Here is a 72,089-nt window from a genome sequence, read left to right on the forward strand (position 1 = left end):
ATGTGTCATTCATCGGTTTAACCGTTATTAGGTTTGTAATAATTTCCATGGCTCTTTCTGCTTCTAAGTCTAGAATGTCTCACACGATCACCAGCGAGTATGCAAAACAGGGATGGATCTCTTCACTGGCGTCCCATACCTGACGGATCTATTTTTCATGCCCATAAATCACCATGATGTCGCGATGGGCTGCGGCAGAGCAAAGTTTGATGGTTGTGACTGAGACGCCTAAGGTATGGATGTTGTTGTGGATGCTATCACAGGCCATCGCGCCCCATAGCTAGAACTAAGATAGAATTTCAGAAGGATGGTATTGAGGGGATGCCAACGATAATCGAGAGAATTAGAAGGGGCGGGAGGAAACTAACTACTTGCTTTAATTGCGATGCGTCCACTCCAATCTTCAGGCTGACTCTGGATAAGACGCTTTGATGCCTTTTTAACATCCCTTTGAAGTTTTTTCAAGGAATGCCTTCGATAGTTGAATCAATGTGATATGTTGATGGTTTACTATGAAAAATGGCGCATAGAAACCCAATTCATGAATGAGCCAAATAAATTACCAGAATAGTATGTAACGACTTCATCAATCTCAAGATGATGTGCATGCTTAGTATCTTGGAGGTGCTCATAAAGATAGCGTATGCGTATGTATTGTGTTTAAAAATGCAAATAGAAATTTGAAAGTGTATGTGAGCAGGTCTTCCTTTGGTCAGGATCGGACAAGACGACGGGTGCCATGTGCAAAGTAAACTGGGATGTTGTCTGCTGTCCACTGGAATATGGAGGCCTTGGAGTGCTAAACACTGTTAAATTCACTAGGGCCGTGCGCTTGAGATGGCCTAGGTTTGAATGGACCGCCCCACACAAGTAGTGGGTTGGCTCGAGAAACCCGTGTGATGAGGAGGACCTGGACTTCTTCTATGAGTCAACGACAATCACTGTTGGAAATGGCACCAAGGCGCCATTTTGGGACTTGTCCTGACTCCATGGGTGTAACCCTAGAGATGCTGCCCTGCTCGTCTACAAGGCCTCCTCCAGGAAGAACTCGAAGGTTTCTGTCTTTTTCCAACATGATCAAACAACCATCACCAAAACTAGTCATAAAGGTTTTACTTGGCTCAAACACAAAAAAGAAACACAAAAAACACAATCATAACAGAATTATGATGGTGTGGACGCAACAAAACAGAAAGCAAAAAAGCAAAGATAAATTCATTGGGTTGCCTCCCAACAAGCGCTGTTGTTTAACGCCCTTAGCTAGGCATTGATAATTCAATGATGCTCACATAAAAGACAAGAATTGAAGCACGACGAGAGCATCATAAAGCATGTGAAAAACACATCTAAGTCTAACATACTTCCTATGCATAGGCATTTTATAGGAAAACAAATTATCAAGACAAGCAATAACGACCATATGCAAGGAAGAAGAAAGAGACAATAGCAATCTCAACATAACGAGAGGTGATTTAGTGATATGAAAGTTTCTACCACAATATTTTCCTCTCTCATAACAATTACATGTGGGATCATATTCAAATTCAACAATATAGCTATCACACAGGATATTCTTTTCATGATCCACATGCATGCAAAGTTGACGCTCTTCAAGAATAGTGGGATTATCATCAACTAAAGTCATGACTTCTCCAAACCCACTTTCAATATTATTGCAAATATCATATTCATCATGAGGCTTAAACAAATTTTCAAGATCATAAGAAAAATCATTACCCCAATCATGATCATTGCAACAAGTAGTGGACATAGCAAAACTAGCATCCCCAAGCTTAGGGTTTTGCATATTTTTAGCATGATTGTCATTAATAGAATTTATAATGAAACCATTGCAATCATGCTTTTCATTCAAGGAGCCCTCGTGAATCACTTCATAAATTTCTTCATCACGATTTTCAGATTCACGCATCTCAAGCAAAACTCCATAGAGAAAGTCAAGTGCACTCAACTCACTAGCAATTGGTTCAACATAATTGGATCTCTTAAAGAGATTAGCAAGTGGATGAGGATCCATATCAATAGATTTTCAGCAAGCGAAGATGCAAGCATATTGAAGGCACATAGCCCACAAGCAAAGGAAAGGCAAACGAAAAAGGCAAATATTTTTGTAATTTTTGTTTTTCAGAAGTGGGGGAGAGGAAAACGAGAGGCAAAAGGCAAAAAAAAGTAAATGCAAGAGATGAGTTTGTGATGGTTACTTGGATAAGCTTCACTTAGAATAATCCCTGGTGCCAAAGATTGACACGTTGGAGGAAGACTATTCTTGACTGGATGCTCCCCGGCAACGGCGCCAGAAATTCTTCTTGCTACCTCTTGAGCTTGCGTTGGTTTTTTCCCTTGAAGAGGAAAGGGTGATGCAGCACAGTAGCAGTAAGTATTTCCCTCGGTTTGAGAACCAAGGTATCAATCCAGTAGGAGTATCAAGCCAAGTCTCCAAAGTACCTGCGCAAAAACAACAAACTTGCACCCAACGCTATAAAGGGGTTGTCAATCCCTTCACGATTGATTGCAAGGTGAGATCTGAAGGCGGAAAGTGCAACAAAGTAAAAGTGTAGGGCTGAAAATATGATGTGAAGTAGACCCGGGGGCCATAGTGTTCACTAGAGGCTTCTCTCACGATAGCAAATATTACGGTGGGTGAACGAATTACTGTCGAGCAATTGATAGAATCGCGCAAAGTCATGACGATATCTAAGGCAATGATCATACATATAGCCATCACGTCTGAGACAAGTAGACCGATACTTTCTGCATCTACTACTATTACTCCACACATCAACCGCTATCCAGCATGCATCTAGTGTATTGAGTTCATGACAAACAGAGTAACGCCTTAAGCAAGATGACATGATGTAGAGGGATAAATTCATGCAATGGATATAAACCCCATCTTTTTACCCTTGATGGCAACAACACGATGCGGGCCTCGCTACCCCTTCTGTCACTGGGTGAGGTCACCGCACGGTATGAACCCAAAACCAAGCACTTCTCCCATTGCAAGAATCATAGATCAAGTTGGCCAAACAAAACCCACAACTCGAAGAGAATTACAAGGATTTGAAATCATGAATATAAGAGATCAGAAGAAACTCAAATAAGATTCATAGATAATCTGATCATAAATCCACAATTCATCGGATCTCGACAAACACACCGCAAAAGAAGATTACATCGGATAGATCTCCATGAAGATCGTGGAGAACTTTGTATTGAAGATCCAAGAGAGAGAGAAGAAGCCATCTAGCTACTAGCTATGGACCCGAAGGTCTATGGTGAACTACTCACGCATCATCGGAGAGGCAATGGTGTTGATGAAGAAGCCTTCCGTGTCCGAATCCCCACTCCGGCAGGGCACCAGAACGTGCCCCAGATGGGATCTTGCGGAGACAGAAGCTTGCGGCGGCGGAAAAGTATTTTCGTGGCTCTCTCCCGTGGTTTTGTATTTTTCGGGGATTTATAGGCGGAAGAAGTAGGGCAGAGGAGCCACAGGGGGCCCACAAGCCTGCTAGGCGCGCCCCCCAGGCCGCGGCTAGGGGGCTTGTGGCCTCCCCTGGTGCCCTTTGCCTTGGTTTTCAAGCTTCCTACATATCTTCTGTTCTAAAAAAATCTTTTCGGAGGTTTTATTCCGTTTGGACTCTGTTTGATATTCTCCTCTGAAAAAGGTCAAAAACACGAAAAAAAAACAGGAACAGGCACTTGGCACTAAGTTAATAAGTTAGTCCCAAAAAAGATATAAAAGGCATACAAAACATCCAAAGTTTGACAAGATAATAGCATGGAACCATCAAAAATTATAGATACGTTGGAGACGTATCAAGCATCCCCAAGCTTAACTCCTGCTCGTCCTCGAGTAGGGAAGTGATAAAGACTGAATTTTTGATGTGGAATGCTACCTAGCATATTTGTCCTTTGTAACTTCTTTCATGTGACATGAATGTTCAGATCCGTAAGATTCAAAACAATAGTTTGCTATTGACATGAAAACAATAATACTTCAAGCAAACTAGCAAGGTAATCATGAACTTTCGAAATAATAAGGCCAAAGAAAGTTATCCCTACAAAATCATATAGTCTCGCTATGCTCCATCATCCCCACACAACGAATTCAAATCATGCACAACCCCGGTATTGGCCAAGTAACTATTTTTGCACTCTTACTTTCTCAAACCTTTTTCAACTCTCACGCAATACATGAGCGTGAGCCATGGATATAGAATTATAGGTGGGATAGAGTGTGGTGGGGGTTGTGAGGCAAAAAGGAGGAGATGGTCACATCGACTCGGCGTATCAAAGGGCTATGGAGATGCCCATCAATAGATATCAATGTGAAAGAGTAGAGATTACCATGCAATGGATGCACTTAGAGCTATAAGTATGTGAAAGCTCAAAAGGAGGACTAGTGGGTGTGCATCCAACTTGCTTGCTCACGAAGACCTAGGGCAATTTTGAGAAGCCCATCATTGGAATATACAAGCCAAGTTACATAATGAAGATTCCCACTAGTATATGGTGGTTGAAAAGGACGTGGATGTCGCCTAGAGGGGGGTGAATAGGCGCTTTAAAATAGTTAAGGTTTAGGCTTGAACAAATGCGGAATAAAACTGACGTTTAATATGTCAAGCACAAAACCTACAAACAACTAGGCTCACCTATGTGCACCAATAACTTATGCTAAGCAAGATAAAAAACTAAGTGATAGCAAGATATATTACAATAAAAAATATGTATATCACAAAGTAAAGTGCATAAGTAAAGGGTTCGGGTAAGTGATAACCGAGGCACGGGGAGACGATGATGTATCCCGAAGTTCACACCCTTGCGGATGCTAATCTCCGTTAGAGCGGTGTGGAGGCACAATGCTCCCCAAGATGCCACTAAGGCCACCGTAATCTCCTCACGCCCTCGCACAATGCAAGATGTCGTGATTCCACTAAGGGACCCTTGAGGGCGGTCACCGAACCCGTACAAATGGCAACCCTTGGGGGCGGTCACCGAACCCGTACAAATGGCAACCCTTGGGGGCGATCACCGAACCCGTACAAATGGCAACCCTTGGGGGCGGTCACCGAACCCGTACACGTGGCAACACTTGGGGGCGGTTACCGGTACCCGTACAAATTGCTCGGGGCAATCTCCACAACCTAATTGGAGACCCCGACGCTTCCCGGAGCTTCACACCACAATGATTGAGCTCCGAGACACCACCAAGCTTCTAGGACGCCAAAGCATCCACGAAGAACAATATCAAGGGTACTAAGTACCAAAGGTAGTAAGCTTCTCAACTTCTCACTTCCACGTATCACCGTGGAGAACTCAAACCGATGCAACTAATGCAATGGCAAGAACACACGAAGTGGTCAACTCCCTAACACTCAAATCCCTCCACAACAACAAAAGCTATGGAGAAATATGAGAGGAAGAACAAGGAGCTCACAAAGAACTCCAAGATCAAGATCCAAGGGGTTCCCCTCACATAGAGGAGAAAGTGATTGGTGGAGATGTGGATCTAGATCTCCTCTCTCTTTTCCCTCAAGAACAAGCAAGAATCATTGGAGGGATAGAGAGTAATCAAGCTCTAAGAATGTCAACAATGGAGGTAGAACAAGAGCTCAACAGATGGATAAGACCAAGGGGGAAGAAGACCCCCTTTATATAGTGGGGGAAGGAATCAGACCGTTACCCCCACTTTCTGCCCGAGCTCCAGCGGTACTACCGCTGGCACTCCAGCGGTACTACCGCTGGCACTCCAGCGGTACTACCGCTGGCACTCTAGCGGTACTACCGCCAGCTAGCGGTACTACCGCTGGGCCCCTGGTAGTGCAACGACACTACCACCACCAAGAAAGTCTTCGCAAAAAGGTCCGTCCACGAACAACCTCTAGGCAGGCGGTACTAAGCTCCTGGAGCGGTACTACCGCCAGCCAGCGGTACTACCGCTAGGGCCAGCGGTACTACCGCCAACTCCAGCGGTACTACCGCTAGGTCCAGCGGTACTACCGCTCGCCACTGAAACAGCCATAACTTTCGCATACGAGCTCCGAATCGAGCAAACCCAAGCTTGTTGGATTCAGGACGACAAGGGCTATCCAAACAGTGACCATCTTAAGACCATGCGGTTATGAATATGCCAATGATATAAAGATGTGAGTCCTCTAAGAATGAAGAACCGGCAAAAACTCCAACATCGAAAACATCATAGTAGTTGCATATGGACTCCGTTTTCGATGAACTCGAGCTTGTCATGAAGATGACCATAAGCTCTAAAAATCACAAAGAGAAACAGCAAATAAGAACCAAGAAGTATGATGCAAGGATGCAAATGGTTTGAGCTCTCAATGAACGATACGATCAAGCTACTCACTTGAGAGCCCCCCTTGATAGTACATCAATCTATCCTAAACAGAAAACCTATCAAGGGCAAACCTATACCTTGCACCTCGTCCTCTTGAGCTAGATGATGATGATCTTGGCTTCCTCAAGATGGACCACCTTTCTTGATTGTGTTGGCTTGACGAAGACTAGTTGATTGCTCCCCCATACTCACTATGGGTGAGCCACTCTTCAGCATATCTTCACAAGTCCATTGCCACCACAATGAACAGCAAGCTTCAAGCAAGATATCTTCGTGTTGATCCACTTGAACTTGCACACCGCCATCTTGATGACGATCACCACTTGACGTCATCCTTCATGGGTTGTATGAGATCTTCCTCTAGACGCAAGCCCATGGAAACACTTCTAACCCCCACATAGAACTCTCACAAAGACCATGGGTTAGTACACAAACACGTAATGGACAATGCTTACCATACCATGGGATCACTTGATCCCTCTCGGTACATCTTGTATGCTTTGTGTGTTGATCATCTTGATTTACTCTTTGTCTAAGATCTTGATCAACCATGTGTCTCTATGACCATTCTTTGGATAATACCTTGAATACCATCTTGGTCATCATATAAACTCCTTGAACCCAACAGATGGACTTCAAGAAGTGCCTATGGACAAATCCGATAAATATAACTTAAGGCAACCAATAGTCCATAGGAATTGTCATCAATTACCAAAACCACATATGGAGATATATGCTCTAACAGTGGTGAAAAAACAAGAGACTCTCAATCATGAAGAACATGGTGCTATTATGAAGCAGAAGTGTGGAAAAAGATAGTAGCATTGTCCCTTCTCTCTTTTTCTCTCTTTTTTGGGCTCTTTGGCCTCTTTCCATATCTCTCTTCTTCTTTTTTTGTGTGGGTAACTTTGGCCTCTTTTTTTTATTTCCTCACATAGGACAATGCTCTAACAATGATGATCATCACACTTTCATTTACTCACAGCTCAATGCTTAGAACGATGATGACTCTATAGGAAATGCCTCCGGCAGTGTACCGGGATGTGCAACGATCTAGCTTGGTGTATGACGTTGAAACATCTTGCTAGCTATCTTACGATCATGCGATGGCAATATGTAAGTGACGGCACAAGTCATGAGACGGAACGGTGGGAGTTGCATGGCAATATATCTCGGAATGGCTATGAAAAGGCCATGATAGGTAGGTATGGTGGTTGTTTTGAGGAAGGTCTATGGTGGTTTTGTGTACCGGCGAAATTTGCGCGGCACTAGAGAGGCTAGCAATGGTGGAAGGTGAAAGTGCATCTATACCATGGACTCACATTAGTCATGAAGAACTCACATACTTATTGTGAACGTTTTTATTAGTAATCAAAACAAAGTTCTAAACGCATACTCCTAGGGGAAGGGTTGGTAGGTGTTAACCATCACGCGATCCCGACCGCAACACAAAGGATGACAATCAATAAATTAATTGTGCTCCGACTTACTAACATAGCGGTTCACCATACGTGCATGTTACGGGAATCACTAACTTCAACACAAGTAATCAACGTCCGGATGGCGGTGCGCCTCGACCGGCAGGCGGTCCGACGATCTCCGGTGGCTTGTCCGCGGTTGAGCTGCTCCTTGGCGGAGTGGTAGTGGCCGCTGGTGTGCTGGTCCGGTGCGTCGCCTCCGGCCCAGATCTGGGCCCTTTGGCCCCATATGGGTTTTAGGTGGGCCGGCCCAGTCCTCTGGCGGTGCTACTTTCGGTCGGATGAAGATGTGCACCTGCTCGGACATGGATCGACGGAGCCTTGACGCGCCTGCTGCATCGCGTCAGCAGTGGCTTCACGGGCGGGGCCTGGCCGGTCCCATGGGCCCATGGGACTGGTATGACTCTGCTGCTGCGTCCGGCCGGCTACTACCTCGGTGGTGGAGGTCGGTCCCTCCCGCGTGTCTACGGTACTGCTGCTCCTTCTTTCCGGCATGTGTACGTCTCCTTTCTTCAGGCCTCACGTATTTGCTTCGGGAAGACGGCGTGGGAAGCTTCTAGATCGTGTTGACGCGGGATGGTGGCGGGCTCCGGCGTGCCCGAGGTGAAGGTTGGGATCGGGAGAAATCCGTGTCGGCCCGGCCGACACCGACGCGGTGGCGCCTGAGGGTGCCGCCAGACCTTCCCGGAGGGCGTCGTGGCTACCCTTTCCTTCTCCTCGCGAGTATCGGGGGAAACCCTTGACAACAACGTCGTCATCGCGTGTCCCTTCTTAGAGGTGTTGATTGGTACCGGCGATTCAGAGCCTAGGAGCTTGGTGGAAGATCTTTAGTGGGCGCAACGGTCGCGAGGCTTCTCCGCTTTTTTTTTGACCCGCCGATGTCGGCATTTCTTCCTTTTGTATTTTCTTTTTAGTTTCTTTTGGACGTGATTGTGCTATTTCTGCCCCAGCACCTATCGTCGGTTGTATCAGTGTCGGTTCCTTTGGAATAAAAAGCGGGGGGGAAACCCTTTTTCGCCTATATATGAGGAAAATATGTTATCTCCATTTCAAAAAATATATAAAAATAATAGAATGGATCCTAGGAGGGTAACGATGCACTTCGTTACTGCCTTCGAGTTCAAAAGGATAGACATGTGTTTTTACCTAGAGCCCACGCATGCGAAAGAGAACCTCACAACATCCTAAGAGCATCTCTAGTGGATGGTGTAAATTTGGACGTGTATATCTCCATATACACGTCTATATACACCTTGCTAAATTATACACCTTCCAGTTTTTTAGTGGAACGTGTAAATTAGGACGTGTATATTCCAACGACTATATTTTCAAACGGCTATATTTCCAACGACTATATTTTCAAACGGCCGAGCGCGAGGAGGAAGAGAGGAAGAACGCTCGACGCCATGGTGGTTCCAAGCATGGACGTCAGTCAATCGATCGAGGAAGAGATGCCGAATTTCTTCTTCTGTGGAAACGAGTGATGTCCTAGTTGCAAGTTTGTAATCCATGTCCTTGTAATGCATGTATCAATAAAAATATTTATGCAATGAGTGATGTAACTCCGCCTATGTTGTCTTAGCATAGCCGGTCCCAAGCCCGGGTAAAGGAGGAGGGCTGTGATAGGCGTGGCGAGCCAACGTGAAAACCCCAGCCACTCTTATGGATATGAAACCCAAAGGAAACTCGTTGGGGCATAACCCTCTTGGCAACGCGCCACATCGGAACCCGGGTGTGGTGTAAAATGGGCAAGGGCCGAGCCGTCACCCCCTTGGTGGCGCGCCGTATCTTGATCTGGATATGGTGATAAGTGAGCAAGGGTCGGGTCGCCGCATCCTTAGTGGCGCGCTGCACCGACGCCCCGGTGTAGTGAAAAATGAGCAAGGGTCTTCGCATTTGACTCGACGAGTGCGGAGGGTAAGGAAGTTAGCCGAGCCTAGGAGGATACGCTTAGGTAGCTGGAACGTAGGGTCCCTGACGGGTAAGTTACGGCGGTGAGGAGGCGTGTTGATGTCCTATGTGTCCAAGAGACCAAATGGAAGGGACAAAAGGCGAAGGAGGTGGAGGATACCAGCTTCAAGTTGTGGTACACGGGGACAACTTCAAACAAGAATGGAGTAGGCATCTTGGTCAACAAGAGCCTTAGGGATGGAGTTGTGGACGTTAAGAGGCAAGGGGACCGGATGATCCTTGTCAAGCTGGTAGTTGGGGACTTAGTCCTCAATGTTATCAGTGCGTATGCCCCGCAAGTAGGCCACAATGAGAGCACCAAGAAGGAGTTCTGGGAAGGCCTGGAGGACTTGGTTAGGAGGGTACCTATTGGTGAGAAGCTCTTCATAGGAGGAGACCTCAATGGCCATGTGGGTACATCTAACACAGGCTTTGAAAGGGTGCATGGGGGCTTTGGCTATGGCATCAGGAACCAAGAAGGAGAAGATGTCCTGAGCTTCGCTCTAGCCTATGACATGGTTGTAGCTAACACCCTCTTTAGGAAGAGAGAATCCCATCTAGTGACGTTCAGTAGTGGTCTACACTCTAGCCAGATTGATTTTGTCCTCTCTAGAAGAGAAGACAGACGCGCTTGCATTGATTGTAAAGCAATACCTGGAGAGAGTGTTGTCCCTCAACATAAGCTTGTGGTTGCTGACTTCCGCTTTAGGATTTGTGTCCAACGGGATAAGCGCGCCAAAGTCGCTAGAGCGAAGTGGTGGAAGCTCAAGGGGGAGGCATCCCAGGCTTTCAGGGAGAGGGTCATTAAGGAGGGCCCTTGGGAGGAAGGAGGCGATGCAAACTTGATGTGGACGAGTATGGCGACCTTCTTGCGGAAGGTCGCTGTAGAGGAGTTTGGGGTGACCAAGGGAAGTAGAAGGGAAGCTAAGGACACCTGGTGGTGGAACGATGAGGTCCAGAAGGTTATTAGGGAGAAGGACTGTTTCAGATGCCTATATCTGGACAGGAGTGCAGCTAACATGGAGAAGTATAAGGTGGCGAAGAAGGCTGCAAAGCGGGCGGTGAGTGAAGCGAGAGGTCGGGCGTATGAGGACCTCTACCAACGTTTAAACACTAAGGAAGGCGAAAGGGACATCTATAAGATGGCCAAGATTAGGGATAGGAAGACGAGGGATGTCGGCGAAGTCAAATGCATTAAGGACGGAGATGGTCAGCTTCTTGTGAAGGATGAGGCGATCAAGCGTAGATGGCGTGAGTACTTTGACAACCTTTACAATGGAGAGGTTGACAGCTCTACCATTGAGCTAGACGACTCCTTTGATGATACCAGCATGTGCTTTGTGCGACGTATCCAGGAGTGTGAGGTTAAGGAGGCGTTAAAAAGGATGAAAGTAGGCAAGGCGATGGATCCTGATGGTATCCCCATCGAGGTGTGGAGAGGCCTTGGAGACATAGCGATAGTATGGCTAACTAAGCTTTTCAACCTCATTTTTCGGTCAAACAAGATGCCCGAAGAATGGAGGCGGAGTATTTTAGTACCAATCTTTAAGAACAAGGGGGATGTTCAAAGTTGTACTAATTACTGCGGAATCAAGCTAATGAGCCATACTATGAAGCTATGGGAGAGAGTCATTGAACACCGCTTAAGAAGGTTGACAAGCGTGACCAAAAACCAATTTGGTTTCATGCCTGGGAGGTCTACCATGGAAGCCATCTTCTTGGTGCGACAGCTGATGGAGAGATACAGGGAGCAAAAGAAGGACCTTCATATGGTGTTCATTGATTTGGAGAAGGCCTATGATAAGATACCTCGGAATGTCATGTGGTGGGCCTTGGAGAAACACAAAGTCCCAATAAAGTACATTACCCTCATCAAGGATATGTATGATAATGTTGTGACAAGTGTTCGAACAAGTGATGGCGACACCGATGACTTTCCGATTAGAATAGGGCTACACCAAGGGTCAGCTTTGAGCCCTTATATTTTTGATTTGGTGATGGATGAGGTCACAAGGGATATACAAGGAGATATCCCATGGTGTATGCTCTTTGCGGATGATGTGGTGCTAGTCGATGATAGCCGAACGGGGGTTAATAGGAAGTTAGAGTTATGGAGGCGGACTCTAGAATCAAAAGGTTTTAGGCTTAGTAGAACTAAAACTAAATACATGAGGTGCAGTTTTAGTGCTACTAAGCAAGAGGATGGAGAGGTTAGCCTTGGTGGGCAGGTGGTACCGGAGAGAGACACGTTTCGATATTTGGGGTCCATGTTGCAGAAGGATGGCGATATCGATGAAGACGTGGGCCACCGAATCAAGGCTGGGTGGATGAAGTGGTGCCAAGCTTCTGGCGTACTCTATGACAAGAGAGTGCCACAAAAGCTAAAAGGCAGGTTTTATAGGACAGCTATCCGACATGCGATGTTGTATGGCGCGGAGTGTTGGCCAACCAAGAGACGACATATCCAACAGTTAGGTGTAGCAGAGATGCGCATGTTGAGATGGATATGTGGTCACACAAGGAAGGATCGGGTACGAAATAACGATATACGAGAGAGACTTGGGGTAGCACCGATTGAAGAGAAGTTGGTCCAGCATCGTCTCAGATGGTTTGGACATATTCAACGGAGGCCACCGAAAGCGCCGGTGCATAGCAGACGGATAAAGCGTGCTAAGAATGTTAAGAGGGGTCGTGGTAGACCAAACTTGACATGGGAGGAGTCCGTTAAGAGAGACTTGAAGGTTTGGAATATCGACAAAGACTTAGCCATGGACAGGGGTGCGTGGAAGTTAGCTATCCACGTTCCAGAGCCATGACTTGGCTTCGAGATCTTATGGGTTTCAACTCTAGCCTACCCCAACTTGTTTGGGACTGAAAGGCTTGGTTGTTGTTGTTGTTGTTGTATGCAATGAGTGATGTAATCCATGTCCTCAACTAGCAGAAAGCATCAAATTGCTCTTACAACAACTAGCAGAAAGCAGTAAATAGTTCTTACAACAACTAGCAGAAAGCAGTAAATAGTTCTTACAACTACAACATATAGCTCACATTACTCTAGGCCGCGAGCAAGGATCTCCTTCTGCTTAACTTGGTAGAACTGTTTTTGCACATCAGTCATACCACTAGTGCCGATGAGCATGACCCTCTCATCTAATTCAAACTGTCTCCGTGCATCCTCCCTCTCGTTTCGTGCATCCTCCTTCTTTTTGAGTGCAATCTCCTCTTTTCGCAATTCAAGTTGTTGCGTGTAGCGAGCATTTCTTGCCGCCTCTTCGATCTCATCCTTCTCTTGCTTTGCTGCCCACACAGTTTCTAATGACACCTTGCAAGCACTGTCATCAGCTTTACCTCTCTTGTCCTTCTTCACACCATCAGGTCTTTTCTCATGTTTAAGAGCATCAGTGCCTATCGAGGTAGCATCAGTACGTACCGAGGGTGCATCAGCCGGATCATTGGTGGCTGTGCCCGGACTTGCATCAATGGTCTTCTTTTGTTTCTTAAGAGAAGTTTCAAGTTCTCTTGTCTGTCACTTTGGATGCTTCGAAAACTCTGTATAGCAATGCATCAATGTGAAAGGCTTCTTTTTTTTAAGATCCATTTCCTTGAACAAAATGTGTGCATCGTTTGTCTGCACATATAAATATATTGTTAAAATATGCACAACACATATTGAATATTGCACATCACATACAGAAGTACAAGAAAGGCGCATACCTTTTCTTCTATAGGCCTTCCACTTTCGTGCCTATTTAAAATCTGCTGAAGGCAACCACAAAATTTAGAGGTCTCTTTGTTAATTAATGTGTAACGGCAATTGATTGCATTATCATTTCGCTCCGGCCATGATGATTCCTTGTGTCTGTTGTGGTACTCTGAAATTCTAGCCCAATAAACATCTCGATTTTGATCTGTTCCAACAATATCCAAACTTGTATTTGCCCATGCTGCTATGAGAACCTTGTCCTCATCACTAGACCAATTTTTCCCTTTGTTGGATTTTCCTTTCTGTGTTATTGCAGAACGATGCTGAGTCGATGGAGTTGCCTGCTCTCCAATTGGACTATCTGGTTGTGTTTGTGTGTAACCAAAATCAATGGTTTCCAAGAAGGTTTGGTCATCATCCATCTACAAGCAACCAATCCACAGCTATTTTAGACATTAAATTGACAGCAATATACAACAATATACCAAATTGACAGCAATATACAACCAACCCCCGTCGCTGCCTCTCCCCAGCCCATCGCTGCCTCTCCCCCGCTCGTCGCTCCCTTTCCTCCAGCCGCCCCCCGCATCCCGCACCTCCAGCCGTCGCCCGCATCCCGCACCTCCAGCCGCCAGATCTAGCGGCGTGCGGCCCCCCGTCCCCGCCCTCCCGCTCTTGAGCTCGGCCGGAGAGGAATTACCTTGGATGGCGGCCGGAGCAGAAACGCGACGGCGACCTCGGGGCGAGCTCTTCGGATCCTTCCTCCGGGCGGGCGCGGGACGACGCGAGCTCACGAGCGTGGCATGCTCGTGTTTAGTTTCACGCCTCCTACCGTCGTGGCTGGGCGTGGATGTTTTACACGCCTTTTACACGAGTCGCTGGGAGGTAAAAAACTACGAACATGGTATATATTTGGCATACACGTCCATATAGAGGATCCACCAGAGATGCTCTAAGAGGATCACGAGATCTATGGCCCTTGTTGCCGTCAGCAGCCAATGTGTAAAGCTTTTGTTCGGTAATTCGCAAGTGACACGGCGAGGCATCAAGACCATCAAGCCCACCCCAAGAGTAGGCCATCCGCGAGCACGACAATGCCTCCACACAATGACAAATTTAGAAATAAAATGGAGGGTGGCTTAAAGTTAACATAAGAAAAAATAAACGCTCTTAGCCTGTACTCATAATTGTATAGTCCAAATAACTTCAAAATTTTCGAGATTGCAAGGCAAGAAGACCCGCTGTTTTGATTTTTAAGCCTAAAATAAATATTCTACTATGTACTAATGTAGTACTTTCTGTGTCCCAAAAATTTTGTCTTAGATTTATTTAAAAATAAATGTATCAAAATATTAAAACGTGACTAGATACATTCATATCTAAACAAATCTAAGACAAAAAATTTGGGACAAAGGAAGTATATTTTTGGAGGGTAGGATTCAGCCTCTTGAAGCCACTGCCTCCACATCCATGGTTTGAATGGATGGTGCCGGAAAGACCTTGGGTGGGCACCGGAAACCCTTGCGACAAGGAGGACATGAACTTTTTTCACGCCCTCACGAAGGTCACGATCGAAGATGGGCACAAGGGGAGTTCCTGGGAGTCGGCCTGGCTTGATGGGCTGAGACCTAAGCTCATTGCACCACTAATTTTTGACATTTTCAGAAGCAAAAGGTGGAGTGTAAGGAAGGCAATTCAGAATGGTGCATGGGTGAAAAAAATCAATTCTCAAATGGTCTAAGAGTGGCACACATCCAGGAATTCATCTCGCTTTAGACTTTGATGTCCCAGGTGCAACTGCAAGACAACCATCCTGACACCATCACTTGGAAACTCACCACCTCGGGGCATTACTTGGCGGCCATTGCATACAAAGCGCAGCTCTGCGGCATCTTAGCTTCTAGCTTCAAGAGCACGATTTGGAAGTACTGGACACCACCAAAATGCAAGTTCTTTGTCTGGTTGATTTCTCATAATCGTGTTTGGATGGTCGACCGCCTTGCCAAGCATGGTTGGTCAAATTGTGGTAGCTTCCCACTGTGCAACCAAGTTCCGAAGTCGGCGGCACACCTACTTTTTCAATGTAGATTCTCTATAAGGGTGTGGATCATGGTGCGCGATTGGTTTCAGCTAGAAGGGTTCCACCCAAATACTTGGCATCGGTTCGAAGATGTCCAATCTTGGTGGTACGCAACCATGATGGCTTTGGACATCGTAAGGCTATGGCTTCTATTACAATGCTTGTGTCTTGGGAGATATAAAACAAGCGCAATGCAAGGATCTTCAATAACAAGTTCGCCATATCAACAATAATCATGGTCAATATCCGATGCTAGGCGAAGAATTTGGGGTTGGCAGTCGCAATCCATTTGTGTAATCTTATTCCGGGAGAGTAGGTTTTTGTTTTACCAGCTTGCCTTAGGGCAGCTAAATCTGTTCTAAACTCTCTTAATTAATGAACGCGGCAAATCATTTGCCCTTCTAAAACACACACACACACACACGTTCCATTCGAAGGTTAAGATGCCGAGCATGAGTTAGGAAGAGAACGTCTCCGCATCAATCAGCAGTGCTATCAATAACATCCCCGAGACATGTGACCAAAAGAGCTCAGCCTCTCACCATGCACTCATAGTGAATCCAGACATTCAAATGAGTGCTAGTATACAACAAACGGACACACCGCGGAAATATCACCAGTACTTCAGGCCATTGCAATATCACAGACCGTCCTAGCTATCTGTAACTGTAACGGTGGACATTTGATCATTCTCCCGAAAAGAATTCATAGGCCTCCTCGTATTTCTCTAGCACAACATTGTAGAGCGGATGAATTGGCTCTAGCAAGTTCGAATATGGGCCAAGCATGTGCTGCGGCAAGGGGCATGAATCGGAACCGGTCATTGCGCTGTACTGGCTAACTGAGAGGCCGCTCAGGCAGTAACACGAGTGGTAGTGATCTCTGTTCTTTCCAGGTTTATCCCTCAATCCTCCCTCTAGCACCTGCGTGTTTCAGCATATGTAGTTTCAATTACGATCTAGGAATTTCACATCTAAAGGATTATATCTCATCATGAAATGAATGTACGAAAATTTGAAGTTCTGAAAATAGAAACCCTAGATATCCATCTATGCAAGAAATAAGATGTTTTTGTTTTCACCTGTGCGCAAAGCAGGATGTATTGTTGCAGAGCAATGTTGTGGAACAGCGGGCCTATTTGGTTGCTCTGCTTCATGAAATCAAATCCAAACTTCACATAATCCACTGTCACAAAACACAAATACACAAAATGGTGAAACAAATCAAGATCAGATCCAACACCTTATAAATCAAAGCACTACCCACTAGTATGTAACACAGGTTATGAATCACTATAAATTTGTAGTATTAAGTTAGAGGGTGCTTGGATCCAAGGGACTAAAACTAGTCTGACTAAAACTAGTCTCTTTAAGAGGCTAAAGTTCCAAGCACCCCTGACTAAAGAGAGGCTAAAACTAGTCTTGAGGCTAAAATCTTTTAGTCAGGGTACCCCTACTAAAATGTGCATTAGTCCTCTCCCTCCTCATTTAACTCCTCGGGCAAGTTTTGGATTGGAGGGTTTGGAGGATAATAAATGCTCATTAACTTGATTTTAGTCTGTTTAGTATTTGGATCCAAGCATGGGTGAGGCTAGCAAGTTTTAGTCTCATTACTTTTAGTCATGGGACTAAAATGTATCCAAGCACCCTCTTAGCAAATATCTGCCAAAGGTACCACCTGTTAGGAAGTATTAGTATTAGTCTAGGAGTCCTTATTAGTCTATTAGTATTAGTCTAGGAGTCCTTATTAATCTATGTTTACTTTCCTTGCACCTCAAGTCATGTGTAATATATATATGCCCTTTGGGCCTTCAATAAACATAAGTTGCATATTCCTAACATGGTATTAGAGCCTTTGATCAATTTTTCGCACGCGCAACTCGTGCTCCGATCCTCCTCCACGCAGCTCTTGTTCTCATCCTGCTGCTGCTCATCCGCCGATCCCTCCTGCCGGCGTTTCCCCCTTCTCCCCTGGCGCCAGGTCCCAGGATTTCTCCCGCCGGCGCTCCTCCAAGAACGCGCCTCCTCCTCGGGCGCCAGGATTTCTCCCGCCGGTGCTCCTCCAGGAACATGCCTCCTCCTTGTCTGCTCCCGCAGGCTCCACTCGCAGCCTCCAGCGAACGCCAGATCTCACCGGATCGGATCGGCTGCGTGAGCTCGGCCCTGCCCAGCGCGTCCTCCACCATCCAGTCTTGCGTCGCCGGATCCGCCCGCACCATCCATTCTTGCGTCGCCGGATCCGCCAGAAGTGGCTCTGCTCCCAGACTTGCCCGCGGCTCTGCTCCCAGACGCGGCTCTCTGCAGGCCGCCCTCCAGCTCCCGATCTGATCCCCTCCAGCTCTCTGCAGGCCGCCCTCCAAGCCCGATCTGATTCCCTCCAGCCGCCCCCAGGGTCCCGATCCAACTACTGGTTACCCCAATCTCGCCGGATCCTGCTGGCTCTCTGATCTCTGATTCCTAAAAAAAATGTCTGCTGTATTCGGCTACGTTGTTGTTCCTCGTTGTCCGGTGATCTTTGATGGCACTAACTACACCGAGTTCATTGGCTTCATGCGCATTCGCATGCGTGGCATCCGTCTATGGGGTTTTCTTTCTGGCGAGGTCTGTTGTCCGCCATGTCCGGTTCCTCCCATGGCTCCTACTCCGCCGACCCCACCGGCTCTTCATGCGGCTGCTACTCAGGCCGCAAAGGATGCGACTAAGCTTGCTGATGAGGCCATTGTAAGTGCTTATGATGAGAAGGTCTTGGCTTATAAGGAGGCTCTTCAGGTGTATCACGGTGATCTGTCCGCTTACACCCAGTGGCTTGATGATGATGCTCGTGTTGCAGCTGTTCTCACTGCTAGTGTTCTGCCTCAGTTTGGCTCCGAGTTTTTGGGCCTTCCTACTGCCTTTGAGATGTGGACTCGCCTTCGTCAGCGCTATGCGCCCTCTGGTGATGCCTTATACCTCTCCGTGGTTCGTCAGGAGCATGCTCTTCAGCAGGGTGACTCTACTGTTGATGACTTCTATGCACAGAGTTCTGCTATCTGGCGCCAGCTCGATTCTCTTCGCACTGCTGGTTGTCGTACTTGCCCCTGTTGCCAGGCTGTCCAGACCAACTTGGAGTTTCATCGCGTCTACGAGTTCCTGTCTCGGCTCCTTAAGGAGTTTGAGCCTCGGCGTGCTCAGTTGTTTGCTCGTGGCCGTATTTCTCTCATGGAGGCGCTTTCTGAGATTCGTGCTGAGGAGACTCGCTTACGTGGTGCTGGTTTGCTGGAGGTTCCCTTGGTGCTCGCTGCTCGGGCTACTTCTACGCCCCCTGCTGCACCGACCCCTTCTCACTCGAGTGCTCCGCCGCTCTTGCCCACTCCTTCTGGAGGTTCAGGTCGCCCCCATCCACATTGTGGCTACTGCAACAATGATGGTCATATTGAGTCCCACTGCTACACGAAGAAGAAACACTTGCGCCAGGCGCAATCCTCATCTACAGAGACTTCGTCATCTACCTCGACAACTTCAGCCATCGCTTTGACTGAGCAGGATATTCTGCGACTTAAGCGCCTACTCGTTGCTTCAGGTTCTTCCTCGACGGGTACTGCTGGTATTCTGACTCAGGCTTCCCACACTGAGCAACCACCTTCTACACAGTCAGGACTGTCTCACGCACACTCTGGTTGGAATTGGCCTTCGCCGCCATGATATTATTTTTTCTCTTCCGCTGCCATCATCCAGAATCTAGTGTGTTTCTAGTTTTCTTTGTTTTCCGTTGTGTCCACCAAATCCATTGAAATTTTGTGTTTTCTCATGCCATGCAAGTCCTGATCCTTTCTATGCAACTTTTGTGGCCTACTTGCCCTTGTTGTTTTCTATAGAATTTTCTGGACTTCTTTTGCATTGTCGATCTACGTCCATCGTGCCTTATCCGTCGAGCTTCTTTCGCCGACGGTTGTCGTGGACTATGATTTTCTGCACAATGCTTTATTCTCTTGATGTGCCATCTTCTTTTGACAACCCATCTTCTCTTGGTACTTATGTTGTATCTTCAAGTGATGCGGTGTCTTCCTCTGATGTGCCATCTCTTCGGTGTCTTCCTCTTGATGTGCAATCTTCTTTTGACAACCCATCTTCTCTTGATACTTATCTTGTATCTTCAAGTGATGCGGTGTCTACCTCTGATCTGCCATCTCTTCGTTCTCTCCTTCGGCGACTCGACAAGTTTTGAAGACTCTTCATGCTACGACGACACTCTCAAGACGCGGATTTGGATTATCATTGTTTTTTAGTATTACACTTCTTCAAATGCAATGCTATTGCATACGCTTTGCATTTGAGGGGGGGTGTTAGGAAGTATTAGTATTAGTCTAGGAGTCCTTATTAGTCTATTAGAGCATCTCCAACAGCCGCGCTATACAAGCGCCGCGCCGTAAAAAAGGCTGTATTTAGCGCGCGCGCGACGCGGCGGCAGCTCCAGCGGGCACGCAAAAACGGCGCGCGCGCCATTTCCAATTGAGCGCGCTGGCCTAAACGCAATCCCGCGCCCATTATTTGTTGCGCCGGCTCCCGCACACGCGACTCTCCCGCGCTCGCTCCTTCTTTCTTCTGCGCTCTCTCCTGCTCTCTCCTGCGCTGGCTGTGCACTCTCTGCGCTCGCTCTGCACTCTCGCGACCGCCCCCATCCGACCGCGCCGCCGCCGCCGCTCGCGCCACCGTTCGGCGCTGCCCCGGCCTATCCCCGAGCCGCCCGCGCCCGCCCGCGCTTCCCCGGCCTGTCTCCGCTGCGGCCGCCGCCCGCGCCCCCCGTTCAGGCGCTTCCCCGGCCTCCCCGCGCCGCCGCGCTTCCGCCCCACCCCTCCTAGTCCGGCCGGCCCTCGCGCGCCTCCGACGTCCGAGGAACAGCGCCCCACCGCTCGCTGCCGCGCCGCGCCCGCAAGGTGTTCGACAAAACGCCTACAAGGTATGTATTGCTTCAAATTTATGAATTTGGTGCATGTTTTGAATTGTAGTTTTTTATAGTGTAGTATTGAACATTGTAGATGAGTTCGTCGTATGATTCTTCCGAAGAAGAATTTGATATGGAAGAGGAGGATCTTGTAATGATCATAGCTATGCATATCAATAAAAAACCGAAGCACGGTGGTTCGGTTATGGGTCGGGAAAATTTTTGGAGAGATAGGATTGATGCCCATAACAGATTGATGAATAACTATTTCGTGGAGAATCCCACATCCCACAACATGATCATCGAGAATGAGCGTGGCCAAGATGTAGACTACTCACAGTATGAGCTCTTGGGACATCCCGTGCGAGTGCGACGGAGGGCTGAAAGGGTTGCCCGTTTTGTTGCCTCGTATCATGCCATTCGGCGTCCCGCAACACACAATGATCTTCAGAAGGATCTGAGTGAAGAGTGGTGGGCATGGCATGGACGACAAAGAGCATGATTTGATTGCATTATTTGTATTGAATTGTTCATGAACTATTGGTTGTGTTTATTGCATTATTTGTTGTACTGAACGAGAAACTATTTGTTTGAGTTGTAATAACTATTTATTGTTGATTTATTTTGTTTGTTTGATCGTTTTTCTCACTATTTTTTGAAATGTATATGTGATTTGTGCCTGCTGCGCGCGCTGCATTTTTGGGCGCTGCTGGAGCGCGGCGCGCGCGCTGCATTATAGCGCGGCTGTTGGAGCCAGCGCCTATCCCTGCGCTAAACCAGCCGGCGCGCGCGCTGTAAAAACATTTTTTGGGCGCGGCGCGAAGCGCGGCTGTTGGAGATGCTCTTAGTATTAGTCTAGGAGTCCTCATTAGTCTATGTTTACTTTCCTTGCACCTCAAGTCATGTGTAATATATATATGCCCTTTGGGCCTTCAATAAACATAAGTTGCATATTCCTAACACCACCAGGCAAACATGGTGACCAAATGACACTAGTGCAGTAATACACATTAATAATGAACATACAAATATACAAAAATTTGAAAACAACAATAATCACACCATATTGAATTGCCGAACCCCAACTCATCACAATTCCAAAAGAGAAAGTTTATCTTTCTTCACTGTGTTACAGTTTATAAAGTCAGCAAACAAGAGATATAAGCATGGTATTTAATGTACATATAACAGGGAATCTCAGTCAACTAATTATTTCACCAGATATTTGAAGCAGAAATATGTTACTAATAATAAAGAAAAGCACATTGGTCTCACAAGATAATTTTCAATAAGTACTGAGCATAAGATAGTTACCAATAGGAGATTTTTCTGAAGCCAACCCAGATGAGCTGGTCCCACAAGCATCATCTACTGAGGATAATTTGCTGGAGTACGATGGTTTAGATTGTTCAGCAACAACTGTCATCAGCTTTTGTGCTAAAGCAATAGCAGCTCCCTGGACATACACAAGACATCGGTCATATATGGAGCAGAACATGTGGCTAAAAATGAAATATGATAGCTGTATTTTACCTGCCAAAAGGAGTAGCAACCATCAACCAATTTATTTGTCCGTCCTTGGAATCCACATTCCACTCCTTGACGAAATGCCACCCAGCCCTAAACGGTGAGGACCTAGTTAGTGTTGCAACAAACAATGATGTAACAACAAATTACATATGTGGCTGCAAAGCAAAAGTTCATATATTTCCTAGAAAAAGGTCCACTTTTCAATCTAGAACTTCCGCAAAAGTGCACTTCCAACTCCAAGCTCCTGCAAAAGTAACCTCCCAACTTTGAACTCTAAAATCGTCTTGAGTTGCAACCATGAAATAGCAAAATGGCCTGTTTTACAACCTTGGTTGGTTTGACAACTGGCTTTGGCTGATGTGGATATCATGCCATTGTCACAACATCAAACAAACCAGTCCCGTGCCATATCTCTCCCTCAGTTTTCTCTTTCTTCTCCCTCTTTACTGTTTCATGGAAATTAAGAGATTTTTGATACTTGCAAAACCACCCAAGGTTGTGAAATGGACAGTTCCGGTCGTATGTTTTGGTTGTTAGACTTGTCTGCTGACATGGTAGTAACGCAGTGAACACATGGCATCCACAGCAGTCAAAAATACTTGGAAAACCACCCAAGGTTGTGAAAAGTGGACAGTTTCAGTTGTTACGTGTTGCAACTAGGACAATTTTAGAGTCAGTTGAGGGTTGACAAGTTGACCTTTTTCTATTCCGAACAATACAACAAACAGATTTTAAAATAAAAATCCGATACGTTTCTCCTTTACATAATTGAAGACCAAAGGGCCAAGTTCAACTAATTGCAAGCAAATTAGGACAACACATACACACACAGAGAACAACAGAAGGAAAACTGAACGAGGTAAGAGGAGGAATCTTACAATCAAGCTAGGCAAATCGAGTTTCTCCACTTCATTAAGCAGGACCATTGCAGCCAGGCCACAAAAAGTGTACCTTGTCAAAGCAAATTTTATTTGAACTTCTTAACAGATACATTCAGAAAATCATCAGAGACCATCTTTAGAAACGTACCCACCATGAGCTTCAGCAGAAGGCTCCCCCGCAATCCCACCTTCATAAGTTTGACAACTGGGGCATGCAGTGTATGAATCAACTGATCATTCTATAGAAAAAAATAACTGAACAAACCAACCAGATATTTTGCAATTGCAAAACTGAAAATCACATTAAGCAAAGCAAACCTTGCTATGTAGTTCCCAACACCTCTTGCCAGTTTATCATCAAGAACGTTCACGAGGCTGGCGACCTAAATCTCAACAAGCAAAATATTAGAAAACGGCAACATTAACATTATGAACTACAAGAAACTCACCGATATTGCAGTATAGCAAGCACGGACATCAACTTCACCACCATCATGCATTCTGGTTGAAAGATTTTTGATGGATTAACAGACATTAGTTGGACGGAACTTGGTATGGAAATAGTATTTTCCTTGCCCTATGCACTATCGAGAAAACGCACACCTGAAAGCACCTGATTTGTCCTTCATTAGAAGCATAAACTTGTACAGATTTTCCCTGATTGACAACTTAGAACTGTTAAGAAAACAACACAGATATAAATAACATCTTCCCAAGAGCAGACATAAGAGTTACCTTTTTATTGATGATAGTGCTTTTTCACTCCCTATGGTTACAAGTGTATTTACAGCAGCATACGATGTAGCGAGATGAGGTAACTATCAAAGAAAAGGTGAGCAAAAGGATGAAACAAAAAAACTGGCCAGTGGAAATTATCATCTTGAATGAGTAAATAAACATGAATCCGAATCGGTAGAGAAAGATGAATGCTATCTCTGAACTTCCAAAAGATGGACAAACAAAACCACTACAAAAGCTAGCTTTGCCGACTACAGCAGATTTCTTGAGTTATATGAACACACAGATATATATTTCATATAAACCTATCTCTGAAGCTCTTATCACTAAAATGGTCTGTCGAAGGTATTTTGTCTATTCATGCGAACATGTCAAGTAGCCTAGAACGGTCTAAGCACTCATTTTGAAGCAAACATTTGAAAGTAACGTCAGATCCAATAACACTACAGTCCAGCATTCCAATGACCTGTTCCAAATTCCATGGTTGCCTAAAATTGTATTTCAAAAACTAATACAAAAGATTAACCAACCTAAAGCTATTACCGAAGCTAAATGTGGGGAATTAAAAAAAGTTTGAGGTTAGAGCAAACCTGCCCAGGTCCACCACCATATCCACCATGTTTGTCCTGAAACAATTATAATTAAGCCATCATAAGAGACAAAATGGTAATATTAAGAAATTAGTGTATCTGCAAAAGGGTATCTTCAGTGCTTTAATTATGACCAATACTACTTGTATTTTTCAGTATAAAAAATTATATTGCTGCAAAAGCTTCTAAGGGACAACCTAACCATAGAACAAAGTAAAATAAAGGTTATTTTCTTGTCCATCCTTGTAGGAAGCAATGTTGTTCAACTGAAGCATGAGTGCTATATAATTTATCAGATTTAAGATTTATTGTATTCTGCAACCAGAGTATATTGTCTGAGCAACTTATTTATTAGTTTTTAGTATGTATATATGCAGAATGACACATGGATTGAGAGATTTATTCATCTAGCCCCACCACCTTAAGCAGTTTGGCAAAGCTGTTCCATTCAATCTTGTTTCTCATATCAGCAAAGAAGAGAGGAAGTTTGAAACAAAGCCTTAAACAGTCTGATTGTAAAGTTTTCAACTTATATATCCTTAAGCACAAGTGTTATAAAAAATTAGCTGCAAACCAAAGAACAATATCCATACAATTATATCATAACAGATCAACAAACCTGGCATCGAGACAAGAAGTCCACAATATCGTTCTCGAGGTCATCGTCAAGCGTTTCATCCAGCAATGCAAGCCCATGAACCATCCAATAGCATAACCAAGGTCGGCTGGAATAACCAGAAGAAATTGTAAGCAAAATATAAACCAGGGACGGCACTTGAGTTAATTCAACACTAGAGAAGTAATACTTGGCATCGAGCACATGGAAGCTAGGTGCAAGATGCCTCAGCCCTTTCGTCAAATACTCGACATGCTGATCGCGCCAGAGCTCCAGCCTGCAGCAAAAAAAATAAAAAAAATCAAAGCTCGGTATACGTAAGGTGAGAACATCATAGTCTCAAGTCAGTTCCTGTCAGAATTAAAGGGCCACTTATACAACACCTATTTGGCAGCAGTTATGCTTCTTAACTTATGAGCAAAAAATTCGGTACCACACTCAAGCAATTCCTCCCCCCATCTGCTACATACGTGGATTTATCAGCGAGCTTCCAGCTCCGAGCAGAAGTCAAGCAAGCCTATCTGATCTCCGCACCAACCAAGCCCTGAAGCCCATCTCTCGCACCCAAGCCCGTGCCACTCCCCTCCCAAACACCGCGAACAGCGGGCTAGTAGCTAAAGAGAAGTACTGATATGGAGAGTGCTTGAGGAGGGGCCCTTACACGGCGGACTTGGCGTTGGGCGCGGCGTCGAAGAGGACGCGGTAGATGTCGGCTACCCGCGCCTCCACCTTCATCTGCTCCACCTGCGTCACGGTGAGCCGGGGCAGCTCCGCGGCCGATTCGTCCTCCGACGGGTCTCCCCCGGCGGGAGGCGGCTGCGGCTGCGTCCGCGACGAGGAATCCATAGGCGCGGCGGAGGCGGGCGGAGGCTGGCCGTCGCTCGGCTGCGTGCCGCGGCTGCGAGCTCCGTCTCCTTGCGGCCACGAGGATCTCAGGGAAAGGCGAACCATGTGGGAGCTTAGTCCATGGAGTGGGGAAGTAGAAGAAATTGGATGCCGACAAAGGGATGAAGGCCTGAAAGTGAAAAGCCCAGCCCAGTAGGCAGCGCAGCCCAGTGGACCGGCCCAGCTTCGGGGCGAGGCCGCGTGCTATACCCGTCCGTCCGGCTCGAGCGGGCGGAACATTCAGGCATTCCCACCATCACACCGCGCCGCCGCCCCGGCCGCCGCACCACCGTAGGGCAACCTCCTCTTTCCGCTTGGCGGCTGGGGCTCTTCGCCCCCCGCGAGGGTTTTCGCCGCGCACGGAGCAGCAGGGGCACGCCGCGCTGAGAGGTTGAGGGAGATGGCTGCCATGGTTGGAGCGCGCAGGGCCCTCCTCGCCGCCCGCTACTCCCCTCGCGGCGAGCTCGCGGCCGCGATCCTCTCCCCCGCCCGGCGCGTCGATTCGCCGCACAGGTACCGCACGCTCGCGCCAGGTCCTTGGACCAGTCTTCCCCTGACCACTAATCATGGTTTCATCGTCCAGTGGTTTAGTCCTGTCTGTGAACTTGTGTTCATTTGCGATAAGTAGAAACAAAGCCACATGAGTTAAACAATAGATTTTTTTTCCCCAAAAAATGTGTAGTGCAAGCAATCAACTTCGGTTGGAGCTTCAGATGGCAGATAGACGGAACACATACGCCCACTCTCATGACACCTTATAATTTCAAGTGTGCTGAAACTAGCCTGACACTTCAATCCTTATAATTTCAGTGTTCACACAGCCAAACAGATTGCTTTGACCCCTCCAAATGGCCAATATGATTTCTTCGACGCATGCTTCTTGCCTGGACATTAACATGCTGTGCTTGCTCTTCTGTTTCAGTCTTCCAGCTGAAAGAGGATGCCCGCGTTTTTTGGTTCCACGTCGAGGCGCTGGCAGTCTGGCATCCGAGCAAATTGATGGAGACTATCACCGTGATTGGGGGGTGCAAAACGCAGGGAGCTACGGAGGAGAGTCCCGCTCAAAACACTCGCCTGATCATTTCAGTCGCCCCTTGCAGAGGGATCCCCATTCAGCTCATTCTTCAGAAGGCATTGATAGAAATAAAGGTGTGCATGCTGATGTCGCTGTCAATGCGCATTATGGAGGCAATTCTGAACAACCTTACCAGAGCGGTGGATCATTTGGCTTACCAGATAGTCGCCAGCCATATACCAGTCCAAGAGTGAATAACGAGCCACGTGGATATACTGCCAGGCAATCGTATGGGGGCAATAGTGCATATGGCCACCAGAACCCCAAGGGCGATATACCAAGTGCTCATCAGCAGCATGGTGTCACACCTGCTATTAATGGCCTTTCTGCAGATGGTAATGTGCAAAGGGGTCGTGACGTTACTGGATATGATTGCAGCTCTGGATACAATTCCCGAAGTAACCAGGAGAGCTATACTAGTGAGCAGTATGGATATGGCCCGCCAATACTGTCACATCAAAGCTCAACTGGAAGTGACCAGCAAGTCTTTCAGCAACAGAAGGTTGATCGAATATCTAATGGTAATTACTTCAACAAGCCTCGCAATTCTGCCTCACAGTATCCAACTCCAAGCAGTTCTCATAAGGAGCATGTTGCAGGATCTCAACAAGGCCACAATGGTGATTTTGGATACTATACCAGGCAGCCTGATCAGGCAAGTAGTGCATACAATCGCCCAAGTCCTAATGGAGGTCCACCAAGTACTCATCAGCAGCACAATGGCATTGGATATGCCACACACAACTTTGGTTACAACACCCAAAGTAACCAGCAGAATTATAATGGTAGGCAGAATGGATACGGTCCTTCAGGACAATCATATCAAAGCTTAACTGGAAACGTTCAGCAGCAGAATGATTATCAAAGTCATGATCATGCAAATAGGCCTGTGAATTCTGCCTCACAGTATCCGAATACTAGCCATTTCCATAAGGAGCATGTTCCAGGATTCCAGCAAGGCCACAAAGGTGATTTTGGATACAATGCTTCACAAGCATATCAGAGTCATTATACCATTAACAAAATTGACACGCATAGAATTCATCGGGAGCGTTTCATGAATGTAAACACAGATGTACAGCACAGCCATAATAGAACTTATCCAGAACCACATTCAGATATTCAACCTATTACGTCAGCTGAGAACAACTTGAGCAGTACACCCTACCAAGATAACATGTATTTCCAGCATTCACTGCCTGGCAGCCTGCCAAATGATGGATCACCTTCTGAAGTATCTAATGAAGTCAGCGGCATATCCAAAGGTACTATTGAGGAACTGGATAAGTTATGTGAAGACGGGAACATAAAAGAAGCTTTGGAAGCTCTACCGGTGCTGCAAGGAAAAGGCATTGTACTGCATGCTCCTCAATACTTTAAACTGATGCAAGCATGCGCTGATGCATCTGCTCTTGCAGAAGCAAGACAAATACATAATCAAATATCTCAATCAGAACTAGCTGTTGACATAGATGTTAACAACAAAATTTTGGACATGTATGCTAAATGTGCCTCGATGGAAGATGCAAAGAAACTTTTCAGTACTATGGCGCAGCATGATTTGACATCTTGGAGCACTATAATCTCAGGGTTTGTGCATAATGGTCTTGGTGAAGAAGCAACTGACTTCTTTGATCGTTTTAAGCAGACAGGAGATAAGCCGGATCCTGGCATGTTCACACATGTATTTTTGGCCTGTGGAATTTTGGGATCGGTTGACGAGGGCATGTTGCATTTTGAATCAATGCAGAAGGATTTTGGTATAACTCCTTCCGTCGATCACTATGCCAGCATTGTTAATATGCTTGGCCAGTCTGGCTATGTTGATGAAGCTCGTGAATTTATTGAACGGATGCCTACGGAACCGAGCGTCGATATCTGGGAAAGTTTGATGAATATGTGCCGACTTAATGGATACTTGGAGCTGGGAGATCGTTGTGCTCAGATTATAGAACGCCTGGATCCTTCTAGGCTGAATGAGCAGTCTAAAACGGGTCTTTTCCCTGTAAATGCTTCAGACCTTGCAAAGGAGAAAGAGAGGAAGAAGGCTAATACTGCTGAAGCTAGGAGCAAAGTTCATGAATACAGAGCAGGGGATCGATCCCATCCAGAAACCCTTAAGATCTATGAAGAGCTGAGGTACTTGGCGGCTCATATGAAGGAGGCTGGTTATATTGCGGATACTCGATTTGTGCTTCACGACGTTGATCCAGAAACTAAAGAGGATGCCTTGCTAGCTCACAGTGAGAGGCTAGCCGTTAGTTATGGTCTTATAACCAGTGCTGCTCGTTCCCCAATTCGGGTTATCAAGAATCTTCGCTCCTGTGGTGATTGCCACACAGCTTTGAAGATAATCTCTAAGCTTGTTGGCCGTCAGATCATTGCGAGGGACGCAAAGAGGTTCCACCATTTTGAAAATGGTTTGTGCTCTTGCAAAGACTATTGGTAAACAGAATGGGACGTGTCTACACTGTTATCAAATTTAATAGGTTGAGAACCAAAATCGGTTGTGTAAATCCTGAAGGTATGTTGCCTATGAAACATTTGGTTTAACCACAGGTTTCATGTCAAGGACACGGTGTATCCTATCCTCTATGTAACATCCTATTAGTGTTCTAGTCTGGAATTTGTTAGCTTGAAGCATTCTTTGTCTGATGATGCTCCCTCACAATTCGTTACATGTCATAAAAAACTAATGATACAAACTATGGATACACTTGGTTTGTGAGTATTCTGTAGTTCATGCTTGTTGGTAACTTTGATTGTGCTAAAGTACTTGTATGACTTTTGTACTCCTTGATTTACTGAACCTTTAACTCACAGCATAGACAATTTGGCACGGTCCTTTACTGGGAGCCTTTCTGTTTTCGTGTTCCCATAAGATGATAAGAGGATTTTTAGTTATTCCGTGTATCAGGAGGATCTGTGCACCGTTTATTAGTTATTCCGTGTATCAGGAGGATCTGTGCACCATTTTCGGTGATACGAAACTGATATTGTTCTTAGGAACTAGCCTTACTGAAGAAGTCTGCCACTTGGACCCTTGATTGTAAAAGGAGTGACCTGGGTGCACTCACTTCTGTGGGTTGAATCGTGCCAAATGGAGCTCCAACACGTCATTCACATCTTCAAAAAATATACAACATCGACCCAGGTTGCATACAATATCTTGTAAAATCTTACTGTACATCCAAATTCGATTTGCACCTGGCGCATTGGGGTGTCGTATGAGTGAGGTCCAAGTGCCATGGTTAGCACCCGGCTCTGAAGCAGTCTGAGTCGTCGCAATTTTTCTTCAGTGTGTTGCATCATGTGTCAAGTTGCTAACCTCCTTGAGACTAAGACTGGTCATAGCAGGTGTAACTTAGCTAGTAACATAAGACATTTCAAAAAAAAATACTTATGTGACATGGAGTTACTGAAGAGAAAGGTGTTTAGAGTAACATAATATGTTACTGTAACATAGCGCTTCCCAATAAGAGATGTGTCTACACGCTAATAAATGAAGCCATCTATGACACTAATACTATTTTACTTTGCACTGTAAAGATAGTAACTAAGCCTAGTGTCATATACATAACATTAGTATAAGTTACTCCTCGTTATGACCAGCCTAACCATAATGGGGAGTAACATAGATTAGTACTTCCTCTGTCCCACTATATAAGAATGTTTTTCAAGCTAACTTAGCTTCACAAACATTCTTATATTGATGGACAGAGAGAGTAACATGCATGTTTCTAGTCTCTGTTACTCTCTCTATAATGAGGAGTAACATGTGTGATGTCATGCAACACTTTATTTATTAGGTTGTAAACTTACCTTGTCTTCGTATGTGTGATATGTGTATGAGTAACTAGATATGCTATTCAATTTATCTCTTTCCTTATTAATTAACTGTAAAAAATTTGTTTAAGTGTCATCTATGTTACTCATTATGTTACTTTCACTATAGGTAGTCTGAGAGTTTAAGTTTTGCTCACATTTGGCATGCCGCCGCCGGACGATCATCACATCTCCTACCAACCAACCACCATTGTGCCCCATCAAATTCCACAACGTCCCTGCCGCCGCCCTCTTATATCACTATATTTGTGGTCGCTTGCATGTTCGCACAACCAGATTGCATCTCTTCTAGTATATTTGTTTTGATAAAGAAATTAGTAGATAAAGTTTCTGATCTAACTAGACTAGAACTAGCTATAGAATTCGGGTTAAAAACATTTTTACACAACGTTCACTAAGGGCATCTCCAAATCCAATGACAGCCCGTAAATTTTCTCCCAATCCGTCCATGGATACGGAGGCGGGAGGCCGCCATCCAATGTTATATGCATATATCCTGCCTCTCTAAAAAAATTAGAGTATGCACGTTCAAATAGCCACATACATAAAGTTGAGACGTTCAAATAGCTGCATACATAGAGTACACATGTTCAAATAGCCGCATGCAACACTAGTTCAAACTTTAAAAGGTGCAAGTTTTACATTTCAACATTGTTGCCGCTTTAATCGTTCTCAGTCGGATATTTTTTCAGTTGCTCGTGAGTTGATCGATGCCGAATTTGTTGATGCATTTCACTAAACCCTTCATATGTGACTGGATTCTAGTATGGAAGTTCGATATGATCACCCATGTTCTCACATTCTAGAGTTGTCGCAACATCCTCACCCTCATTCTCGACAATCTTGTTGTGCATGATCACACAACATGTCATCACCTCCCACAAGGTCTTCGGTTCCCATCGTTTAGCAAGTCCACGAACAACTGCAAAACGGACCTGCAGAACTCTAAATGCCCTCTCAACATCCTTTCCAGCTGCTTCTTGTCTTTTGGCAAAGTGAGACTTTTTCTTCCCTTTTGGGTTAGAGATGGTGCAGACAAAGGTGCCCGTGAAGGATAGATATCGTAAACCAGATAATATCCCATCTTGTGCTCATGTCCATTGACAGTTAGTGGCAATGAGGAGTTTTTCCTTCCGTCAGCCTCACAAACAACGGTGATCATTGCAGCACATTGATGCCATTGTGAGACCTGAGAATGCCAAAGAAAGCGTGCCAAATCCAAAGATCATGTGTTGCAACTGCTTCAAGAATGACGGTGGGCTTCTTAACATGACCCTGATATTGCCCTTGTAAGGCCTTCGTGTTGGAAATATGCCCTAGAGGCAATAATAAATTAGTTATTATTATATTTCTTAGTTCATGATAATCGTTTATTATCCATGCTATAATTGTATTGAATGAAGACTTATATACATGTGTGGATACATAGACAAAACATTGCCCCTAGCAAGCCTCTAGTTGGCTAGCCAGTTGATCAAAGATAGTCAGTGTCTTCTGATTATGAACAAGGTGTTGTTGCTTGATAACTGGATCACGTCATTAGGAGAATCACGTGATGGACTAGACCCAAACTAATAGACGTAGCATGTTGATCGTGTCATTTTGTTGCTACTGTTTTCTGCGTGTCAAGTATTTGTTCCTATGACCATGAGATCATATAACTCACTGACACCGGAGGAATACTTTGTGTGTATCAAACGTCGCAACGTAACTGGGTGACTATAAAGATGCTCTACAGGTATCTCCGAAGGTGTTCGTTGAGTTAGTATGGATCGAGACTGGGATTTGTCACTCCGTGTGACGGAGAGGTATCTCGGGGCCCACTCGGTAATACAACATCACACACAAGCCTTGCAAGCAATGTGACTTAGTGTAAGTTGCGGGATCTTGTATTACGGAACGAGTAAAGAGACTTGCCGGTAAACGAGATTGAAATAGGTATGCGGATACTGACGATCGAATCTCGGGCAAGTAACATACCGAAGGACAAAGGGAATGACATACGGGATTATATGAATCCTTGGCACTGAGGTTCAAACGATAAGATCTTCGTAGAATATGTAGGATCCAATATGGGCATCCAGGTCCCGCTATTGGATATTGACCGAGGAGTCTCTCGGGTCATGTCTACATAGTTCTCGAACCCGCAGGGTCTGCACACTTAAGGTTCGACGTTGTTTTATGCGTATTTGAGTTATATGGTTGGTTACCGAATGTTGTTCGGAGTCCCGAATGAGATCACGGACGTCACGAGGGTTTCCAGAATGGTCCAGAAACGAAGATTGATATATAGGATGACCTCATTTGATTACCGGAAGGTTTTCGGAGTTACCGGGAATGTACCGGGAATGACGAATGGGTTCCGGGTGTTCACCGGGATGGGCAACCCACCCCGGGGAAGCCCATAGGCCTTTGGGGTGGCGCACCAGCCCTTAGTGGGCTGGTGGGACAGCCCAAGAAGGCCTTATGCGCCATAGGAAGAAAATCAAAGAGAAAAGAAAAAAAAAAAGAGGAGGTGGGAAAAGGGGGAAGGACTCCTCCTTCCAAACCTAGTTGGACTCGGTTTGGAAGGGGAGGGTTGCCCCCCTTGGCTCGGCCGACCCCCTTGGGAGTCCTTGGACCCCAAGGCAAGGCCCCCCCTCTCCCACCTATATATACGGAGGTTTTAGGACTGATTTGAGATAACTTTGCCACGGCAGCTCGACCACATATCTCCACCGTTTTACCTCTAGATCGCGTTTCTGCGGAGCTCGGGCGGAGCCCTGCTGAGATAAGATCACCACCAACCTCCGGAGCGCCGTCACGCTGCCGGAGAACTCATCTACCTCTCCGTCTCTCTTGCTGGATCAAGAAGGCCGAGATCATCGTCGAGTTGTACGTGTGCTGAACGCGGAGGTGCCGTCCGTTCGGCACTAGATCGTGGGACTGATCGCGGGACGGTTCGCGGGGCGGGTCGAGGGACGTGAGGACGTTCCACTACATCAACCGCGTTCACTAACGCTTCTGCTGTGCGATCTACAAGGGTACGTAGATCGAATATCCCCTCTCGTAGATGGACATCACCATGATAGGTCTTCGTGCGCGTAGGAATTTTTTTGTTTTCCATGCGATGTTCCCCATCACTTCGGACAGTTCTTCCATTTTCAATGCATGCAGTCAAGAGATCCAAGCAAACATGTCCACCCTCTTGCTTTTGAGATTGCCAAGGGCCTCTCGGTATCTACCACAATTGGTTCTCTCGGGTATTAAGGTCCAAACACCTCGACCACGACAGTTGCAAACCTGACCATGGCATCTCCACATAATTGAAAGTGCGCTCACACTCAAATCAATATATCTCATAATTGGAAGTGAGTGATTCAAGATTCTGATCTTACTCATAGCCATTGATGTGGACATCATTGATGACGTGAACTTCAATCGATAGGCAAACTTTTGCCGATCATATTTGAAACGATCGATATGGTTGACTAGAGGGGGGTGAATAGGCAACTAACAAAAATTAAAACTTTTCTATAAAAAAATATGGTTTAGCGACAAATAGGTTCTCTGGATATGTAACTAGGAGAGCAACCTATATGACACTAACAACAATAAGAAGAAGCAATAAGTAAATACAAGTAAAGGTAAGACATAACCACAAGTGGAACCGATGAAGACGAGGATGTGTTTTCGAAGTTCCTTCCCTTTGAGGGGAAGTACGTCTCCGTTGGAGCGGTGTGGAGGCACAATGCTCCCCAAGGTGCCACTAGGGCCACCGTATTCTCCTCACGCCCTCACACGATGCGAGGTGACGTGATTCCAGTGAGTGGTGCCCTTGAAGGCGGCGACCGAACCTTTACAAACATGGTTGGGTCAATCTTCACAACTTAATTGGAGGCTCCCAATGAGACCATGAAGCTTCACCATAATGGAATATGGCTTCGAGGTGACCTCAACCGTCTAGGGTGCTCAAACACCCAAGAGTAACAAGATCCGTAGGGGATTAGTGGGGGGAATCAAATTTCTCTTGGTGGAAGTGTAGATCAAGGCCCTCTCGATCAAACCCTATAATATCAACAAGTTTTGTTAGTAGGGAGAGATATCTGGCTAAAATGGAGCTTGGGGGCAAAGATGGAGTTCTCAGGGAAGAAGAACCACCTTATATAGTGGGGGAAGGAATCTGCCCGTTACCCACACGGTGTGCACGAGACAGAGCGGTACTACCGCTCCAGGAGCGGTACTACCAATGATAAGCGGTAGTACCGCTCAGGGGGAGCGGTACTACCACTCAGGCAAAAGGGGCATGCCAAAACCGGGGTAGCGACGCTAGTACCGCTGGGGGCGGTAGTACCGCGCTACGGGCAGTACTACCGCCCTGTACTATCGCAAAACTCGCCCATAAAAAGTTTTTGCACTTTTGAGAGCGGTACAGGCCAGCGGCACCAGAGAAAAACTACCGCACTGAGCGGTACTACCGCTCGTAGGGCGATACTACCGGTGATAAACGGTAGTACCGCTCGGTACTACCGCTTGAACAATGCAAGGCAGGTTAGGCAGGGTAGAAAAAGCTCCATCAAAGCGGAAAAGGGGTGAGGGAGAAGTGTACGTGATGATTCCACCCAGACTTTTCCAAAGCGGATCCCCTCTTAATAGTACGTCTTTTCCTACAACCCAAGTCCACCGACAACGAAGCGTAAGAGCGAAAACCGTCTTCTCATCAGAACACCGAGGGGCAAGAATCGTCTTTGTGCAAACCTAGGAAATAACTGAAAGGCTTATTGCACACGATTAGTCCGCAAAAGTGTCGTCATCAATCACCAAAATTACAGGGGTAGAAATATGCCCTTACAATCTCCCCCTTTTTGGTGGATTGATGACAACACGGGATTTGCATAGAGGATAAACCTGAGATAGAATGCAACCCCACAGTCTACATAATATAGGCAGGCTCCCCCTAAGTGTGTGCACTATTTAAGTATGCTTTTAGAATGCAAAGTGCACACACTAGGATCAACACTCCCCTTATATTTTATAGACACACACTACTTGCATATAAGAGACAACTGAGAGAATATAGCTGCAAGAAGTGAAGTGAGCATGATCATAAGGGAACAATTTAAGCATCTCACGAAAGTAAAGACATATGATAAAGCTAAGGGAGAATATGTCTCACACCATATGACATAGTCTCACGGGAGTCTCACACACATTAAAAACGCAAACCAAGAAGTTCCACACCACACAGCTTAGTCTTCAAAGAAAAGCAAACAATAAACGAGATCACGAGTGAAAAGATGATCAAAGAAAGAACACTTGTGATACACAAATCTCAACACTCCCCCCCCTTTGGCAGCGAGACGCCAAAAAGGGCAGAGAAGACACATCATTACTCACCAGACTCGGAGTTGTGCTGAACGGTGCCAGTAGGAGCAGGAGAGCCAGGTAACTCAGCATCGGCGAGCAATCCAGGTGTCCTCATCGGTGAGAAAATCCTCAGAACCACTCTCAATAGTTAAGCCAACATGCCTCCTAAGAGCCTTGTGACGACTAATAGCCGCCTTTTCGGCCGCGTGAGCCTGGTACTGACCCTTAGCCTGCATACAGAAGAGCTTCTTTATCTTTTCCTCGAGCTTCTGGTCCCAAGAAGGTTCACCAGTGGTGGGCGCAGCAGGGGCAGCAGGGGCATCAGTTTCTTCATCAGCTACAAAGTCCTCATTAGCCTCATCATTAGCAGAATCTTCATCCATGTCATCAAGCACATCTTCTTCACGGGCACGGTGAGTAGCCCACTTGTTCTTCTGCATGAGCTGCACAATCTTATGAGAAACCAAGTCCCCAGTTTCAAACAACTCACCAGGGAAGGAAACTTCCCACGTCTTCTTAATCAAATGGATCAGAAAAGGGGCCATACATGGGGCGCTTACGCTCAGACACTCCAGAACGGAGCTCAGAACACATAACATGAGAGATATCCAAAGGCTGCACCTGACTCTTGAACTTGTGCTTCTCACAGAACAGAAGCATGTTGACCAGATAGGAGTGGACTTGATCCAGATTGCCCACACGGGGAAACAAGGTGGCGCGAAAGATGCGGTACATGATATCTAAGAAGGGTTCCAACACCCAAGTGGAGTTGTGTGTAGTAGAGGAGATTTTTTGAGTGCTGAAATTGTACAGGGCTTGCTTGTGGGTAGCAGCATACTCATGATGAGGACGGAATCCCATAGGGGTTTCAAGACCCTTGTCCTAAATGTGGATAAGATCCATAAAGGATTTCCAGGGAGCGGAAAGTAGCCTACCATTGATCATCCATTGAAGAGTCCGGGCCTCGTCAGTACCCAGGTGAACCGTGGCAAATAACACCACAATAATCTCAGCATCAAAGTCTTTGTTGAACTGCATAATACCAAGGATACCCATATTCTCACAGAGGGAGAGAGCAGTACGGAAATACATTTCATTATGCTGCATATGTTCAACATCAATAGACTTGACATGAGGAACATACAGGTTCTCCCTTGACTTCAGAATGTCATTGTAGATGGATAGTTGCTTCCGGGTACAGAAGGGACGGTTGAGCATTGAAGGCTCCTGAGAATCCACACAGGGATTAAGCTCGCGGGACATCCAGAATTCCTTAGCGGTCAGAGTAGCCATGGATTGGGACTTCAAGGGCCTGACAGCAGCGCGCTTCCTCATTGGCTTTGGAAGCGGACTGACTGGCTTTGCACGATAGGAACAACCTCTAGTGGTTGGCTAGAGTTCTCATCCTCAGAAGAATGGTACCTCTTCGTGCTGCCACGCTTGGGATTCGTCCTACGCTCCTGAGCAACCGAGCTGCCACCTCCTGAGATAAAAAACACAGCCAGACGAAAGCACGAGAGAACATTGATGAGAACACAACAACAAGACACAACGATAGTCGAGAAAGAAACGATGAACAAGAAGAAAAAGAGGGAAAAGGCCAGCCGAGAGCGGTAGTACCGCTGACAAGGGTGGTACTACCGCTTATGAGCGGGACGAGCAGTAGTATCGCTTAGGACTGAAACCGTGGGATGAAACCCACCATAGGTCAGATCCGGTACTACCGGGGGTGCCTTGACCACAAAATTTCAAAATATCAACATATCTAAACTCAAGCTATCATCCACTCCCCTCACATGCCGCAAATCGGAACGAAAAAGACCTAGATACATCACATACTGTCCAAGACCTAGATCTGAAAAAGTGACCAAAGGAGGAGAAGAACGGGGACAATATCGGTATCCATGGTAAGCGGAGAGGGTGGAGAATGATCCCTCCGGTTGAAATCGCGAATGGGTGGCCGAAACAGAGATCCGGGACGGGCACCGAAGCCTAGGGGTCACCTGGAGAGAGACACCCATGAGGAGGAGTGGGGTAGAATGGGAAAGGGGAGAGAAAACTGCCCCTGCCCAGCCCCATAACCCACCCACCCACCCCCGTGGGAGGCTCGAAGCGGTAGTACTGCTGCTTCGGGCGATACTACCTCTTATCATCGGTAGTACCGCTGGGGCAAAGGCCCAAAAACGTCCAAAAATCATGGTAAATCAAATTTTGATGAAAAATATGATAGATGGTCATGCCAACTTGGTGACTACACTCCAAAATGAAAAGAAACATAGAGAGAGCATAACTTGGAGTGAAAGAGATAGGTTCCCGTGAGACAAATTCCATAAGGAATGGGGGCGGTGGCCGAAGTCACCTATGCTTGAGTTGGTAGGTATGGCACCGTGAAGATTTTAACCTTGGGCCCAAGACCATAACTCGTCGTTGAAGCACAAGTGTCATCGAAGATGACTAAAGTGAACGACCGAATCGTTTTATGCATAATAGGGGGAGGGAGAGTTCATTGAGAGAACAACACTCCCCCTAAATCCATGCCTACACCTAAACAAGATAAAATGACGAGAGTGGTAGGATGTGCCTAGTTTCAATCCACATTCCTCAAATCAATGATATTTAGCTCATGCCTTAACTCGTTAAATCTTGCTTCATTCAACAGCTTGGTAAAGATATATGCAAGTTGTTTGTTAGTGTTGAGGTAAATGAGATCAATCTCCCTACGCTTGGTATGCTCCCGGATGAAGTGGTGACGAATACTGATGTGCTTCGTCTTGCAATGTTGAACTGGGTTGTTGGAGATAGAGATGGCACTAATATTATCACAGTAAAGAGGCACTTTGTCACAAGTGAGACCATAATCCTTTAAAGTTTGCCTCATCCATAGAAAGTGAGCACATCAACTTGCGGCAACTAGATATTCAACCTCGGTGGATGAGAGAGAAACACAATTTTGTTTCTTGGAAGACCAACTTACCAAAGAGCGACCAAGGAATTGGCAACCTCCGGAAGTTGACTTCCTATCCACACAGTCTCCCGCCCAATCCGAATCCGAATATCCTGTGAGATCAAATGAAGCCCCTTTGGGATACCATAAGCCAAAGTTTGGGGTATGAGCCAAATATCGAAAGATTCGCTTGACCGCCACATAGTGACTTTCTTTAGGTGCGGATTGAAATCGTGCACAAATTCCCACACTCAACATAATATCTGGTTTAGATGCACAAAGGTAAAGCAGAGATCCAATCATAGAGCGATATACCTTTTGATCCACAGCTTTACCATTGGGATCAAGCTCAAGATGGCAGTTGAGATGCATGGGAGTGTTGGCCTTGGCAGGTTTGAGATCATCCATCTTAAACCTTTTGAGCATGTCTTGAGTGTATTTTCTTGATTGATGAAGGTTCCTTGACTCCGTTGCTTGACTTCGAATCCAAGGAAAAAGTTCAACTCTCCCATCATAGACATCTCAAACTTTTTAGTCATTAGTGCAGCAAATTCTTTATTAAAAGCTTTGTTAGGAGAACCAAATATAATATCATCTACATATAGTTGGCCTATGAACAAGTTCCCCTTGACCTTCTTAGTAAAAAGAGTGGGGTCAATTTTCACTACAAGAAATACGGTCGATAATGACCCACCATTTTGGTCACTCAATTGTCATTATTTTTTATTTATGACCTTCTTTTTACCAAAATGAGCGGGTCGATAGTTGGCACGTGGGGCTTGTTTAAGGTGCTCATACCACGGTCATGTAACATCTCGGTGAGGTTCTCATACCACACACGTGGGGCTTGTTTAAGGCCATAGAGTGCCTCATCGAGAACATACACATGATTAGGGAACTTGGGGTCCTCGAACCCCGGGGGTTGCTTGACATAAACCAACTCCTTAAGGGGACCATTAAGAAATGCACTCTTCACATCCATTTGTTATAATTTAAAGTTATGATGAGAAGCAAATGCAAGCAACATGCGAATAGATTCAAGGCGAGCGACAGGAGCAAAGGTTTCACTATAGTCGATACCCTCGACTTGGGAATAGCCTTGTGCTACCAATCTTGCCTTGTTCCGAGTGACAACACAATTCGCATCTTGCTTGTTCTTAAAGATCCACTTTGTCCCAATGACATTGTGGTTCTCCTTTGGTATTGGCACTAGACGCCACACTTTGTTGCGCTCAAAGTTATTGAGTTCTTCATGCATGGCTTCAGCCCAATCTAGGTCTTCGAGAGCCTCTTGTACCTTTAGTGGTTCAATGAAGAAACAAATGCATGATGGGCATTAAAGTTTGATAATTGATGACGTGTGTTTACCCCTCTCTGTAAGCCACCGTAGACATTCTCCAGCACATGAGAAAGATTTTTGAGTGTTTTGGCAGTCTTGGCAGCGCGCCTGTTAGAGCATATTTCTCCATATGTGGTTTTGGTAATTGATGACAATCCTATAGACTAATGGTTGCCTTAAGTTATATTCAAAGGGTTTGTCCATAGGCACTTCTTAAAGTCCATCTGTTGGTTTCGAGGAGTTTATATGATGACCAAGGTGGTATTCAAGGTATTATTCAAAGAATGGTCATAAAGACACAAGGTTGATCAATACTAAGTCAAAGGGTAAATGAAGTTGATCCACACACAAAGCATACAAGATGTACCGAGAGGGATCAAGTGATCCCATGGTATGGTAAGCATTGTCCATTATGTTTTGTGTACTAACGTATGGTCTTCATGAGAGTTATATGTGGGGTTAGGTGTGTTTCCATGGGCTTGCGTCAAGAGGAAGATCACATACAACCCATGGAGGATGACGTCACGTGGTGATCGTCATCAAGTTTGTTGTGTGCAAGTTCAAGTGGAGCATCACGAAGATATCATGCTTGAAGCTTTTCGTCCATTGTGGTGGCAATGGACTTGTGAAGATGTGTTGAAGAGTTGAGTATGGGGGAGCAACCAACTAGTCTTCATCAAGCCAACGCAATCAAGAAAGGTGGTCCATCTTGAGGAAGTCAAGATCGCCATCATCTAGCTCAAGTGGACTATGTGCAAGGTATAGGTTTGCCTTGGATAGGTTTTTCTATTTTAGGATAGATTGTCATCAAGGTGGGGGGGGGGGGGGGGGCTCAAGTGAGTAGCTTGATCGTGTCGCTCATTGAGAGCTCAAACCATTTGCATCCTTGCATCATCTTTCTTGGTTCTTGTTTGGTGATTCTCTTTGTGAGTTGTAGAGCTTATGGTCATCTTCATGACAAGCTCGAGTTCATCGAAAATGGAGTCCATATCCATCTTCTATGATGTTTTCGATGTTGGAAGTTTTTGTTGATTCTTTGTTCATAGAGGTTTCACATCTCTATATCATTGGCATTTTCATAACTGCATATTCTTAAGCGATGTTTGATAGCTCATGTCGTCCTGAATCCAACAAGCTTGAGTTTGCTCAATTCGGAGCTCGTATCCGAAAGTTATGGCAGTTCAGGCCAGGTTTTTCTCTCTCAAGCGGAAGTACCGCTCGGGAAAAGCGGTAGTACCGCTCAGGCGGTACTGCCGGCCTCCCCTGCCGTCCTCTCTTCCGCTTATATTTTTATTCTGGCATCTTCAAGGTCTTTTTACGTTTTGAGCGGTAGTACCGCTTGGGGGGAGCGGTAGTACCGTTGGGGAGCGCGGTGGTACCACTCCGGCGACACTACCGCCCCGAGTTCTTTGCCATTCGCACGTTTTTCCTTGAAACTTCCGTTCCAGCGGAAGTACCGCTCACCTGAGCAGGACTACCTCTCGTGCACTGACTGAGTGCATAACGGTTTGATTTGGGGAGGTCTATAAAAGGGGGTCTTCTTCTCCAATGGTTTTCTATCCACTGAGCTCGTGTTCTTCCCCCATTGTCGACCTTCTTCGAGCTTGCTAACTCTCAATCCCTCTAGTGATTCTTGCTAGTTCTTGAGGGAAAAGAGAGAGGAGATCTAGATCCACATTTCCACCAATCACTTTCTCCTCTATGTGAGGGGAACCCCTTGGATCTTGATCTTGGAGTTCTTTGGGAGCCCCTTGTTCTTCCTCTCATATTCCTCCATAGCTTTTGTTGATGTGGAGGGATTTGGGTGTGAGGGACTTGACCACTTCGTGTGTTCTTGCCATTGCATTGGTTGCATCGGTTTGAGTTCTCCACGGTGACACGTGGAAGTGAAAATTTGAGAAGCGTATTACCCTTTGGTACTTGGTACCCTAGAGATTGTTCTTCGTGGATGCTTTGGCATCCTAGAAGCTTGGTAGTGCTCGGAGCTCAATCATTGTGGTGTAAAGCTCCGGGCAAGTGTCGGGGTCTCCAATTAGGTTGTGGAGATTGCCCCGAGCATTTGAGGGTACCTCGAAGCCATATTCCATTGTGGTGAAGCTTCGTGGTGTTGTTGGGAGCCTCCAATTAAGTTGTGGAGATTGCCCCAACCTTGTTTGTACGGGTTCGGTGACTGCCCTCAAGGGTCCATTAGTGGAATCACGACATCTTGCATCGTGCGAGGGCGTGAGGAGATTACGGTGGCCTTAGTGGCTTCTTGGGGATCATTGTGCCTCCACACCGCTCCAAACAGAGATTAGCATCCGCAAGGGTGTGAACTTCAGGATACATCGTCGTCTCCGCGTGCCTCGGTTATCCTTACTTGAACCCTTTACTTATGCACTTTCATTTGTGATAGCCATATTGTTTCTTGTTATATATCTTGTTATAACTTAGCTGTTTATCTTGCTTAGCATAAGTTGTTGGTGCACATAGGTGAGCCTAGTTGTTTTAGGTTTTGTGCTTGACAAATTAAAGGTTAAATTTTTTCCGCATTTTTTCAAGCCTAAACCGTAATTATTTTAAATCGCCTATTCCCCCCCCTGTAGGCGTCATCCACTATCTTTCAGCGTCTTTCTTGAATCTCCTCAGGGGTGAGCTGAGAAGCCTGTTTGAGACTTTTACTGCCTTTTTGAGTTTGCCCTTGATCTTGAGCTTGATTTTGTGCTTGCGCTTGCTCTTGATCTTGAACTTGGTCTTGATCTTGAGCTTGCTCTTGATCTCGAGCATGCTCAGAGGGGTGAGTAGAATCAAGGACACCATTTGGTGAAGGACCATCTCGAGGTTGATCTTCGCCTTGATCGAGATTACGGGGATGAGGGACTTTAGAGCGTTCTTCAGAAGTGTGTGGGTCTTGCGTCGGTGATGGTTCCACATGAGTGGAACATTGTCCTTCTCCTTGAGCCATAAGGGGTTCCTCAACAGGTAGGAAGTATCTCACGCCCATTCTTCTTATGGCTTAGGGAGGAATTTCATCACCTACATCACAAAGACCACTTTGTTCCACTTGGGAGCCATTATTCTCGTCAAACTCCATGTTACACGTCTCCTCAATGAGTCCTCGGGACTTGTTGAGGACACGGTAAGCGCGAGAGTTGTAGCATAACCAACAAATATGCCCTTTTGAGCTCTAGGTTCAAACTTAGACAGACGAGCACCTTTCTTAAGAATGAAACACTTATAGCCAAACACCCATAAGTACTTGAGGTTGGGCTTGTTGCCGGTAAGAATTTCATATGGAGTGTTGTTCAAGCCTTTGTGAAGGCAGAGTCGATTGGATGCATGACATGCGGCGTTGATGGCTTCGCCACAAAATTTATACAGAGATTTAAACTCTACCATCATGGTTCTTGCCGCATACATCAACGTCCGGTTCTTCCTTTCCGCTACACCAATTTGTTGAGGATTGTAAGGAGCAGAGTATTGATGCTTGATCCCTTCATCACTCAGAAATTCATTTAGGGTGTAGTTCTTGAACTCGGTGCCATTGTCACTTCTGATCATTAGTATCTTTGCATCATGTTGACATTGAGCTTGTTGAAAATATGACCTAGAGGCAATAATAAAATAGTTATTATTATATTTACTTGTTTAATATAATCGTTTATTATCCATGCTAGAATTGTATTGAATGGAAACTCAGATACATGTGTGGATACATAGACAACACACAGTCCCTAGTAAGCCTCTAGTAGACTAGCTCATTGATCAAAGATGGTCAAGGTTTTCTAGCCAAAGAAAAGTGTTGTCACTTGATAATGGGATCACATAATTAGGAGAATGATGTGATGGACAATACCCAGACTATGAACGTAGCATGTGATTGTTTCGTTTTATTGCTACTGTTTTTCTGCATGTCAAGTATATGTTCCTATGACCATGAGATCATGTAACTCACTGACACCGGAGGAATACTTTGTGTGTATCAAACGTCGCAACGTAACTGGGTGACTATAAAGGTGCTCTACAGGTATCTCCGAAGGTGTCCGTTGAGTTAACATGGATCAAGACTGGGATTTGTCACTCCGTATGATGGAGAGGTATCTCGGGGCCCACTCCGCAATACAACATCACAACAAGCCTTGCAAGCAATGTGACTAAAGAGTTAGCCATAGGATTTTGTACTACGGAACGAGTAAAGAGACTTGCCGACAATGAGATTCAAATAGGTATAGAGATACCGACGACCGAATCTCTGGCAAGTAACATATCGAAGGACAGAGGGAATGTTATACGGGGTTAACTGAATCCTTGACATAGAGGTTCAACTAATAAAGATCTTTGTAGTATATGTAGGATCCAATATGGACATCTAGGTCCCGCTATTGGTTATTGACCAGAGAGTGCCTCGGGTCATGTGTGCATAGTTCTCGAACCCACAGGGTCTGCACACTTAAGGTTCGATGACATTTCGGTATTATTGAGTTATGTATGTTGGTGACCGAAAGTTGTTTGAAGTCCGGGATGAGATCCTAGATGTTACAAGGAGCTCTGGAATGGTCCGGAGGTAATGATTTATATATAGGAAAGGTGCATTTGGATTCCGGAAAGATTTCGGGCATTACCGGTAAAGTATCGGGAGTGACGAATGGGTTCCGGGGTTTCACCGTAAGGTGCCACCCACCTAGAGGGGGACCAAGTAGGCTTATAGGTGGCGCACAAGCCCTTGGTGGCCTGGGAGGCCAGCCCAATAAGGACTATTCGGCCGAAGTGCAAAAGAGGGGAAGAAGGAAGGAGGAAACCAACTAGGAAGGGGAGTCCTCCACCAAACCGTATTGGAGGAGGACTCTCCCCCTAGCTTCGGCAAGGGCTCTCCTCCTTGGAGGAGGAGGCAAGGCAACCCTCCCTCCCCTTCCACCTATATATAGTGGAGGTATTGAGGGCAACACGCACCAGAAAAGCCACGTGCTGCCCTCTCCTCCATTGTAACATCCCAAATTTTGGAATGTTAAAAAAATAATTATTAGATTGATTGTTTGTTTGTTTGAGTGATTGAAACTTGAGTGAAATTTGAAACTTTATCAAAAAAAAACTTTTGAATGAGAGGGAATAAAATGACTTTCCCGTTTCCTCTGAGTTCAAATTCATTTTTTAAAACCAGCGAGAGGAGATAGCATGACTTCTTCAACTACAAAGAATTTGAACCAAGGTGGCACTTGAATTTCCCTTGGATTTTTCCTTTGCATTATGTTTTCTTCTTCACTCAAGAAATGCCGGGGAATAATATTCTGTCAAACAAAAAAGAGAAGAGGAACATGACCCTCCAAAGCCAGGGGCATTTGTTGAAGTATTCTGAGCCAAGAAAACAAAATTTAATTAGGAAAATATTTGCAAAAAGAAAAGCTTTTAGGGATTTTCTGGAAAACATTTTTTTTGAAGTATTTATTTTGGTAGTGGAAAAATGCCCATCTTTTTGGATTTATTTTTCTGAAAATTTTAATATATTATACCTCTATATTCCGAGGATATTCTTTTTTCCTTTTATTGGTTTTATTTCTTGTTTTTAATAAAAAGGAAACAAATCACTTATTTGGAAAGTCCTTGGGCCATATTGGGAATGTCATCTGGCCCATATCCCCACCTTCTTCTTCCTCTCAATGTTCCTTTGTGTAGCCATGGGCAGAAGCTTCCCAGGAAGCTTCCCCTCCGGGATTCGCGAGCTATAATTCCTCCCGGCGCCTCCCGTCACCACTATAAGAACGCCCCATCTCTCCTCTTTCCATTCCCCTAGAGAAATCCTCCTTTCCCTGCCCGTAGCCATCTCGCCACCATCTCCACCTTCCCTGCCATAACCGAGCTCTGCAGGAGCTACACCCCGTCGCCCCCCTGCAGGTCCCTCCCCTCCGTGCCGAGCCTTCCCTACCTCGCCGCCACCTCCCCACCACCGCTCCACCCCACCCCCTCGCCTTGCAGCCTCGCCGGAGCTGCGGCCTCCTCCACATCGCCCCACGACCAGGAAGCCCTTGCTTCTCCCTCGCCTCCCCCAGGGACTCCCTCGCCCCCTCCCAGAAGCGCCCTTCCCCAAGCGCCCCTCCTCCACCGACCCCTCCCCGCGCCGGAGCCGCCCTCCCCACCTCGTCGGCGTAGTCCCCATCGCCGGAGTGCCTCCTCCTCGCCACTGCTCCTCCCTGCCATTGTGCACGAGGTAATTCCTCCTTCCTTTTTTTTGTATTGTGTAGTTTTACCGTTAGATCTAGATCCAACCGTGTATATTAAAAGCAGCTTACCCCTTTGGTTTTTAGTTAAAGAACCGAACGGTTTTTTCCGTCACTTATTAGTTAGCCGAAGTTTTAGTTAGATATCGGCCGCTTGCTAGTATTCCCCGTAGCACACACTATTCTAGCCAACCAGGGAGCGCCACGTGTACCCTGTCCGATTAGAAATCAATTTTTCTTTCTCTGTTTTAATTCCAAAACAGAGAGAGTTTCAGTATTGTTCCCCCCATAACTTTTGATCCAGAACTCCAATGGAGTTGAATCTTTTTCCAGTAGATCACAATGTTTCTGTAGTTTTTAAAAACATATAATTTGTCTATGTTTGAAATTTTCAAATTTGAATTAGATCAGATTTAGTCTAAACCTTGTTTTGCTTATTCCAGGAGTTTAAAAATAGATTTTAATTTGATTCTTTTTGCTACTGATCACTAGTGATCTTATTTATCAGTGGTAAAAAATTCAGATTTGTTTGAGTATTTTAGCTCATGGTTTCTTGTGAAACAATTTCTGTTTCACCTCTTTTAGGATTGTGACTAATTTCCTTTCTTTAGTTGTTTTTAAATTATTTTTCTTTTATATTTCAGAAAGATTATGTTTTGTTTCTGTTAGTTACCAGTAGGTTTGCAACAAGTTTTGATTTTTATTTTTATATGTTATCATGAAAGCAATTCTAGTTCTCTAATAACTTGCAATTGGTTTCTCTACTGTTTCAAATCCCGTTTGGAAATACTTTCAAATAATTTTGTGAAAAATACTTTATTTTATCTTAGTTCCTTGTTATTATTTTCCGTTGGACAAAAACTATTTAGTGTTTGATGTAGTAGAAGACTCCCTAGTCTTATTTGAAGTTTCCTTCGGATTCCTATTCGCTCTCTCTTTTGTTTTGATTGCTAGAATGATTGCTAGTATGAGTGCTTATGTGAATGATATGTTTGTTATATAGATTTCATCAGAGAGTGACGAGTAGTCTATCAAGTTATTTCTCGAGAAATTCTTGTTCGTCAACATCACCAGGCAAGTCATTTGATCATGTATCACCTATGTTTTATGCATCGTAGTTCTACCATCCTATGCCCAATTGCATGCTGAGTAGGTACTTGGAAATTATGGTTACATATTGTAGTATCATGTGGTAGGCACCCAACAAACCCGTTACTTGGCCCGGGACGAAAATTTCATATTGCTATGCTTGAGTAGACGGGATTCTGGTTGAGAGTTTATCACGAGTGATGCGAGACTACTTTAATAACCAAGACCGGTTAAGTCAAGACTTTTCAAGACCTTGTGATGCAATCCAACTCTGGGTGAAGGACGGTTGATCGGCTCCCTGGAGAAACCAGTGGATGACCCGGGATGCTGGAGACGGCCATGACATCCTGCGGAAAGCTTCACCCAGGCTCAAAGAGAAGTACGGATATTTTCAAGACCCAAGGCTTACCTGCACAGCCACAAGTCATTATGGGCTCTGGCTTGGTTGGACAACACGGCGACTCTGGACAGGCGGTGCTAGCAGATGTAGAAGAACGGTAGGAATGGATGGGCACCGACAGGGATTCAGAGGGACCCATTGAAAGACCATGTTTTGATCATCCGGTCTTCAAACACCCTGAATTGCGAGGACATACACGGAGGCGATCAAATCTTGTGGGGAACGTGTGCAAAACTCTGTAGAGTACTCAAACCTAATTGATTAGCCGTGTCCACGGTCATGGACAACTTGAGCCAAAGGAACTGAAGTTATCTGAAATTCTCAACACAAATAATAATATTGATGTGGGTATTATTGACAACATGGGTACGAGAATTGATTGGTGGAACCATCTCGTTAACAACCAACAATGTAGTAACATTTTGCTTTTAGCCCTCTCTTGATGTAGGAGAAAACTTGCTTTTCGCAAAAAACTTATAGCCCCACCTGCCATATATGCATATAGTATAGATGATATTTTACCCCCTCTCAATATGTGACTTGCCGGCATATTCAATATGCTGACCTACACGGCTGCAACGTCTTATGTTGCAGATATTTTTCTTCGACGAGTAAGAGCACGATTCAGGGTTACGGTCTACACTCAACTTGCCGTTGGTGTTTATTGGGACTCCACTCCCTTGACTGCTTCCGCTGAGATATTTAAGGTATATATCAGTTTTACGCTATTTACATGTGATTGCACTTTGATATATACATTGATGTACTGTGTGTGCCAGCATACTGATCCAGGGATGGCACAGAAACACAGAGGCTTGACTCGTTTTGAGTCGGGTCGCTACATAAATGGTATCAGAGCACATGTTGACTGTAGGACGTGACCCTAGAAACTGGAAATCTCTTAGAAAAGGATCTCTCTAAAATTTTATTTCCAAGAACATTCTTTACCTCTCATCTCTCCTGACTTCATCAAATGTTCTTTCTCACCTCCAATAGTTAGACAATACCCTTACCCCTTTGACCACGTGAAGGATTAACCGACTTCTACTTCAAAGTAAAGAGGATTTCACCACGCGTTTGAAGAATTGAAGCTACACAAACAGAAGACTCTCAAGACCCGAAGAACTCAAAGACCCTGAAGTGTTCGAATAATTATATGACCATTAGAAGTCAAAATCCCTTTTATATACCCACGTTAGATACGATGAATTGTGAGCCGTCATTGGTGTGTGTTTTCCGACGGCCACAACTAAAACCTATTCTCAAAAATATTGTTTGTATTGTGTGTATCTTCCTCTCTCTTACCCGTCTCATCCCCAAAACCTCAACCCTACCAGATGGAGTATGAAGCTGGACTTATAGTCTCTGGACCAATGACCCAGCTGGAAGCTGAAATATGGATTCAGAACATGGAGAACCACTTCGGGAGTAACTTGATCTCATGGAAGTATGAAGTGAACACGCTCTCCAGTACTTTACCCAAAGTGTTGCTATCTGGTGGAAAATGCACCATGCCATACAAGGATTTAGTGGAGCAGAAACTTGGGACGAATTCAAGAAGACTCTGTTAAGATCCCGTCTCATTCGGAAGTGCTATGATAATCCGAAGGAGAAGACTTGTGCATGCAAGATCTGTGGAGAAATAGGACACACCCAGGAAGAACACAAGGATGGATGCACTCATTGTGAATAAAATCACCCAGCTGAGGAGTGCCCAAGTAGTCAGGTGACTTGTTTCCTTTGTGAAGGAACCACCCACTACCCAGCTCAGTGTCACATTTACCCCAAGGTGCAACAGGTTGTCAAGCAGCAGAAAGATGCAGTAAAGGAAACCCTCAAGAAGAAGATTCTAGAAGAACCTGTGATGATTGAAAATATAGAAGACCCTGATGAACAAGGTCTGACCAGATTTTTCTCCAATGCATGCTACTCATGTGGAGGAGAAGGACATTATTCACAGGATTGCACGAAAAGAAGCCAAGAGTATCTGGGAAACTTCCCGACGGAAAAAGTGGAGTTTGATCCACTTGAAATAAAAGAACTGGACAAAATAAAGGAGTCCGGAAAGAAGAAAAAGTACCCTCGGAAGAGCCAAATCTCTGTGGATATAGACCTGAGTCATGTCAGATGTTACAAGTGCATGGAGTTTGGCCACCAAAGATACATGTGCTCAGGAAGGAAGCCGGAAACCCAAGGAGCAAAAGCAAACACTAAGACGCCTCGGGACTTGTCAGAACTCATTTGCTTTCGTTGCAAGGAAGCAGGACATTTTGCTAGCGATTGTCCACAAAGGAAGAAAGCTAAAAAGGAGTAGTTAAGTTTTGACCGCGGCAATTAGTGTAATCTGAAGAACTCTTGTTTTTCATGAGATCATGGAGTGAAATTTTTGTAACAGAAGTCCCTGAGATTGTAATAACATCATGAATAAATGGAATTTATTGTCTCATGATTGCCTATGTTGAAACTGTATGCGTTGTTTCTCTTCAAACAAAGATCTCTGAACAGTTTATGAGGATAAGAAAAAAATATGGTCTATGCAGGCATGAGTATAATTCATTTAAGTGTGGTAGTAATCGGTAAACCCGCAGGATCCACTGAGTAGGAATGTACCATAATTACCAAGGAGACACATACATTCCTCTGAGTACCTATTTACTGACACCTGCAGATGACAACTCTCTACGAGTCATTCCTCAAGGGCCGAGAAACGATCATGACCCTGACCAGTGACCACGATTACTCAAAAATCCTGAAGGACATGATGAAGCACATTCATCTTGAAGGAGATGCAGTCTACAAAGGCTACCCATTCATGGAAAGTGGAGTAGAACTTTGGTACGTGGAAGTACACCTCCACCATGTGAAAGGAGTTTGTCCAAAGACTATGGGGCAATACTTCTTCATTTCACGTGTACCACGAGCAACCTTCTTTGATGCTGTTCGTGAAGCTTCCATGGAAGCCATACGTCAGATTGGAGAAATACTTGAAGCAAGACTCCATCATACCCAGGAATACCTGAGTGAGGTACGTGCAGAGATGATGGAGATGAAGCTCATGACCACCATGATGAAGCGAAAGATGGATGATTTCAAGGAGCACCTCGGAAAGTTCGAGTGGAACTAAAGTACCTCCAAGAGAGGCAAATGAATAAAGTTGGCAGAAATGCTTGACCATACCGAACAATGTGGATGGCAGCATTTGTAATAAATTACTTTTGAGTTGGAATTTTGAAGAAATCAAGGATGTAATAAAGGATTGATTATGAAATGAATATGATTTATGGAAGAAGCTATGATGGATCAGCAAACATTTTCTTAGGAACATACGAAAGCCAGAGAGTTGTGAAGATACGATAGATGTTTTGTTCAGCTTGCAGAACCAATGGATTATCCGAACTTCGTTCGTGGACAAGAGAAATTTTGCAATGCTTGTGAGGATGCCCAAGTGTTAGAATACGAGATTCACTAAGCCTTATACAAGGTAATGATTTCAGTGCGACATGGCTTGGCCACCATGACGACTTACTATTATCATTCTCTTGCTATTCGGAATGGTAAATCTGAGAGACTTACCCATAGTGAGAGACGACGTTCTTTGAAGCTTTTGTTTAAGCCTTAGAATGGTATGATGAACGCCCCATGTACATGGCATTTGTTGTCACGCGTAGGAAATTTTACGGTGAGGATGAAGACAAGACCCCTCTCTCTGCACGGTAACCACAAATGGTAGACCACCATGAGAACCATCGATATGTTATTTAGAATTGATCACGAGACTGTCAGTTAAGAAGACCCAGTAACGGAAGAAGCTTATATCAACGGAAGAGCACTCGATTTTGATGGAAAACGTTATGAATACAACGGGAGAGCATCACCAAAGGATTTAATATGAAGACTGTGAGAAGTCAGTTACCGAAACCCCAGAGGATCGTTAAAACATTTTGAGGGACTAGTAATCTTCATTTTAAGTGTGGTAGCATCCCACCATGCCGGAGATTGGATTTGTTAGAAGGCCCCCAAACCCTAACCTTTCTTTCTAGCCCCTCCGAATCTCGAGGACGAGATTCATTTTAAGTGTGGTAGGTTTGTAACATCCCAAATTTTGGAATGTTAAAAAAATAATTATTAGATTGATTGTTTGTTTGTTTGAGTGATTGAAACTTGAGTGAAATTTGAAACTTTTCAAAAAAAACTTTTGAATGAGAGGGAATAAAATGACTTTCCCGTTTCCTCTGAGTTCAAATTCATTTTTTAAAACCAGAGAGAGGAGATAGCATGACTTCTTCAACTACAAAGAATTTGAACCAAGGTGGCACTTGAATTTCCTTTGGATTTTTCCTTTGCATTCTGTTTTCTTCTTCACTCAAGAAATGTCGGGGAATAATATTCTGTCAAACAAAAAAGAGAAGAGGAACATGACCCTCCAAAGCGAGGGGCATTTGTTGAAGTATTTTGAGCCAAGAAAACAAAATTTAATTAGGAAAATATTTGCAAAAAGAAAATAAAGCTTTTAGGGATTTTCTGGAAAACATTTTTTTGAAGTATTTATTTTGGTAGTGGAAAAATGCCCATCTTTTTGGATTTATTTTTCTGAAAATTTTAATATATTATACCTCTGTATTTCGAGGATATTATTTTTTCCTTTTATTGGTTTTATTTCTTGTTTTTAATAAAAAGGAAACAAATCACTTATTTGGAAAGTCCTTGGGCCATATTGGGAATGTCATCTAGCCCATATCCCCACCTTCTTCTTCCTCTCAACGTTCCTTTGTGTAGCCATGGGCAGAAGCTTCCCAGGAAGCTTCCCCTCCGGGATTCGCGAGCTATACTTCCTCCCGGCGCCTCCCATCACCACTATAAGAACGCCCCATCTCTCCTCTTTCCATTCCCCTAGAGAAATCCTCCTTTCCCTACCCGTAGCCATCTCGCCACCATCTCCACCTTCGCTGCCATAACTGAGCTCTGCAGGAGCTACACCCCGTCGCCCCCCTGCAGGTCCCTCCCCTCCCTGCCGAGCATTCCCTACCTCGCCGCCACCTCCCCACCACCGCTCCACCCTACCCCCTCGCCTTGCAGCCTCGCCGGAGCTGCGGCCTCCTCCACATCGCCCCACGACCAGGAAGCCCCTGCTTCTCCCTCGCCTCCCCCAGGGACTCCCTCGCCCCCTCCCAGAAGCGCCCTTCCCCAAGCGCCCCTCCTCCACCGACCCCTCCCCGCGCCAGAGCCGCCCTCCCCACCTCGTCGGCGTAGTCCCCATCGCCGGAGTGCCTCCTGCTCGCCACTGCTCCTCCCTGCCATTGTGCACGAGGTAACTCCTCCTTCCTTTTTTTTGTATTGCGTAGTTTTACCGTTAGATCTAGATCCAACCGTGTATATTAAAAGCAGCTTACCCCTTCGGTTTTTAGTTGAAGAACCGAACAGTTTTTTCCGTCACTTATTAGTTAGCCGAAGTTTTAGTTAGATATCGACCGCTTGCTAGTATTCCCCGTAGCACACACTATTCCAGCCAACCAGGGAGCGCCACGTGTACCCTGTCCGATTAGAAATCAATTTTTCTTTTTCTGTTTTAATTCCAAAACAGAGAGAGTTTCAATATTGTCCCCCCATAACTTTTGATCCAGAACTCCAATGGAGTTGAATCTTTTTCCAGTAGATCACAAGTTTTCTGTAGTTTGTAAAAACATATAATTTGTCTATGTTTGAAATTTTCAAATTTGAATTAGATCAGATTTAGTTTAAACCTTGTTTTGCTTATTCCAGGAGTTTAAAAATAGCTTTTAATTTGATTCTTTTTGCTACTGATCACTAGTGATCTTATTTATCAGTGGTAAAAAATTCAGATTTGTTTGAGTATTTTAGCTCATAGTTTCTTCTGAAACAATTTCTGTTTCACCTCTTTTAGGATTGTGACTAATTTCCTTTCTTTAGTTGTTTTTAAATTATTTTTCTTTTATATTTCAGAAAGATTATGTTTTGTTTCTGTTAGTTACCAGTAGGTTTGCAACAAGTTTTGATTTTTATTTTTATATGTTATCATGAAAGCAATTCTAGTTCTCTAATAACTTGCAATTGGTTTCTCTACTGTTTCAAATCCCGTTTGGAAATACTTTCAAATAGTTTTGTGAAAAATACTTTATTTTATCTTAGTTAAATTATATCTTAGTTCCTTGTTATTATTTTCCATTGGACAAAAACTATTTAGTGTTTGATGTAGTAGAAGACTCCCTAGTCTTATTTGAAGTTTCCTTCGGATTCCTATTCGCTCTCTCTTTTGTTTTGATTGCTAGAATGATTGCTAGTATGAGTGCTTATGTGAATCATATGTTTGTTATATAGATTTCATTGGAGAGTGACGAGTAGTCTATCAAGTTATTTCTCGAGAAATTCTTCTTCGTCAACATCACCAGGCAAGTCATTTGATCATGTATCACCTATGTTTTATGCATCGTGGTTCTACCATCCTATGCCCAATTGCATGCTGAGTAGGTACTTGGAAATTATGGTTACATATTGTAGTATCATGTGATAGGCACCCAACAACCCCGTTACTTGGCCCGGGACGACAAATTTCATATTGCTATGCTTGAGTAGACGTGATTCTGGTTGAGAGTTTATCACGAGTGATGCGAGACTACTTTAATAACCAAGACCGGTTAAGTCAAGACTTTTCAAGACCTCGTGATGCAATGCAACTCTGGGTGAAGGACGGTTGATCGGCTCCCTGGAGAAACCAGTGGATGACCCGGGATGCTGGAGACGGCCATGACATCCTGCGGAAAGCTTCACCCAGGCTCAAAGAGAAGTACGGATATTTTCAAGACCCAAGGCTTACCTGCACAGCCACAAGTCATTATGGGCTCTGGCTTGGTTGGACAACGCGGCGACTCTGGACAGGCGGTGCTAGCAGATGTAGAAGAACGGTAGGAATGGATGGGCACCGACAGGGATTCAGAGGGACCCGTTGAAAGACCATGTTTTGATCATCTGGTCTTCAAACACCCTGAAGTGCGAGGACGTACACGGAGGCGATCAAATCTTGTGGGGAACGTGTGCAAAACTCTGCAGAGTACTCAAACCTAATCGATTAGCCGTGTCCACGGTCATGGACAACTTGAGCCAAAGGAACTGAAGTTATCTGAAATTCTCAACACAAATAATAATATTGATGTGGGTATTATTGACAACATGGGTACGAGAATTGGTTGGTGGAACCATCTCGTTAACAACCAACAATGTAGTAACATTTTTTGCTTTTAGCCCTCTCTTGATGTAGGAGAAAACTTGCTTTTCGCTAAAAACTTATAGCCCCACCTGCCATATATGCATATAGTATAGATGATATTTTACCCCCTCTCATATGTGACTTGTCGGCATATTCAATATGCTGACCTACACGGCTGCAACGTCTTATGTTGCAGATATTTTTCTTCGACGAGTAAGAGTACGATTCAGGGTTACGGTCTACACTCAACTTGCCGTTGGTGTTTATTGGGACTCCACTCCCTTGACTGCTTCCGCTGAGATATTTAAGGTATATATCAGTTTTACGCTATTTACATGTGATTGCACTTTGATATATACATTGATGTACTGTGTGTGCCAGCATACTGATCCAGGGATGGCACAGAAACACAGAGGCTTGACTCGTTTTGAGTCGGGTCGCTACATCCATTGATTCTCTCCTTCATCTAGATTAGTCCGACACAGCTTGGCGAAGCCCTGCTGGATTAGTTCACCACCACCACCACCACGCCGTCGTGCTGTCGGATAACTCATCTACCTCTTAGCCCCTCTTGCTGGATCAAGAAGGCGAAGATCGTCATTGAGCTGTACATGTGTTGAACGCGGAGGTGTCGTCCGTTGGGCGCTAGATCAGGACAGAGTTCATGGGATGGATCATGATTGGATCGCGAAGACGTTTGACTACATCAACTGCGTTTCTTAACGCTTCCTGCTTGGCGATCTACAAGGGTATGTGGATCCGATCTCTCCTCTCGTAGATGGTCATCATCATGGATTGATATGTGTGCATAGGAAAAAATTTGTTTCCCATGCAACATTCACCAATAGTGGCATCATGAGCTAGGTCTATGCGTAGATGACATCTTGAGTAGAACACAAAGAAGTTTGTGGGCGTTGATATTCAGATTGCTGCCCTCCTTATTCTTTTCTTGATTTGGTGGTATTGTTGGATGAAGCGGCCTGGACCAACATTACTCGTACGCTTACGAGAGACTGGTTCCATCGACTAACATGCAACTTGTTGCATGAAGATGGCTGGCGGGGGTCTGTTTCTCCTACTTTAGTTGAATCAGATTTGACAGAGGCGGTCCTTGGAGAAGGTTAAATAGCATGTAAGTGCATCTAGTTCCCCTTAGTGATTTTGGTGGTTTGAAGACTTATAGGTTAAGATACTGATATGTTTGTAAGTGTATACATGCTCTATAAGTCACTGAGGAGTTTGAGTTATTCTATGAATATCGACCCCTAAAAATGTATGTCTTTAGGTGAAAACTTTGGTCATTCCTTGAAGACTTTTATCGTGAATAAATTGCAAAGAAATTGATATTACTCATGAAGATGAGGAATTCGGTGCGTCCCGAAGAAAGTACTCTGAAGACTTTGAAGCTTGAAGATTTACTCTTTATGTTTCATTTTCTTTACTCTTGAGTCATAGGAACACTGTACTGTTAAAGGGGTTGACGTAAAACTATGGAAAGAATTTCCTCATGATGCTCAACCCAAACCTACACCTACCAAATCCTCAAAGTGAGGAACATGAGAGACATGAGGACTTTCACAGTTGGATGTCCTGACCGTTGCCGCGCCACGCGCCACCTGTCCCAAATCTTATCCACCCAACGGTCATATCATTAAGGGCATTTATGTCAAATCATGTTGGGATGCTCCCAGGCTATAAATAGCCGCCCCCACAACCACTAGCTAGTTGGTTGCTTCGAGAGAAACCGACACTTGTCATTTAGAGCAACCCAAATTCCTAAGAGTCTTCGAGAGAAAAGCATCAAGTGAGAAAATACCCAAACACCGAAACCCAAACCAAAACCCAAGTGATTGAGCATCAATTAAGAAGTTATTCCTGTGTGGAACCGATGCTTGTTACCTTTGAGGACTGGGCATCCTCCAGACGGCTAGGCGTCATGGTCTAGAGCATCCAGCAGTCAATTGTGGATCGCCGGGTGACCGAGTTTGTGAGGGTTTGAAAGTTTGCCCTGAAGACTTACCACGAGTGTTGGGCGAGGACTGTGTGTCCTTAGCTCAAGGAGAATACGGTAGGGACCGTGTGTCCCGGGACTGTGTGTCCTTTGGTTTCAATACCAAGCCGCTCTAAACCAAACGTACAACTGTCACAGCAGTTGGAACTGGGTCATCAACAACTGTCTTCATTGAGCTACTCCTTCTATTTCCTCAACTCCTTTCATTTCCTCAATTGTATGTTGAAGACTTTCATCTGTACTGTTTGAAAAATTTGACTGACGACTTTCTCTGTATTCCTCACCTCAAATTCTTTACCTGAGTTATTCATCGCCTGCTTATCCCGTACTCGTCACCTGTGCAATCCGATTCTCTTAATTCACGCTGAGTACTTTGCCGTAGACGTTTTTGCACTTCAGATTAAGTACTATTTCCACTACACTCAGTTCATGACCGAGGACTTTCCTCCCTAGGAATTTACTCGGTGATGAATTTGTAAAAATCTCCTATTCACCCACTCTAGTCGATATAACGCACTTTCAATTGGTATCAGAGCAAGGTACTCCCTTGTTCTGTGTGATTTTGGTTTAACCGCGTGGAGTTTTAGTTATGTCGACTGCACGTATGATCAAGGGTACTGCAGGTTGTCCTATCTTCGAAGGAAAGGACTTCCCCTACTGGAAGACCAAGATGCAGATGCATCTTCAAGCAATTGACAATGATATCTGGTACATTGTGGAAAATGTTGTTCCATCCATCACTCCTACTATCTCTGCTGCTGATGTGAAGAAGTTCAAGCAATTATACTCACAAGCAAAGAATACCATCTGTGGCCACGTGAGGAAAGGTCAGTATGGCAGAGTCAGTGCTTTGGGCACAGCTAAGCTTATCTGGGATAGGCTGTCCAAAGTCAATGAGGGAGTCTCAACACAGCATGACTCTCGTGTTGATGTTCTTCGCGATCTCTTCAACCATTTCAAGAGGCTTGACAATGAAAGCTGCCAAGACAACTTTGATCGCCTCACTGACATCTCAAATGAATTGCAAGCTCTGGGAGCCAGAGACAACACTGACCATGAAGTTGTGAAGAAACTTCTATGATCTCTTGATCCATCATTTGACACACTGGTTCTGATGATTCAAGAACCAAGAGACTACAAGATGCTTGATCCTGCTGATACTCTTGAGAGAGTCAATACTTGTGAATTCCAACAAAAAGAAAAGAGAGACCTATATGGACCAAGCTATTCAATACCTCGTGCACTGAAGGCAAAGGTTGTTTCTGTTGGAAATATGCCCTAGAGGCAATAATAAATTAGTTATTATTATATTTCTTAGTTCATGATAATCGTTTATTATCCATGCTATAATTGTATTGATTGGAAACACAATACTTGTGTGGATACATAGACAAAACACTGTCCCTAGTAAGCTTCTAGTTGACTAGCTCGTTGATCAAAGATGGTCAAGGTTTCCTGGCCATAGGCAAGTGTTGTCACTTGATAACGGGATCACATCATTAGGAGAATCATGTGATGGACTAGACCCAAACTAATAGACGTAGCCTGTTGATCGTGTCATTTTGTTGCTACTGTTTTCTGCGTGTCAAGTATTTGTTCCTATGACCATGAGATCATATAACTCACGGACACCGGAGGAATGCTTTGTGTGTATCAAACGTCGCAACGTAACTGGGTGACTATAAAGATGCTCTATAGGTATCTCCGAAGGTGTTCGTTGAGTTAGTATGGATCGAGACTGGGATTTGTCACTCCGTGTGACGGAGAGGTATCTCGGGGCCCACTCGGTAATACAACATCACACACAAGCCTTGCAAGCAATGTGACTTAGTGTAAGTTACGGGATCTTGTATTACGGAACGAGTAAAGAGACTTGCCGGTAAACGAGATTGAAATAGGTATGCGGATACTGACGATCAAATCTCGGGCAAGTAACATACCGAAGGACAAAGGGAATGACATACGGGATTATATGAATCCTTGGCACTGAGGTTCAAATGATAAGATCTTCGTAGAATATGTAGGATCCAATATGGGCATCCAGGTCCCGCTATTGGATATTGACCGAGGAGTCTCTCGGGTCATGTCTACATAGTTCTCGAACCCGCAGGGTCTGCACACTTAAGGTTCGACGTTGTTTTATGCGTATTTGAGTTATATGGTTGGTTACCGAATGTTGTTCGGAGTCCCGAATGAGATCACGGACGTCACGAGGGTTTCCGAAATAGTCCGGAAACGAAGATTGATATATAGGATGACCTCATTTGATTACCGGAAGGTTTTCGGAGTTACCGGGAATGTACCGGGAATGACGAATGGGTTCCGGGAGTTCACCGGGGGGGGCAACCCACCCCGGGGGAGCCCATAGGCCATAAGGGTGGCGCACCAGCCCTTAGTGGGCTGGTGGGACATCCCAAAAGGGCCCTATGCGCCATAGAGATAAAAATCAAAGAGAAAGAAAAAAAAGGGAGGTGGGAAGGAAGGGAAGGACTCCCACCCACCAAACCAAGTCCAACTCGGTTTGGGGGGGGAGCCTTCCACCCTTGGACTCGACCGACCCCCTTGGGGCTCCTTGAGCCCCAAGGCAAGGTCCCCTCCCTCCCACCTATATATACGGAGGTATTGGGGCTGATTTGAGACGACTTTTCCACGGCAGCCCGACCACATACCTCCACGGTTTTTCCTCTAGATCGCGTTTCTGCGGAGCTCGGGCGGAGCCCTGCTGAGACAAGGTCATCACCAACCTCCGGAGCACCGTCACGCTGCCGGAGAACTCTTCTACCTCTCCGTCTCTCTTGCTGGATCAAGAAGGCCGAGATCATCGTCGAGCTGTACGTGTGCTGAACGCGGAGGTGCCGTCCGTTCGGTACTAGATCGTGGAACTGATCGCGGGATTGTTCGCGGGGCGGATCGAGGGACGTGAGGACGTTCCACTACATCAACCGCATTCACTAACGCTTCTGCTGTACGATCTACAAGGGTACGTAGATCACTCATCCCCTCTCGTAGATGGACATCACCATGATAGGTCTTCGTGCGCGTAGGAAAATTTTTGTTTCCCATGCGACGTTCCTCAACAGTGGCATCATGAGCTAGGTTCATGCGTAGATGTCTTCTCGAGTAGAACATAAAATTTTTTTTGGGCGGTGATGTGCGTTTTGCTGCCCTCCTTAGTCTTTTCTTTATTCCGCGGTATTGTTGGATCGAAGCGGCTCGGACCGACATTACTCGTACGCTTACGAGAGACTGGTTTCATCGCTACGAGTAACTCAGTTGCTCAAAGATGACTGGCGGGTGTCAGTTTCTCCAACTTTAGTTGAATCGGAATTGACCGAGGAGGTCCTTGGATGAGGTTAAATAGCAACTCATATATCTCCGTTGTGGTGTTTGCGTAAGTAAGATGAGATCCTACTAGATACCCATGGTCACCACGTAAAACTTGCAACAACAAAATTAGAGGACGTCTAACTTGTTTTTGCAGGGTATGCTTGTGATGTGATATGGCCAACGATGTGATGTGATATATTGGATGTATGAGATGATCATGTTGTAATAGTTAATATCGACTTGCACGTCGATGGTACGGCAACCGGCAGGAGCCATAGGGTTGTCTTTATAACTAACGTTTGTGCTTGCAGATGCGTTTACTATTTTGCTAGGATGTAGCTTTAGTAGTAATAGCATGAGTAGCACGGCAACCCCGATGGCGACACGTTGATGGAGATCATGGTGTGACGCCGGTGACAAAAAGATCGTGCCGGTGCTTTGGTGATGGAGATCAAGAAGCACGTGATGATGGCCATATCATGTCACTTATGAATTGCATGTGATGTTAATCCTTTTATGCACCTTATTTTGCTTAGAACGACGGTAGCATTATGTGGTGATCTCTCACTAAAATTTCAAGACGAAATTGTGTTCTCCCCGACTGTGCACCGTTGCTACAGTTCGTCGTTTCGAGACACCACGTGATGATCGGGTGTGATAGACTCAACGTTCACATACAACGGGTGCAAAACAGTTGCGCACGCGGAACACTCGGGTTAAGCTTGACGAGCCTAGCATGTGCAGACATGGCCTCGGAACACATGAGACCGAAAGGTCGAGCATGAATCGTATAGTTGATATGATTAGCATAGAGATGCTTACCACTGAAACTATTCTCGACTCACGTGATGATCGAACTTGAGATAGCGGATTTGGATCATGTACCACTCAAATGACTAGAGAGATGTACTTTTTGAGTGGGAGTTCTTAAGTAATGTGATTAATTGAACTAATTGTCATGAACATAGTCTAATGGTCTTTGCGAATTACGATGTAGCTTGCGCTATAGCTCTACTGTTTTTATATGTTCCTAGAGAAAATTTAGTTGAAAATTGATAGTAGCAAACTTTGCAGACTGAGTCTGTAAAACCGAGGATTGTCCTCGTTGCTATGCAGAAGGCTTATGTGCTTAATGCACCACTCGGTGTGCTGCACCTCGAGCGTCATCTGTGGATGCTATGAACATCCGACATACACGTTTCTGATGACTACACGATAGTTTAGTGCAAAATACTTAATGGCTTAGAAGCAAGGCGCCGAAAACGTTGTAAAACGTCACGGAACATAAGTGATGTTCTAAAGAGATGAAATTGTGATTTCATGCTTGTGCCCTTGTTAAGAGGTACGAGACCTCCAACAAGATTCTTTGTCCACAAAGTAAAGGAGAAAAGCTCAATCGTTGAGCGTGTGCTCAGATTGTCTGAGTACGACAATCACTTGAATCAAGTGGGAGTTAATCTTCCAGATGAGATAGTGATGGGTCTCCAAAGTCACTGCCACCAAGCTGTGAGAGCTTCGTGATGAACTATAACATATCAAGGATAGATACAATGATCCTTGAGCGATTCGCGATGTTCGACACTGCGAAAGTAGAAATCAAGAAGGAGCGTCAATAGTTGATGGTTTGTAAAACCACTAAGTTTCAAGAAAGGCAAGGGCTAGAAGGGATACTTCGTGAAACGGCAAAATAGTTGCTGCACTAATGAAGAGACCCAAGATTAAACCCAAACCCGAGACTAAGTGCTTCTGTAATGAGGGGAACAGTCACTGAGGCGGAGCAACTCTAGATACTTGGTAGATAAGAAGGCTGGCAAAAGTCGAAAGAAGTGTATTTGATATACATGATGTTGATGTGTACTTTACTAGTACTCCTAGTAGCATGAGGGTATTGGATACCGGTTCGGTTGCTAAGTGATTAGTAACACGAAATGAAAGCTACGGCATAAACGGAGACTAGCTAAAGGCGAGGTGACGATACGTGTTGGAAGTGTTTCCAAGGTTGATATGATCAAACGTCGCACGCTCCCTCTACCATCGGGATTGGTGTTAAACCTAAATAATTGTTATTTGGTGCTTGCGTTAAGCATGAACATGATTGGATCGTGTTTATTGCAATACGATTATTCATTTAAGGAGAATAATGGTTACTCTATTTTCTTGAATATTCACCTTCAATATTTTATTGAATCTCGATCGTAGTGTTACACATGTTCATGATATTGGTGCCAAAAGATACGAGTTAATGATGATAGTACCACTTACTTGTGGCACTGCCGCTTGAGTCATGTTAGTATAAATTGCATGAAGAGGCTCCATGCTGATGGATCTTTGTACTCACCTGATTTCGAATCACTAGTGACATGCAAATCATACCACATGAGCAAGGCCTTGTTTTCATTGAGATGAAATAAGATAGTAACTTGTTGGAAGTGATACATTTTGATGTATGCAGTCCAATGGGTGCTGAGGCACGTAGTGGATATCATTATGTTCTTACTTCACTGACAATTTGAGTAGATACAGGAGTATTTACTTAATGAATCACAAGTCTGAAATGTTGAAAAGTTCAATTCCGTTTCAGAGTGAAGTTCGTCGTAACAAGAGGATAAACTGTCTACGATATGATCATGGAAATGAATATCTGAGTTACGAGTTTTGGTACGCAGTTAAGACAATGTGGAAATTGTTTCGCAGTTCATGCCACCTGGAACATCATAGTGTGATGATGTGTGTGAACGTCATAGCCACGCACTATTTGGTATGGTGCATACTATGATGTCTCTTATCGAATTACCACTATCGTTTATGGGTTATGCATTAGAGACAACCGCACTCACTTTAAATAGGGCACCGCGTATTTCCGTTGAGATGACACAGTATAGACTGAGGTTTAGAGAAATCTAAACTGTCGTTTCTTGAAAGTTTGGGGCTTCGACACTTATGTGAAAAGTTTCAGTCTGATAAGCTCGAACCCAAAGCGGATAAATGCATCTTCATAGGATATCCAAAACAGTCGGGTACATCTCCTATCTCAGATCCGAAAGCAAAGTTTTTGTTTCTAGAAACGGATCCTTTCTCGAGGAAAGGTTTCTCTCGAAAGAATTGAGTGGGAGGGTAGTAGAACTTGATGAGGTTATTGAACCATCACTTCAACCAGTGTGTAGCAGGGCGCAGGAAGTTGTTCCTGTGGCGCCTACACCAATTGAAGTGGAAGCTGATGATGGTGATCATCAAGCATCGGATCAAGTTACTACAAGCCTCGTAGGTTGACAAGGTCGCATACTACTACAGAGCGGTACGGTAACCCTGTCTTGGAGGTCATGTTGTTGAGCAATAGTGAACCTACGAGTTATGGAGAAAGCGATGGTGGGCCCAGATTCCGACAAATGGCTGGAAGCCATGAAATCCGAGAGAGGATCCATGTATGAAAACAAAGTGTAGACTTTGAAAGAACTACTTGATGGTCATAAGACTATTGAGTAAAGATGGATCTTTAAAAGAAGACAGACGATGATGGTGATAAGTCACTATTAAGAAAAGCTCGACTTGTCGCAAAGATGTTTTCGACAAGATCAAACAGTTGACTATGATGAGACTTTCTCACTCGTAGCGATGCTAAAGGTTTGTTAGAATTATGTTAGTTGTTGATGCATTATTTATGAAATATTGCACGTAGGATGTCAAAACATTGTTTTCTCGACGGTTTCCTTGAGCAAACATTGTATGTGATACAACCAGAAGGTTTTGTCGATCCTAAAGATACTAGCAAGTATGCAAGCTCTAGTGATCCTTCAATGGACTGGTGCAAGCATCTCGGAGTTGGAATATACACTTTGATGAGATGATCAAAGATTTTGGGTTTGTACAAGGTTTATGAGAAACTTGTATTTCCAAAGAAGTGAGTGGGAGCACTATAGAATTTCTGATAAGTATATGTGGTTGACATATTGTGGATCAGAAGTAATGTAGAATTTCTGTAAAACATACAAGGTTGTTTGAAAGGAGTTTTCAAAGGAATACCTGGATTGAGCTACTTGAACGTTGAGCATCAAAGATCTATGGAGATAGATCGAAAGCGCTTAATGGAAGTTTCAACAAGATGCATGCCTTGACAAGTTTTTGAAGGAGTTCAAAATAGATCAGCAAAGAAGGAGTTCTTGGTTGCGTTGTGAGGTGTGAATTTGAGTAAGACTCAAAACCCGACCCCGGTAGAATAAAGAGAATAGACGAAGGTCGTCTTCTATGCCTTAGCCGTAGAATCTAAAGTATGCCATGCTGTGTACCGCACCTGATGTGTGCCTTGACTCAAAGTATGTTGAGAGGTACAGAGAGTGATCCATGATTGAATCACTAGCAGCGGTCAAAATTTATCCTTAGTAACTAATGGACTAAGGAATTTTTCTCGATTATGGAGGTGGTTAAAGAGTTCGTCGTAAAGGGTTACGTCGATGCAAGCTTTGACACTAATCCGAATAACTACGAGTAGTGAAACGGATTCGTATAGTAGAGTAGATATTTGGAGCATTTCCGAATAGCACGTAGTAGCAGTATCTATAAGATGACATAAATATTTGTAAAGAACGCACGGATCTGAAAGTTTCAGAACCGTTGACTAAAACCTCTCTCACGAGCAAGACGTGATCAGACCCCATAACTATATGGGTGTTGGATTCGTTGGAATCACATGGTGATGTGAACTAGATTATTGACTCTAGTGCAAGTGGGAGACTGTTGGAAATATGCCCTAGAGGCAATAATAAATTAGTTATTATTATATTTCTTAGTTCATGATAATCGTTTATTATCCATGCTATAATTGTATTGATTGGAAACGCAATACTTGTGTGGATACATAGACAAAACACTGTCCCTAGTAAGCCTCTAGTTGACTAGCTCGTTGATCAAAGATGGTCAAGGTTTCCTGGCCATAGGAAAGTGTTGTCACTTGATAACGGGATCACATCATTAGGAGAATCATGTGATGGACTAGACCCAAACTAATAGACGTAGCATGTTGATCGTGTCATTTTGTTGCTACTGTTTTCTGCGTGTCAAGTATTTGTTCCTATGACCATGAGATCATATAACTCACGGACACCGGAGGAATGCTTTGTGTGTATCAAACGTCGCAACGTAACTGGGTGACTATAAAGATGCTCTACAGGTATCTCCGAAGGTGTTCGTTGAGTTAGTATGGATCGAGACTGGGATTTGTCACTCCGTGTGAGGGAGAGGTATCTCGGGGCCCACTCGGTAATACAACATCACACACAAGCCTTGCAAGCAATGTGACTTAGTGTAAGTTACGGGATCTTGTATTACGGAACGAGTAAAGAGACTTGCCGGTAAACGAGATTGAAATAGGTATGGGGATACTGACGATCGAATCTCGGGCAAGTAACATACCGAAGGACAAAGGGAATGACATACGGGATTATATGAATCCTTGGCACTGAGGTTCAAACGATAAGATCTTCGTAGAATATATGTAGGATCCAATATGGGCATCTAGGTCCCGCTATTGGATATTGACCGAGGAGTCTCTCGGGTCATGTCTACATAGTTCTCGAACCTGCAGGGTCTGCGCACTTAAGGTTCGACGTTGTTTTATGCGTATTTGAGTTATATGGTTGGTTACCGAATGTTGTTCGGAGTGCCGGATGAGATCACGGACGTCACGAGGGTTTCCGGAATAGTCCGGAAACAAAGATTGATATATAGGATGACCTCATTTGATTACCGGAAAGTTTTCGGAGTTACCGGGAATGTACCGGGAATGACGAATGGGTTCCGGGAGTTCACCGGGGGGGCAACCCACCCCGGGGAAGCCCATAGGCCATAAGGGTGGCGCACCAGCCCTTAGTGGGCTGGTGGGACAGCCCAAAAGGGCCCTATGCGCCATAGAGATAAAAATCAAAGAGAAAGAAAAAAAAGGGAGGTGGGAAGGAAGGGAAGGACTCCCACCCACCAAACCAAGTCCAACTCGGTTTGGGGGGGGAGCCTTCCCCCCTTGGACTCGGCCGACCCCCTTGGGGCTCCTTGAGCCCCAAGGCAAGGTCCCCTCCCTCCCACCTATATATACGGAGGTATTGGGGCTGATTTGAGACGACTTTTCCACGGCAGCCCGACCACATACTTCCACGGTTTTTCCTCTAGATCGCGTTTCTGCGGAGCTCGGGCGGAGCCCTGCTGAGACAAGGTCATCACCAACCTCCGGAGCGCCGTCACGCTGCCGGAGAACTCTTCTACCTCTCCGTCTCTCTTGCTGGATCAAGAAGGCCGAGATCATCGTCGAGCTGTACGTGTGCTGAACGCGGAGGTGCCGTCCGTTCGGTACTAGATCGTGGAACTGATCGCGGGATTGTTCGCGGGGCGGATCGAGGGACGTGAGGACGTTCCACTATATCAACCACGTTCACTAACGCTTCTGCTGTACGATCTACAAGGGTACGTAGATCACTCATCCCCTCTCGTAGATGGACATCACCATGATAGGTCTTCGTGCGCGTAGGAAATTTTTTGTTTCCCATGCGACGTTCCTCAACAGTTTCCTCATCTGAATAAGAAGAATCTGACTGCAGTCTTGGTGATCCTGAAGAACTTGGGCTGGAACTCGCTATGATTGTGAGGAAATTCTAGAAATTCACTAAGCACGACCAGTTCGGAAAGTCATCAAGAAGAGATATGAGGAAATGAGAATCTTCGTCTGAGGACTACAAGAAAAGAACCTGCCACAAATGCAAGAAATCTGGTCACTACATTGTTGACTGTCCTCGTTGGGTGAAGGAATCAAGAAAGCAAAAAATACAAGGATGAAAGTTCTGATGACTCGAAGAAAAAAGAAGAAATCTTCAAAGTCCTCATCGCACAAGAAGACCAGTTTCAGAAAGGCTCGGGCACTCATTAGCAAGGAAATGGATTCTGAAGATGAATTTGAGGAATGTAATGAAGAAGAAGGTTCTTGTAAGTGCATCTAGTACCCTTAGTGATTTTGGTGGTTTGAATACTTATAGGTTAAGAGACTAATGTGTTTGTAAGTGTACACAGGCTCAATAAGTCGTTGAGGAGTTTGAGTTATATGATGAATATCGACCCCTAAAAATGTATGTCTTCGGCTGAAGACTTTGGTCTTACCTTGAAGACTTTGATCGCGAAGAAATTGTGATGAAATTGATATTACTCATGAAGATATTGAAGATGAGAAATTCGGTGTGTCCTGAAGAAAAACTGTCTGAAGACTTTGAAGCATGAAGATTTACTCTTTGTGTTTCATTTTCTTTACTCTTGAGTCATAGGATCACCGTACTGTTAAAGTGGGTCGAAGTAATACTATGGAATGAATTTCCTCATGATGCTCAACCCAAGCCGAAACCTACCAAAACCTCAAAGTGAGGAATATGAGAGACATGAGGACTTTCACAATTGAAAGTTCCGACAGTTGCCGCGACACGCGCCACCTCATTGATCTTATCCACCTAACGGTCACATTATTTAAGGGCATTTATGTCAAATCATGTCGGGATGCTCCGAGTCTATAAATAGCCGCCCACCACAACCACTAGCTAGTTGGTTGCTCCGAGAGAACCCGACACTTGTCATTTAGAGCAACCCAAATTCCTAAGAGTCTTCGAGAGAAAATCATCAAGTGAGGAAATACCCCAAACACCAAACCCCAAACCAAAAACCAAGTGATTGAGCATCACTGAAGAATTTGTTCCTGTGTGGAACTGAATCCTTTTACCTTTGAGGACTGTGCATCCTCCAGACGGTTAGGCGTCATGGTCTAGAGCATCCAGCAGTCAATTATGGATCGCTGGGTGACCGAGTTTGTGAGGGTTTGGAAGTCTTCCCTGAAGACTTACCACGAGTGTTGGGCAAGGACTGTGTGTCCTTAGCTCAAGGAGAATACGGTAGGGACTGTGTGTCCCGGCACTATGTGTACTTTGGTTTCAATACCAAGCCGCTCCGAACCAGATGTACAACTACCACAACAGTTGGAACTGGGTCATCAACTACTGTCTTCATCGAGCTACGGGTTCTATTTCCTCAACTCTTTCATTTCCTCAAAATGTATGTTGAAGACTTTCATTTGTGCTATTTGAAGAATTTGTGTGAAGACTTTCTGTGAATTTTCTCAGCCTCAAATTCTTCACTCAAGTTAATCTTCACCTGCGTTCTCTGTACCTGCGTACTGTGCAAACCAATTCTCATAATCCTCACCAAGTAATCTACTATTGTAGTCTTTGCACTTCTGATCCCGCGCTATTTCCGCTGCACTTAATTCATCATTGAGGAATTTCCTCACAAGGACTTTCCTCAGCGGTGAAATTCTAAAAATCGCCTATTCACCCCCCTCTAGTCGATATAACGCACTTTCAATTGGTATCAGAGCAAGGTACTCCCTTGTTCTGTGTGATTTTGGTTTAACCACCTAGAGTTTTAGTTATGTCGACCGCAGGTATGATCAAGGTTACTACAGGATGTCCTACCTTCGAAGGAAAGGACTTTCCCTACTGGAAGACCAAGATGCAGATGCATCTTTAGGCTATTGACAATGATCTCTGGTATATTGTGGAACATGGTATTCCCTCCATCACTTCTACTATCTCTGCCGCTAATGTGAAGAAATTGAAGCAACTTGACTCATAAGCAAAGAATATCGTCTGTGGCCATCTGAGCAAAGGTGAGTATGGCAGAGTGACTGCTTTGGGCACAGCTAAGCTTATTTGGGATAGGCTGTCCAAAGTCAATGAAGGAGTCTCAACTCAGCATGACTCTCGTGTTGATGTTCTTCGCAATCTCTTCAATCGCCTCAAGAGGCTTGACAATGAAAGCTGCCAAGACACCTTTGATCGCCTCACTGACATCTCAAATGAACTGCAAGCACTGGGAGCTCGTGGCATCATTGACCATGAAGTTGTGAAGAAACTGCTAAGATCTCTTGATCCATAATTTGATACACTGGTTCTGATGATTAAAGAAAGAGGAGACTATAACATGCTTGATCCTGCTGATATACTTGAAAGACTCAATACTCATGAATTCCAACAGGAAGAAAAGAGAGATTTGTATGGACCAAGCTACTCAAGACCTCGTGCACTGAAGGCTAAAGCAATTTCCTCATCTGAAGATAAAGACTTAGATTGCAGCATTGGTGATCCTAGAGAACTTGGACAGGAGCTTGCAATGCTCGTGAGGAAATTTCAGAAGTTTACAAAGCGTGGCCAGTTTGGTAAATCTTCAAGAAGAGATATGAGGAAATCAGAATCTTCATTAGAGGACTACAAGAAAAGAACCTGTCACAAATGTAAGAAATCTGGTCACTACACAACTGATTGTCCTCGCTGGGTAAAAGAATCAAAGAAGAACAAATACAAGGATGAAAGTTCTGATGACTCGAAGAAAAAGAAGAAATCTTCAAAATCCTCATCCACAAAGTCCTCATCGCACAAGAAGACCAGTTTTAGAAAGGCTAGGGCACTCATTAGAAAGGAAATGGACTCTGAAGAAGAATCTAAGGAATGTGATGAAGAGGAAGGATCTGAAGAAGATTCAGAGTCTAGTGTGGCAAGTCTTGCACTGGCTACCACATCCGTAAACAAGTCAATCTTCAACCTTGAAGAAAATGACAAGGCTGTCTACACTGATGACTATGCTGATGATTTCGATCCAACCTATTGCTTCGTGGCAAAAGGTTCAAAGGTACCGAATGATACTTCCTCCTCTTACTCAAGTGACTGTGAACCTGATGATTATAAAAAACAGATACAGTAAACTTGCCAACATTGCAACTAAACAACAAAGTGCCATCGAAAAAGCTTCAAAAACTGCTAGACAGAAGCGATGATGTGTTGAATGATGAAATGAATCGTACTACAGTCCTCATTGAAGATGTGAAAAGTCTTCAGTCTAGATTTGATAGTCTTCAAGATCGTTATGGCATATTCTTGGTTGATCAAGAGAAACTTTCCTATGAATTTCTTCAAAGGAAACTTGATCTTGAAAGTTGAAGATGTCTCATGATGATCTTCGAATGGAAAATGATTCATTGCTTTCTCAACAGATCAGTGCTACTCAGGTTGAATTCACTCCACCATGTCTCAAATGCATCGAGCGTGAAACTACCAACTCTTCACCAGAATCATCAAATGCTTCTATCGCTACAAATTCTTCAACTGATCCTATGGTATCAAATTCTTCACTTGAAGAAACCACAAATGCTACTGACGAATATCCAGGGCTGAAGGAATTGTATGTGACAGGCATATACAAAAGTCTCAAAGGGCATCAAACCCTTTGTGATGTGCTCAAAAAGCAGATTTTGAACAGGAACCCGAGGAAAGAAGGAATTGCCTTCAAGAGGAAATTGAATGCTGAGGGATCAAACTGGAAACCTTAGTAGTATCCCAAAACCTCATGGGTTGCTGCTAAAGGTCCTCCAGTCGATCCATCCACTCTTACAGGCTTTGCATGTGAATTATCCTATTCCTCACATGAGTCATTTGACTCCAACTATAAATTGTTCAAAAATCAATTTGTTGAAGTATTTGCTCGATATGTTGGAACTAACTACAGGAATGGACCACCCCTAAGGAAAACCTGGGTCCCCAAAAGTTGCTTGGAAAATCTTATGGTGAATGTCCTCATGAACCTGAACCCCACATCAAATTCCTCAGGTGGACCAAAGTCTTCAAGAGGATCAAAATCCTCAAATGGTCAACACTATACTCGTACTCGTGCTAATGCTTCTGATATGCAGGAAAATTACAAGGGATATTAATATGAGAATTATTCCTCAAATCATTATGTTCAGAAATCCTCAAAGAACTTCTCTGCCTATTCATTTGAGTACTCTAATCCCCCTACTATGAAAAGAAGTGCATTAGCTTCAATGCCCCTTTATCATATGGTGCTCGTAGGATGATGAACTCCTTGCCACCCCTTCAGATGTGGGTGGTGAAGAAATTGAACTAATCACTTCTGCAGGTCAGGTCTCCACATGAAAATCATCATCTGAAGAATTTGCTGGAGACCTGAGGAAAATGCTTGATTGGACGCAAGCTAAAATTGATGAAATGATAACATTTCACACGTCCACAAATTTACTGGTTATGATGAAATTCCTATCTGATGAAATTGAAATCATATTCTTCGAGTCTAAAGCATATGAGTTGGTAAGCTATACTAATTCATCTGCAGGATGACAAACCCAAGAATACAGAGTGGGTTCTTGACAGTGGTTGCACAAACCACATGACTGGTGATAAAAGCTTGTTGATGAATATGCCACTAACTCCATCACCACTGAAGAAAATCACTTATGCTGATAAAGGTAAAAGCAAGGTATTGGGACTTGGCAAAGTGGCTATTTCCAAGGATAGACACATGGACAAAGTCATGCTCGTCAAATCACTTGGGTTTAACCTCATGTCAGTCTCAATGCTCTGTGATCTTGATATGGTTGTTATCTGTGGAAATATAGATGCGTAGTCATCATGGAATGTGATAAATCCAAAGTCTTCGAAGGCTCTCATGACTACTACTCATCCGTTTGA

General features: G+C 44.6%; 2 protein-coding genes and 1 pseudogene across 3 annotated transcripts; 1 reads left to right on the plus strand and 2 right to left on the minus strand.

The window, feature by feature from the left end:
• Positions 1–12,748: 12,748 nt before the first annotated feature.
• LOC123441887 lies at positions 12,749–14,584 on the minus strand (annotated as a pseudogene).
• A 1,457-nt stretch (positions 14,585–16,041) lies between these two features.
• On the minus strand, positions 16,042–25,814 carry LOC123444351 (protein farnesyltransferase subunit beta). The gene is made up of 14 exons (XM_045121041.1): positions 25,521–25,814; positions 25,050–25,136; positions 24,863–24,968; positions 24,244–24,279; positions 23,651–23,733; positions 23,519–23,572; positions 23,365–23,416; positions 23,234–23,298; positions 23,064–23,120; positions 22,913–22,985; positions 22,038–22,124; positions 21,819–21,960; positions 16,666–16,769; positions 16,042–16,507 (listed from the first exon to the last, which is right to left on the minus strand). Exons 1-14 carry the CDS (start codon positions 25,808–25,810, stop codon positions 16,271–16,273), a joined length of 1,473 nt encoding a protein of 490 aa, XP_044976976.1. The 5' UTR covers positions 25,811–25,814; the 3' UTR covers positions 16,042–16,270.
• Positions 25,815–25,982: 168 nt separating this feature from the next.
• Positions 25,983–29,591, plus strand: LOC123444352 (pentatricopeptide repeat-containing protein At4g32450, mitochondrial-like). 2 transcript variants are annotated; one of them, XM_045121043.1, is made up of 3 exons: positions 25,989–26,257; positions 26,667–27,340; positions 27,419–29,591. In XM_045121043.1, the coding sequence occupies exons 1-3, from the start codon at positions 26,145–26,147 to the stop codon at positions 29,266–29,268; spliced, it is 2,637 nt and encodes an 878-aa protein (XP_044976978.1). In that variant the 5' UTR covers positions 25,989–26,144; the 3' UTR covers positions 29,269–29,591. The 2 variants fall into 2 exon arrangements, with proteins under 2 accessions (XP_044976977.1, XP_044976978.1); XM_045121042.1 differs by having other exon boundaries at positions 25,983–26,257; positions 26,667–29,591.
• Positions 29,592–72,089: the final 42,498 nt, after the last annotated feature.

Source organism: Hordeum vulgare, chromosome 3H, assembly GCF_904849725.1.
Source record: "Hordeum vulgare subsp. vulgare chromosome 3H, MorexV3_pseudomolecules_assembly, whole genome shotgun sequence".
NCBI classification, from domain to species: domain Eukaryota; kingdom Viridiplantae; phylum Streptophyta; class Magnoliopsida; order Poales; family Poaceae; genus Hordeum; species Hordeum vulgare.

Coding starts and splice junctions, on each gene's coding strand:
- LOC123444351 (XM_045121041.1), bottom strand. CDS start 25,810: ATGGTTCGCCTTTCCCTGAGATCCTCGTGGCCGCAAGGAGACGGAGCT. Junction 22,986..23,063: donor TCTGCTGAAGCTCATGGTGG/GTACGTTTCTAA, acceptor TGCTTTGACAAG/GTACACTTTTTGTGGCCTGG. Junction 16,770..21,818: donor TTCAGAAAAATCTCCTATTG/GTAACTATCTTA, acceptor GTTTTGTGACAG/TGGATTATGTGAAGTTTGGA.
- LOC123444352 (XM_045121042.1), top strand. CDS start 26,145: ATGGCTGCCATGGTTGGAGCGCGCAGGGCCCTCCTCGCCGCCCGCTAC. Junction 26,258..26,666: donor CGCGTCGATTCGCCGCACAG/GTACCGCACGCT, acceptor CTTCTGTTTCAG/TCTTCCAGCTGAAAGAGGAT.